Source organism: Garra rufa, chromosome 11, assembly GCF_049309525.1.
Source record: "Garra rufa chromosome 11, GarRuf1.0, whole genome shotgun sequence".
NCBI classification, from domain to species: domain Eukaryota; kingdom Metazoa; phylum Chordata; class Actinopteri; order Cypriniformes; family Cyprinidae; genus Garra; species Garra rufa.
In genome coordinates, this window is record NC_133371.1 from 30961655 (window position 1) to 31033743 (window position 72089).

General features: G+C 37.0%; 2 protein-coding genes across 2 annotated transcripts in view; one reads left to right on the plus strand and one right to left on the minus strand.

Annotated features, from left to right (window-relative positions):
- Positions 1–2380: 2380 nt before the first annotated feature.
- LOC141345311 (multiple epidermal growth factor-like domains protein 11) lies at positions 2381–56512 on the plus strand. The gene is made up of 7 exons (XM_073850178.1): positions 2381–2595; positions 31769–31901; positions 38286–38409; positions 44797–44898; positions 45392–45492; positions 56253–56345; positions 56493–56512. The coding sequence occupies exons 3-7, from the start codon at positions 38294–38296 to the stop codon at positions 56510–56512; spliced, it is 432 nt and encodes a 143-aa protein (XP_073706279.1). The 5' UTR covers positions 2381–2595; positions 31769–31901; positions 38286–38293.
- Positions 56513–65474: 8962 nt separating this feature from the next.
- The window catches only part of LOC141345312 (nuclear pore complex protein Nup93-like), a 39996-nt gene continuing 33381 nt past the window's right edge, over positions 65475–72089 (minus strand). Inside the window, exon 4 of the mRNA XM_073850179.1 lies at positions 65475–65675. Within this exon, the coding sequence (XP_073706280.1) occupies positions 65475–65675 (201 nt within the window). The remainder of the gene's footprint in view (positions 65676–72089) is intronic.

A 72089-nucleotide genomic window follows, 5' to 3' on the forward strand; every position in this document is an offset into this window, starting at 1 on the left:
CTTACTAAGTCATTCTCTATATGATTTAACAGCTCCCACACATTTTTTGCACGGTTTAGACAGCATAAATTAGAAGAACAACGTAGTACATTAACTGTTTAATCCATGCTGCTTTTTACATATGAGTATCGCCACAATGGCTGCACATGCAGGTAAATTGTGACATATGTGCAAACTCTATTGTAGGGAAGTACTTTTTGCCTACTGTTTTATTATATTTTACTATATAATAAGGAGTAACATTCCAAACGTTTCCTATGTTTTTTTGGTTAATTAAACAGGCCTAGTTATATTATATTTTAAGTACATTTTTTAAACATTTTCAGTGTGAATACACCACTCACACTACAAAAATACTACAAAAAGGCATAGACTAATGCCGCGTTCCAGGCAGGTTTTTGAACTTGTAAATCACGACTTCAAATCACGACTTACGACTTTGTGGCGTTCCAGGCAAGTCACCCCAAACTGCATGAGCACATTTATTATTATTACATTATTATTAATTTGTTTGCAACGTTATATTGTCCTAAAGTCTATTTTTTCACTGTGTACCACTGGCATAAACACCGCACCCGTTGGTGCTGACATAGTGATTTCGCGGGCTATGTCACGTCAGAACTCGGAACTGGGAGTACATCGATCTAGTAGTAGTTCACGAGTGGGAAGTCACGGGTTTGACTGTCGTTCGGGTGCACTTTCTCGGGTAGAAGGTTGGAAAAACACGAGTAAACGGGTTGCCTGGAACGCGGCATAATGTTAGTCAATAAGTCTGCAAATTAGAACTCACCTTGGTGATAGAAGTGATGGTAAATGGGAGGAGTTAAAAAAAACAAACCTATTTTGTGACATCAGTCATTCGGAGGCAGTGAAAGTTACTCAGAATTAAATATTGATAAAATATTCTGACCACATAATTATTTTTATTAGAATAATGAGAAAATAGAGCAAAAATAGAGTGTTTTCATGACGCATCATCAGTCGGCCATCTTGGCAACAAGGAGCATACACAATACCACTAAACTAAACGAAATTTGCATATTTTGCTGATTATTGCTGGTGAAAATTGTAAATTATTGTCATGCTTTAGGGCTTTATTAGTCGTTCGGACTGAGAAAAACATTTGGAGTACTATAGACTGACAAAAGTTAGAACAAATCAACGAAGAGAGTGCAAAAAATTGTCAAAAAATGGCCAAACTGAACCAGAATTTCCAGGGCTATTTCTAAATCATTTAGTAGCTTTCACATGTTTTTTCCAAGGTTCAGACAGCATAGGCTTGGCGGAAAAACAAAGAAACTAAAGTTCTACTGTTGGGATAAGAAATAGAAGGAAGAATTTTCGAATGGATATTACACCTATTACAGGGCTCAAAAGCTTTTGTGATTCGCCAAACTACACCAGGATTTCCAGGGCAAGAATCTTGACAACATTTGTGTTTGTTCTTATCATTTTCAGTCAGGTAGGTGAAATATTAGGCTAATATCTTAATTTATACTGCTCGTATGTATCTTTACCACCTATTAACTTTAGTTTGTCAAAATATTGCGCCCTTTCCTATTGACAAAGTCCTTCTGTATATGACTTAGCAGCTTCTGCACGTATTTTACGTGGTTTAGACAGCATAAATTAGCAGAACAACATATTCAGTAGTACATTAACTGTTTAATCAATGCTGTTGTGTACATCTGAGTATCGCCAATATGCCCGCGCTTCCGAGTAAATGACCAAATCGTGATATAAGTGCAAACCCTCTATTGTAATAGATTGTAATGTATTGTAAGGAAGTCATTTTTGCTTACTGATATATGAATACAGTGCATTCAGATATACACCTATTTTACATACTGTTTTTCGCCTACTATATAATAGGGAAGTATTCCTAATATTCTACACTTTTTCCACGTATTTCGGTTGATTAAGCAGGCTATATATTTGAAGTACTTTTTTTAGTGTGAATGAATACACCACTTACGCTATTTTTTACAAAATTGTATAGACTATTAGTCAATACGTAGACAAATTGGGACTCACCTAATATGAAAAAATAATATTATAAGAAATTAGTCGTTCGGAGGCGGAAATATCCTGACCATACATTTTTTATTAGAATAACTGAATATGTAAACAGAGTTTTGATTTAATGTAAACAATTTTTTTTTTTTCAAATTTTCACTGTATTTACTAAAATTGTGATTTTGCTTTAAGTATGACACTGAGGTAAAAGTTCACTGAGAACGGTATTTTCTCCAACAAAACGTATATGTGTTGTTTACCAAGCGCTTGCAGCTTCAGCACCATGATCTCTGACGTCACGTGAGTTTAAAATGAGGCCGCGCGAGAGGCAGAAACATTCGGCAACAGAGTCGGTTACAGAGGATGAACCGCAGCGCAGCGCTCTGACAACACTAGCCCGAAAAGGCGAACAGTACAGCGAATTTGATCAAATACACTCCTGGACTCTTCTCTCTTCTTAATGTAGTCTGCCAGAAATTACCAACGAGAAAGTGGAGAGTTTAATTCCAGAGACGAAGACTATGGACGAACAGCAAGCAGCGATTTCAGATCAGGGAAAGTAAAACAGACTAAGAAAAGGTATGTATTCTGTATTTCGCTTTTTTAGCCTATAGTACCTGCATTTAAATTGTCTTTAAAATATTGACACACGCACTGTTTTGCTAAATCATATACAAACTGTTAAGTTAACGGGGTGGATATATTGTTGATGTGTTATAGAAACAGTCGTATTTACAAAATGCTTCAGACGACTTTAGAAATATAGTCTTTTGGTAGTATAATTTAAACTGGTCAGTACATAGGACATATAGGCTAGGTTTCATTAATGATATCGTATTTATAATAACCTATACATATATTTTACATTTGTTTTCATTCTGTAAGCTCGCTGCTGAAAGTAAATAAAATGTTTTATAGTGGAAAATTAAGTTATTTGTTTTTCTAACTGATCACTATTCTTCATCACATATGATTTTGGCTCAGTTTGGGCGACAAGATCGATTATGTGAGCTGTCAATTTGGCCAGCCTACATCGCTGCAGTCTATATTTATTTATAAGCGTGGTAGATTTTCCCCTATAGCCAAAGTTGACGTGTCGTATCCAGTCCAGTTCTTCAGTCAGTGTCTTCATTCAGTCGAGCCTTTTCAGGCTTAAATTATTTTAGCTAGGAAATGCTGTAATAAATAAAACTAGCCTAAATGCACGGTCGTATATGTCAATAAAATATGCTAACAGAATATTTTATTAACGTAATATTATTTAATAAACAGTATAACGTAATAATATTACGTTATCAAACCTCTTGTAATGTTTTGATGTCTGTGAAACCTTGTCTTACCACAGTAATTTACAAGGGTTGTAACTGTAACGCTCTCATTGTAAAACATTAACTGGTGTTCATAAAACGAGTTTATGTATGCTAATGAAGAGTGACAAATTCGTCAAGCGTTCATTTAATAGCCGAGTTGCTGTGTTATTTTTCTTTATCATTTGAGACGAGACGACGCACCGGTCGCCCGGGATCGTCTTCCTTCCATTCATTACTTTTGATTTAAAGTTTTGAGGCCACTAGATGGCTCTATCGAGCAATATGACAGCCTTATTGAGATGTTCAGAGCCCTAGTGCATAACCAAACAGATGCAGTCCTGTAAATATAGAAATATAGCCGGTTCAGATGATATAGTGGAGTCATTTTTTATTTCCAGCAGCAATATCAGGGACAATATTCCTTCATACAGACAAGAACAGCTCTATATAAAATATAATTGGTTGGGCCTTCAGTGTTTATTATCATACCTCACTGTGCGCTATTTTGTGGGACATTGTTTGTTTTGCATTTGACAGTGTTTATTTTGTAACTTTATTTCTGAAATGTTTGTCTGAGCTTCCCACATTGTAAGGCAGTTAAATGTTTTGTAGCATCAATACTATTGACTTTCTCAATGCAAACTTACATTATATAGATGACTAGATAAGATGCATATATCTGTTATTGACATGAAAATCCGAAGCTTTTTTTCTAAGTGGGGTCTTGTTGCATGTGCAGCAAATGTGTGCACAGTTTTGTCTGACTCACATTTTTTTCTCCGTCTGTCTGGCATATCTAGGGCTGCATGTTGGTTAGTCGACTTGCCTAGACTGCATTACAGCCATCTGTCAAAAAGTCATAAATGTGCTTTGCCAATACAGTAATGCAGCCTTTGTTTCCAGTCTTGAGCTTTTAGTCTAATTAAACAGCAGTCTTGTTGAGAAGATATTCATTATTTGGCTGCTATTTATTCTGCCCAATTATTCTTTCACGACAAGCTAAAAAAAGCCATTGTTGTGTTTAGTTTTTTCCCCTCGTGCATGAATATATATTTATATATCTTGAGTCATTTCCGGCACTGCGTTTGCTAATAGGTTTAAAAGGTGAAAAGGTGCAAAACTTTGTTTCACCCATTACAATATTTAGTTATTATGTAAATGCAAACACTACTATTTGACCAGAGGCTCATTGATAATACAATACTACCTCAGCAATATCTAAATAAATGATGCACGATTTGCGATTTAGCGCAAATATGAAAATAATGAGAATGTCTGATGATGCTGACTGCTTGTACCTATTACCTCTGGTTCAATATGACCTTGATGTGTTATGTTTTGAGTCCCGGGACGTTGTTGTCAGGCCTAACCTTCTGTGTGACTGAGCATGCATGTGTGAGAGAGGGACAGGAGGCTCAACAACGAGAGACTGAGCGCTGCTTTGTGCAGCACCACTGGCCTGTGAGCTCTGATTCGTCCTGACAGCACTTAATGACAGGGAAGCGGGGCATTTTTGGTTTAATTTTCTGAGCTGGTTTGCAAAGTGAAGCTTGAACCAAGGGCAAGCAAATCTTTGGATCTTTCCCCTGCTATGTCATTGCCTGTAGAGTTACCAGTTTACAGTCTAGTAAACCCTTTCAGCTGGAAATCCTGATGTTTGCTTCAATCAATAGTCTTAATTAGTGCTGATTAATGAAGGAACGCTGGCTGTGCATTGCTAATAGCTGTTTGAATTCCCAAGGACGATGTGTTTCAACTTTTTGCTTTGCCTGGCATTTTTAATTTTGAATCAAATTTAAATTTTATGACGTGCTTTTGTACGTTTCTGAACTATTTAGACCTGATGATTTTCAAATTGCAGATGAGATTTGTTTTAATTGGTTAGGTGCTGGTGAATTGAGGCATAGGAGTAGGTTCAAATTAGCATTCTGTGGTTATACACTGACTCGGATCAATGCAGAAAATGAGCTGCATCCTTTTGTTTTCGTATTCAGATTTGAAAGGCTTGTTTATTTTTATTCAGTCTGGTTAAATGTAATCACAACGACATAAATTTAACATTAGCATCACAAGCTGTTTCAGCTTTATGTCAGTTTCAGCCATTGCATGGAACTTGTTATAGGGGATTTAGATGCTAATATAATCTAGTAGATTTAAGATTCATGGCAAATCCATTAAAGACGGATGTTTTATGTGTGTAAAGGTAATCATCAGTGGTTGGCAAATTGCTATAGAAACTGAATGAAATGTCCTTGTTTTGTTGAGAACCTCTTTAGAGTCTATGCTTAGTTTCCATTTCCTTTGGTACCAGTTTGCATTTTCATGTCAATTTTGTACCTTAATTGTTATGACTGAGACTGACACAAACAGGGATATGGAGTCTTGAATAGATGAAGTGGTGGTTGGATTGTAGAAATATGCATTACAGAAATGTACCGATTGTGGAAGGCTTGAGATGGATTGTTTGTGGCCCTGTGTTTGATTGTACGTGATGTCATAAATTATATAAAATCTTTTTTAGTGTTTTGCTGCTCTTCAGATTTATCTCTTTCTGTCCTAGGGGCTCACTTTACAAGAGCGATTGATGAAGTTACATAGCGCTTTTCCCCAAGAAAATGTTTTGTCTTTGCTAAAACAGAATTTACAACTTTAGTAACATCAGGTTGTTTCATTAACTGTTACTTATTCTGGACTATATTTTTTGTATTAATTTTTAATGATATAAAACAGTCAGTTTGCTGTTAACATTAATTTCTAGAAAATCACATATATTAGTGTTTTAAACTATTTATATTCTTTGGTAATAGGCTTTTAAAGTACCAAGGCTCATGTAAAATTAACAGAAAATAAAACGGCTCATATAATATTTACTTTAAACATTGGATGTTGAACATAATCTGAAGGTTAAGCACATCCTTTCACTTACATTAACATAAAATACAACTTTTGGGCCCCATTTTACCCTATTTGTGAAAAATGCCAAACAAAAAAAAAAGCTCTTTTTAAAATTGAGACTGTAAGAATATGCAGTGTTGGGGGTAATGGATTACAAGTAACGTGAGTTAAGGGGTCGACTAGTAGTCGTTCATTTTATGCATTAGTCAACTATTAGTCACACATTTATTAATAAACCAATAATGGGCCTGTAATTGCCTACATAGCCTAATAAGCGCTCAAGCGCATCGCATGGAAAAAAAGCTTGCCACAAGGCACCGGCAGATATAATAATTATGAATGTGTCAGGGAAAAACAGCAGGGAGATTGCATTAACATTTTAATATTTTATTGATAAACTACTGCTTTCTTTGTTTCTGCTTAATAGATAAAGCCAGTGACACTGACTCGTCATCTTCGCAGTAGATGTGCCTGTATGCATGTTTTAGACAGATTATATAATCTGAGAATATATATCTTTAGATATATTTTTTTAATGTCTGTAATGCAAGTATTCTCAGAGTTCTGTGCTCAAATTCACAGAGACAAAGATGGAAAAATGCGCATTATGTTTGGTTTCATTATTTTACAAAAGCGCAACATTTCTTTGTAATTGTGAGTGCACACAAATAAACCCGTTTTTACAGATTCAATATGTATTACCCTTATCTGTATCTCTTATCCATCACAGACTGCGTGACTTCGCCACTTCCTGTGGAATTAAAAAAAAAAAAAAAAACTAAGCAACTAATTAAAAAAAAACTAAGTGACTAATAGAATTTTGATCAACCAAGCCTCTTCTGGTTGACAAATGGTTAGTCGACTATTAGGGGCAGCCCTAGTAATCAGGTTACTTATTCCAAGCAACTAGTAAAGTAACGCATTACTTTTAAATGAACAAAGAGTTATTTTTTCTAATAAATAAAGCCAATTACTTTGTTTTCCCATTTATTGTCCGAGAACTTTCCTGTTCCCATGCCGAGAGAAATCCAGAGTCAAAAGCGTTGTGTGTGCTGTATAAACATGATGCTAGTGTAGTACTACACTAAATGTGAACATGCATTTACTCATCTCACTTGCACAAAAACAGATTCAGTATTCCTCAAAATTAATAAAAACAGTGAAATGCAAACTCAGAATAGGACATATATCCTTTATGTATTTAACCAATTACTTAATGTAATTAACCAATGTCTTTGCCGCCAACCTTTGATGATCTAATTAAACCATACTAATAAGCAAAAATGCTATAACACAAAACTTCTTTTTTTTCTGCGGAAGTGTTTGCATTTCTGTTTCCTATTTTCTATGCAATCCAGAATGCCTGAGGCTTATTCATTTCACTTTTGGTAAAATGCCAAAAATAGAACTTTTTTACATTATATTATACTTTTTTTTTAGAAGCAAGCAAGCTCAGCTCAGATGAGAAAAAGTAATGGAGAAGTAATGTAATGCATTACTTTCCATAAAGTAACTAAGGGTTTGTTCACACTTGTAGTTCGGTTAGTTTAGTTCATTTTGTTTGGACCAAAAAGGAAAATGATACATTTGGTCCTGGTCCGCTTAGTTTTCACACTGACATTTTTGACAGCGAACCTAAAGATACCTAAAGGCATAGTGATACGTTTACAACCTGATTGGTTGGGTTGAATAACGTACAGTCAAGCCCCAAATTATTAATACCCCTGGCAAATTATGACTTAAAGTTACTTTTATTCAACCAGCAAGTTTTTTTTTATTAGAAATGACACAGACGTCTCCCAGAAGATAATAAGACGATGTACAAGAGAAAAGTATTACTCATCTTTTATTTACATTTGAACAAAAAGTGGCATGTCCAAAATTATTCATACCCTTCTCAATATTCAATAGAAAAGCCTTTATTGGCTATTGCAGCAATCAAACGCTTCCTATAATTGCTGACCAGATTTTTGCATGTCTCCACTGGTATTTTTGCCCTTTCATCTTTAGCGATGAGCTCCAACTCTTTCAGGTTGGAGGGTCTCTTTGCCACCACCCTGATCTTTAGCTCCCTCCACAGATTCTCAATTGGATTTAAGTCAGGACTCTGGCTGGGCCACTGCAAAACGTTAATGTTTTTCTCTGTTAACCATTTATTCACCACTTTTGCTGTGTGTTTTGGGTCGTTGTCGTGCTGAAATATCCACTGGTGCCAAAGGCCAAGTTTCTCTGCAGACTGTCTGATGTTGTTGGTGAAAATTTGGATGTATTGCTCCTTTTTCATGGTGCTGTTTACTACAGTATGAATAGGTTCCCTGGTCCACTGGCTGAAAAACACCCCCAAAACATTAGGTTCCCACCACCATGTTTGACAGTGGGGATGGTGTTCTTAGGGTTTAAGGCTTCTCCTTTTTTATGCCAAACGAAGGCTACATGACTATTTGGAATGGTAACTTTGGATTTTCCCATAGACTGTGACAGTTTGCAAAGGGTATGAATAATTTTTTAAATGCCACTTTTTGTTCAAATGTGTTCAAATAAAAGCTAAGAAATATTTTTTTCCACAATGATGCCTCTTGTACATCGTCTTATTATCTTTTGGGAGATGCCTGTGTCATTTCCGGCCAAAAAAAAACTTGCTGGTTGAATAAAAGTAACTTTAAGTCAGAATTTGCCAGGGGTATGAATAATTTTGGGCTTGACTGTATATTTTGTGACGGAACTCACCGAACATTTTAAATAAAAGGAAAAGGGGTGTTTGATCTAAAGCGACACTACGGGTATATGACAAATGTATCATTTTCCTTTTTGGATGGACCAATTAAACCAAACATGACCAGTGTGAACACACCCTAAGTAACACAAGTAGTTACTTCTATAGGGAGTAATGCAATATTGTAATGTATTCATTTTAAAAGTAACTTTCCCCAACACTGAAAATATATATGTAGGTTTATTATTAAACAGACTGCCTTTGTAAACCATAAAACGATGGCTGAAACAGCAGTCAATTAAAATGAAAATGAATCATTTTCTAAATTTGAATTGGCATATAAAATTACATTCGAGTTGTTCCTCTGTTGGAGTTTCTTATGAAAACAATCATCTCTTTTGTTCTACTTTAACATGGAATGAAATATTTTTTGTTGTAGTATTCAGTATCTAATTTGATTTAAAAAAAAACCCATCTATTTCTAGGTCAAACCTTGTAATAGAGGACTGACAGTTCTTTTACAGTGCATAATATAGTAACACTAGATGCTATGCAGTGGCACTGAAGACAGTGCTCAGTAGCGGAAACCTTCAATGGCATAGTAGGACCTGACCTTTATTGTGCAAATCAAGCTGATTTCTTAATGAGCTGCCCGATAGATGTTATTTTATCCAAAACATACTGAACATTATACACTGAACAAATACCCTGAGGTCATAGTGGGAGCATTAAGAAATGTTAATGAAAAATATAAAGCCATTAGCTGAACCTTCTTGGGTCAGCTTTTGCGCTGTAATTGAAAACCTTGATGTATGATTCTCGTTTCCTCTGATGGCATATACAGATCAAGGACAGCCACAGTTTTCTTGATAGTCTGTATCTTTCCTCATCTTTGTCTCCTGACCTTATTCTGTGTATTTTTTCACTGTGGACTACAATGTTGTTGTCATCGCCTGTCTCTGTATGGCAAATTATATTCTTTCAATTAAGATCTTTGTGTCAGTACTTGGTCTCAGTCTCACAGATGTTTTCTCCACGTTAACTTAGAGGTTAGTGTTTACGTTTCCACTGGGAGGAAAATTCCCAAATCTAATTTGAACGAGGCATGCCAAACATGTCTTTAATTACAGAAAAGTATAGCGATAGAGTGCTTGGTAGGCTTTTATAAGGTGCTATCTGAATGTACAAAAAAGTCCACAGATGAAAAACAAAGTCTTTTTATTAATGACTGGAACATATTTTTTAAATGAAGTGAGGTGGTGGTTGTAATTGTACTTTATGTTACAACATAAAGGCTTCTGTAGGGAACAAAACAGCTCGTATTTGCCTTGTTGACTACTCATTAATAACCAAACAATTCTTTTGTGCTGCATTTGTCCAACAGAACACTTGAAAGAGGAAGATTGTTTAGACAACTCTCTGGGGACTTTTTCTTTGCAAAGACATTAGTGTCAAATAAAGTCAGCTATTCGCAGGGAGACTATGTGTTACATAGAAGTGAGGGATACAAGGGCAAACTAGCTTCTAAATTATCAAGTACTTTATAATTTATAAATAAATGTAACCAGGCAAGACATGAAAAAGATTTTGTTTTGAGGATGTGAAAATGTTCCAGTCCTATGAGTCTAGAGTCTGGTGAATGGAAAATTTGAATAGGGTTTTACAAAAAGTGCATACAAAATGCCAATCACATTTGTGGGCAAGTAAAACTTTTTTTTTTAATAATAAATGAATACTTTTATTCAACCAAGGATGTATTAAAGCAACAGCAAAGACAACTATAATGTGACAAAATATTTAATCAAATAAATGCTGTTCTTTTGAAGTTTGGATCACAGGATTATTGAACAGAGTTATTTTTGCTGCTTTATAGGCCTTGACAATTAAATACACACACTTGTATGTGTCAAAAAATGCATGAGATCCATCTATTCACACTGAGGATAACTAAGGCACTCATATGCAACTAATACAGAAAGTTCAAATGCTCACTGATGCACCAAAAGGAAAAACCATGCATTAAGAGCTGGGGATGAAAACTTTGCCTAAATATATATTTTTTTCATTTAGTACTACCCTTCAGAGGCTACATGAAGATAGTTACATGTTTCCCAGATGACAAAATAAGTTACATTGACCCTGATCTTCAAATTCAAAAAGCTTTCTCCCCCCAGCTCTTAATGCACCGTGTTTCCTTCTGGAGCATCAGTGAGTGTTTGAACCTTCTGTAATAGTTGCATACAAGTCCCTCAGTAGTCCTCCGTGTGAAAAGGTGGATCGCAAAACCATAGTCATTGCTGGAAAGGGTACAAATACATAAAAATGATGGAAAATCAAAGTATTTGTTGGACCTGAAGGATTATTTTGAAGAACAGCAAGCAGTTTAACTGTTTAGGACAAACAAGGGACTCATGAATAACTATCACTAAACAAAAAACACATATGTGGATCATTTAGATACGAACATAGTATTAAGAATAAAGGGAATGTAAACTTTTGAACAGGGTCTTTTTTTTATAAATTCAACAATTATTTTCTCTTGTGGATAATATGTAAACATTTTATGTGAAATATCTTATTCAGGTCAGTACTAAATAAAAATAGCATGCATTTTGTGTGATCCCACTTATTTTGGTAAAATAATTAACATTTTTAATGATTCTGAATAGGGGGTGTAAACTTTTGACCTCAACTGAATGTAGCATTTCTTATTTGTTTGTTCTGCTGTAGTTTTTTGGTCCTATTGCTTGTAATTAGTTTCTTATTCTTATTTAATCACTTACTGTTTAGTTGTCCTCAGTGAGTATGAGTTTTATTTATTTATTTTTGTAATTTAGGCTATTATTAGTTTATTAATTATTAGATATTGACACTGGTGACAAGAATTATGACATTTCAATGGTAGCAAAAATAACTATGTTGTGATATTTATCATTACAGTGGAATAAAATTACTCATATTGTGATATAAGATTTTAGTCATATGTATTCATCAAAGTGTATGAAAAATATATCATGGTCATGGCAAAACTTTTTCATCAAGTTTTTTGAGCACCAAATCAGCATATTAAAATGATTTCTGAATGTAAAATGATTACACTAAAGAGTGGAGTAATGGCTACTGAAAATTGAGCTTTGCCATGACAGGAATAAATTAAATTTTAAACAGTGTTTCACAATATTACTTATTTTCAATATTATATGTTTTTACTATATTTTTGATCAAATGAAGCCTTGGAAAGAGACTTTTTTTTCCCAATAATATTACCAACCCAATCTTTTGAACTGTAGCGTAGTTTTCGTTCAACTAGCAGCCCTAAAAAGTTCCAGTGCTTCCTATGTCTAGCCAATCCCAGGACTAGAGGAAATGACAATACTTAATATGATGAATGCTGAAGATTTCACCAGATTGTAAGGAGACAATTCAGAGTGAAACAATCTTTCATGTCTTACTGCGGTTTTCACTACAGATGGCGAATGATAAGTCACACAATTGTAAGTTCTGGAGGCAACAAGAATAGAATCAAATAAAGATCAGCTGTGAGCATCTTTAAGCAAAGCTAATTAACAAGCACTGATGTGAGCTTATAGCAAGGCTCAATAGAGCTCGTCTCTCTGATGCCAACTCCACACCTCTTAGCTGCGGCTCTGGCGGGTCCTGAATAATGCACTCATCAGGTCTTTTCCCGGCGGTTGTAATGACAAGCAGCTCTCCCTCGAGAATCCACTGACTTTTTACAAATACTGCTGATGGTCCTGCTTACATCTGCCACTTATCTCAATCAGAGCGGTATTACCATAAAGACCAGCGCTCAGAGCCGCACAGCCTCTCTGACTCGCTGTCGTCACCCTGCGGGACGTCATCACAAAGCACGGAAACTAAACCGGCTCTGTTTTGTAATTGAAGTGGATAAGGGTCAACGTTTTTAATGCTGCATATAAATCTTTCCTTATATTGAAAGGTTACATTAATGCAGAATTGAGTAGCTCACAGAAACCAGGCCATCTGCTTGTTGGCTCCACTGAAGCTTTGGAGTTATAGCATCATTTTGGATCTGGATTGAGTTGGTTATTCATTAACATTACAGGCTTTCAGTTACGGCACCCATTATGAGCACTATAGCCCTAGGACTTCATTCAGCCTTTACTGTAAACCAAGAGTGCCCCTGAATTGTATATTATGGGAGTCATAATTTACCATTGCAATCCCAGAGAGTGTGTCCCCCATTAACTTTATGCTTTTTTGCTTCAAGCTATTCCTGCCCCAGCACTCACAATGGAGAGACCTAAACAAGCTCAGTGTACCATGGATCCGTCTTGTATTGTGAGACATCTTAATGGATGTACCGAGGGTGATGCTGGGTCTGTTCCTCGCTGTACTTTGTGTTCTAGTTGGTTTGCTCTTGGTCCTCCATTGACTGTAGCTCTCAGTTACTTTTGAGAGGTTTGTGTACAGCCGTTCTCGTACCACACTGATGGGTAAGCCTGTGTCTGAACTTATCATAATGTTTCTTTCTTTTTTTTACTCAGTGTGCTCTCTACTCAAGTATGGACAGCATGATTGGTAAATTACTATTCTCCGCACAGGCTCCGGGAGTCGTTAGAGTTGAACCTGCAGACGTCTCCATCACTCAGGAGAGAGGACATTAGCCATTCTGCGTGAGCCGCTTCGCTCCACACCCCGCAGGAAGCCTCTTTCTTTATTCTGTTAATATTTTCTCTGTGAAGTGGTAAAAGACTGCACATTGGCTGTTCATTTGACTGGAGTTCTCAAGCAGCGGGACCAGCGTTGAGTTTAATTTCCTCGTCTAAACCCTGCTGGGGCCCCGGGGCGGGATCACCTGGGTGGAAATTGCTTTTGGTGTTTCCTTCTGTCCTGTCCTAGGCCAGACAACTGTGCTCAGGGACATCTCAATTGAACTTGTAACGTAGAACAGCTCACTGTGTTTGATGACATCCAAAGGTCTGAGCAAAAAGGAAAACACTTCTCCATTATTTCTAGAACTGGTGGTGCAACTCTCTTTCTTGAACTTTTAATGAAACAAGAGCTTGTTACAAAGGGCTGCTGCTAGCTGCTTAATATTTCACGTACATTATAATGAGCGTGCCATACACACAACGAATGTGCATTTGCAGCCAATTACATCATCTTTAATGAAAATCTAACATTTGTTCTTACACAGCCAGGGGAGTGCTTTACATTCTTTTCACATGTGAGTCTCCATGTAAAAGCCTGCACAGGACATTTTTGCCTTTATATTTTGATATGCCAGAGGCAGTTGATTCTGAGAAATGACCTACTGTGACCTTTAATGGTATGTAGTGCCATGGGCATTTTCACAGCTTTGTTTTTCTTTCCTGCATTGCAATATGTGTATGTATGGGTGTGAGTTGACATATCCATTCCCTTACCAATCTCCAGAACATATGACAGGGGCATACAAGACAACCTTAAAGGGATAGTCTATCCAAAAACAAACATTCTGTCATCATTTACTCACCTTTGTGTCGTTCCAGACCTGTATAGTCCAACACTGGACCCCACAGACTTTAATTGTATGGAAAACAGAAGAAAAAAGCTAGGTTTGATGAATGATGATAGAACAATTAAATTTTTGAGTGAACTTTTTTTTAAAAGAGATAGTTCACCCAAAAATGAAAATTCGGTCATTAAAGGAGAATTTAGAGATAATTTACTCACCCCCTTGTCATCCAAGATGTTCATGTCCTTCTTTCTTCAGTTGTAAGGAAATTGTGTTTTTTGATGAAAACATTTCAGGATTTCTCTCTATATAGTGGACTTCTATGGTGCCTGCAAGTTTGAACTTCCAAAATGCAGTTTAAATGCAGTTTCAAAGAGCTCTAAACAATCAGGGTCTTGTCTAGTGAATTATATATACTTTTTGCCCTCAAATGCACCTCTGGTCTAGCTCTGTGTGAACTCTGTGTATTCCAGTTCAAGACAGTTAAAGTAGTTAAAAAAAACTCATCTTATTTTCTCCTCCAACCTAAAAATCTTTCTACGTCACTGCAGAGGTACCAACCTAACTGTCTTGAACTGGAATGCACAGAGTTCACACAGAGCTAGACAAGAGGAGCATTTGAGGTCAAAAAGTATATAAATTGTAATTTTTTTTTAGAAAATAACCAATCATTTCTCTAGATAAGACCCTTATTTCTTGGCTGGGATTGTTAAGAGTCCTTTGAGGCTGCATTGAAACTGCAGAGAAATCTTCAAATGTTTTCCCCAAAAAACACAATTTATTTACGACTGAAGAAAGAAACACATGAACATCTTGGATGACAAGTGGGTGAGTAAATTATCTATTAATTTTTGTTTTAGAAGTGATCTTCTCCTTCAAGATATTTTAATGAAATCCAAGAGCTTTCTGACCCTGGATAGATAGCAACGCAACTGAAACATTCAAAGCCCAGAAAGGTAAGGACATCATTAAAATAGTCAATGTGACATCAGTGGTTCACGCACATGTGAAGACTAAGATATTGCTGAATAAATCATTATGTTTGTTTTCTTTGCACACAAAAGGTATTCTCATAGCTTCATAAAATTAGGGTTGAACCACGGATGTCACATGGATTATTTTAAATATGTGCTTTCTGTCTTCTTGGGCCTTGAACGTGTCAGTTGCATTGGGGTCAGAAGGCTGTTGGATTTCATCAAAAATATCTTAATTTGTGTTCTGAAGATGAAGGTTTGGAATGACATGAGGGTGAGAAATTAAGAACAGAATTTTCATTTCTAGATGAACTATCCCTTTTAACCAGTAAAGCATTAGTGTGATCCAATTTTTGAAAGAAATGTCATTCTCTTAAGTTTTGGGAAACATGTACTTCAGAGTCACATTATTATGTATGACTCCACAGAGTCCAGATGCTTTTTTATTGCAGCTTTGTATTGTACTCAAATCCGTGTCTCCCGAGTCAGCGGTCATCAGAAGCACGGTGGGATATTAGATTAGCTTCAATCATGCTGAACAGTCCTGTTTGAATGTCATTTATTCTTTGCACTGTCTTTTACTTTAAACCCAGAGGTACAATTGGATGCCCGTCCCTCCTCCCTGTACCAGTGGGTGTCATGAGCTGTGATGGATCTGTAGTGTTATTGGTGCGATGCACCATGTGCCACTATGTAAAGCTCCTTTGCTTATTCAGCAGCAGGGTCTTTAGCCTGCAATCAATGGCGGCTATAGGCAGGGCTGTGAACATAGAGCTGTTAAAACCACACCTGGGACTTGGAAATGCAGAAGAGCTGCCCTATCAACAACACCTGCCAGTCATATGAATAATTCAGTGATCTCTGACCAGGCCACTTTTACTCCTATCAGTCTCGCTTATGCGAATAGAGGTGGTGATGAGAGCTACTACTATTGGTACCCGTGGATTGTCCCTTCAGCTGTCTTTTTGGAGTTCGCCAAGGAGAACGGATTGAGTGAAAGAGTTACCGGTAAGTTATCTTAAGAGAAAACTTTTTTGGGACTAAATGTAGTTTTTTAACGGGCCACCTCATGGGGTCAAGTGTTCAGATATTAGGGTAGGATTTAATCATTAGCTTTTAAATATCTAACACTTCTGCTTTTGCCGCCACCGCAAATTACTCCTAGACAAGACACATTTACTGTGATTTAATAATTGCACTTTACCTTGAAACATTCTTTGTGAGTTTTTGGCTTTAAACCTATGAGAAAACGTGATTTAATTCACACGAACGCGCACAGTGGCTTACCTTGGGCAGAGCACATTTTAATTATTAATTTTGAACAATATTGTAAATTAATTTTCGAGAGGAATGTCAGAAAGTTCTATCACGTTCATGTAATTAGTGGTGTTGGAATTCACACAGTTGGGCTTTAATTGGCAGTGATTGTGAGGAGCAAGGGCTGCACGGGTTGTTTAATTGGAGCCTGAGTGATGGCGGTAATGGCTCATTTGTTTGCCTGTGTGTGGTGAGGGATCCCTCGTAATGACCTGTGCGGAGGAAGCCGCAGCGTTGGAAGAGGTGCGAGATTAATCGCACTACCTCGCTTTGCGCAAGACTGCAATAATGCTCATCAGATGATTCTTCTCAGATGTTCCTTTCTATGGACTACATTTGCTCCTAATGAATTCTCACATTCTGTGTCACTCAGCCAAGTTCTGAGAAGCAGTTGTGTTAATGCATTCTTGAGTTTGTGCGTGCGTGCATGTGTGTGTGTGTGTGTGTGTGTGTGGTGCACTCTCCTCCAACTACTTTAGGTGTTTTTGTATGACAGTCTATTATTGGCAGAGGTGTCTTCGTGTTTAGTGCTCAAGGACAGTGTTGGGGAACATCACATTTAAAAATGAACAAAATATTGTGTTATTCATAACTAACGTTGTTTTAATAATGCACTGAGGTACTTTCGTGGTATTTTTTTCCCTCATCATCAAGTGCGTGAGACTCTTCAATACACTGAAGAATAAGAAAACATTAATGAATGTGACTTTTGAGTGCATTTTACAGGAAAATACTATTTTAGTTATTCTACCTCAAAATAAATATGCAAATGTTTTCTTTGTAATTCTCTCTGAAATGTACTTGCCGTTTCTGAGTGAAAAATCTTTCAACATAATTGTTTTTAGTGTAAAGTACAGTCGCTATGCTTGACTTGCAAGTATTTTTTTATATTGGTAATAAAAAGTAAATTCATTATTATGGACATATATGTGACCCTGGACCACAAAACTCAATACAAAATAAAATACATTGTAAGGGTAAATGTAATTTATTGATATTCTTTTGTGGCAGAAATCATTAGGATAATAAGTAAAGATCATGTTCCATGAAGACATTTAGTAAATTTCCTACTGTAAATATATCAAAACTTAATTTTTGATTAGTAATATGCATTGCCAAGAACTTCATTTGAACAACTTAAATGGTGATTTTCTCAGTATTTGGATTTTTTTGCACCTTCAGAAATTTGCAAATTGACCCATATGACGTCACATATAACTTTTGACTAGCAGTCAAACGTTTTTGAACAGTAAGATTTAAAATTTTTTCTAAAGTCTTTTCTTCTGCTCACCAAGCCTGCATTTATTTGATCCAAAGTACAGCAAAAACAGTACAATTTTGAAATATTTTTACTATTTAAAATAACTGTTTTCTATTAGAATACATTTTAAAATGTAATTTATTCCTGTGATCAAAGCTAAATTTTCAGCATCATTACTTCAGTCTTTAGTGTCACATGATCCTTCAGAAATCATTCTAATATGCTGATTAGCTGTTCAAGAAACATTTTTTGTTATTAATATCAGTGTTTAAAACAGTCATTTTTTTGTAACACTATACACTATACCATTCAAGCTTGGAGTCAGTATTTTTTTAAAGAAATTAAAACTTTTATTTAGCAAGGATGCTTTAAATTGATCAAAAGTGATGATAAAGACATTTACAATGTTACAAACGATTTCTATTTCAGATAATTGCTGTTCTTCTTAACTTTCTATTCATCAAACAGACCTGAAAACTTCAACTCGTTCAAGCCGTTTTCAGCATAATAATAACAAATGTGACCCTGGACCACAAAACCAGTCATAAGTGTAAATTTGTCGAAATTGAGATTCTTACGTCATCTGAAAGCTGAGTAAATAAGCTTTCCTTTGATATATTGTTTGTTAAAACAGGACAATCTTTGTCTGAGATACAACTATTTGAAAACCTGGAATCTCAGGGTGGAAAAAAATCTAAATATTGAGAAAATCGCCTTAAAAGTTGTCCAAATGTAGTTCTTAGCAATGCATAATACTAATCAAAAATCAAGTTTTTATATATTTATGGTAGAAAATGTACAAAATATCTTCATGGAACATGATCTTTACTTAATATGCTAATGATTTTTGGCATAAAAGAAAAATCGATAATTTTGACCCATACAATGTATTTTTGGCTATTGCTACAAATATACCCGTGCTACTTAAGACTGGTTTTGTGATCCAGGGTCACAAATGTTTCTGAGCAGCCAATCAGCCAATGTGACTGGAGTAATAATGCTAAAAATTCAGCTTTGAAATTAGAGAAATAAATTATATTTTCAAATATAATCAAATCGAAAACAGCTATTTTAAATAGTAAAAATGTCATACTTTGGATCAAATAAATGCAGGCTTGGTGAGCAGAAGAGACTTTTTAAAAAACATTACAAATCTTACTGTTCAACTTTTCACAGCTGTGGCTTAAGTGTATTTTGTACATCACATACACAAATATTACGTTTTTAATAATAGTTACTTTTTTATAATTCTTGTGCACAACCAACAGAAAAAAATCTTGTTACAATTATGTTGCTCTTACCTTTTTTACATTTAATTTAAGTATTAATTTTGAAAATTTAAAAACTAATTTATGTATTTACGACACTTTCTAAAACTACAATTACTTGTAAAATGTAACCCCCCATTGCTGCTCAAGGACTTAAAGGAGGACTTTGCAATGAATTGAGCATGTATATTTAATAGTGTGGGTACAGTAGATGGAGCGAATATGTCACCTCTCCAAAGCCAGGGCACATCAACCTTATTCTTAGTCTTTTAAGTACCCCAATCATACAGCCATATTTCACACACTCATGTCACGATCATAGGTTTTTACTTCCCTGTCGATAGTGCAGCAGCAACAGCGCAGGTTAATAAACCATTAGCTCACAGCTTTGACCTTGACAAAGTCAAAGTTTAGAAGGGAAGCAGTGTAGCAAGCTATTTTTACTCAGTGGATTGTTTCGCATGAATTCATGACGTGCCCAAAAAGTCCAATTTTAAAGATCGGCCTCCAGCTGAGGGACACTATAGATCGCCGCCCTCGTTGGTTATTTTCACTAGACATTTAGATTTAGACTGAATGCGTTTATCTGTCCTGCAAGGACTAAGCCAAAGATGGACAGCTTCGCTTAAATCAAGTTTGAAGCAAATGTGCCGAGGCTGATCTGGGCGTGTATTTTGTGTTCGAAGCTCATTAATAATGATTCACCGAATGTAGGAGAGAGTCACCCGTAGCACGGTTTCGGGAAGCCGAATATTGCCTTTTTTTCTTGCTCTCCACTCTCTTGTCGGCTTCACACACCACTTATCCGAAGACATTTGGGACGGGCTCCTGATCCACGCCGAGCCTCGCGCGTCCTCGGACGCTGACACCAAATAAATGAAGACGCAGAATGGACTTGGATGTTCAGAGTTGGAAGGGCGACGGCTGAGGTGTGAAACCACTGAGCTGTAAAATTGCCCTGGCAGCCATGCTGTTGTTTCAGCATTTCATGGCGAGCCGCTCAGCCTGCTTCCCTACCTCTCCGTATCTTTCCTTTTCACCTTTTTCTCTCCACCCCTCTCCATACCTTGCCCTACTGCGCTCGTGCTGACTTAAGCTCTGGCCCGAGAGTCTGCCGGAACTATAAAGCAACAACCGATCAAGGCACTACAACCAGATCCTAAGAGCTTTAATATTCCACTGTCATTTTCTGTCTGAAGGCTGCACCTGAAAGTGTGAAGGTGTTTCGTATACAAACATAGCGCCGCCTCCTTCGCCGACACGCTGCTAATTTGTTCTAATTTGCTAGATGACATGTACCAGATGCATACGATCCTATTATTATGTGAGAAGTCGCAGGGGAAGTAATTGACTGGGCTGTGGCGAGCTTGTTTGGAGCCTGCTGGGGGTTGGTGAGGAGACAAGGGACCCCTGCCGTCGCCCTCTGACTGGGGCAGCGGGATGCCGTGTCAAGGCTTGTGTGGGTGTAAAGCTTGTGACAATATGAAGACTGGTCAATAACTCATGTGTTATTCATTTTCACCGAATTATCAAACAAGCAAATGCATTTGATTGCAGAAAGGCTGTAATACGACCTTATTGACTTTTTATTCTGCTTAATTAAGCTTTTTTCTGTAGACATTATGAATCATAACTCTGGAACAGCACTGAGTTCAGGAAGAAGGGTCTCAGTCACTTGCTTAAAATAAATCCAATTAAGACTGTAACACTTGGTGTGTTTGACACAAGGTAGGGTGTGCCATACTGAAATAGCAAATGAGCACAAGGTGCATTAACAGGCTGAGAGCTGTTAAATATATCCCTCATTATTGTTGATCTTGTCTGTTTTTTTGCCTTCAAACTTCTTGTTTTCTTCATTAATACTTCAATAATGATTGTAATCATTGCTTTCTTTGTTGTTATGCTCAAGTGAAGTTGTTGATCTGTCTTTACAGTTTATTATTAGCAGTCTTTCATTATAATGCTGTCGCACTGCTGTTTATTAAAAATGGTCAAGTTATTTTTACCACTGGACATTTAAGCTTATGTAGACATTAGCTGCGTTTCCATTACCCCTTAAATTAAGCAAAATGAAATTGCGAATTGAAAACTTCCATATATCGTCAATTGCACAAAAACTCCCATATATCGCAAAAATGTTTTTATGCTGACATGAGGTGGTTTTTCAGGCGATTCAAAAAAGGAATATTTCACAAAAGAGCAATGGAAACATTTTTTTTTTCGCATTTACAGGTCACATTCGATTAAATATAGCCAAAATCCCACAAAAATCCGTTGCCATGACTTATCGCAGAAGGGAAAAATTACGTTTTAGTCGCATAACATTGGTTAATGGAAATGTCGTCATTTTGCAATACTTTTTAATCTACATTTATAAAATACCCAAGTTTTGCGCAAATCTGAAATGGAAACGCCCCTATAGATGCGTTTGACTGTTGCACTCACGTCTCCTGCAGCATCTTATGCATTCTAAAAAATACGGCGCTCAAGTTATAAGAAGTTCATATGCATCTTCTTGCATGTTTTTCCTATTCCAATGCCCATGTCACATCTTTGTCAACACAAGAGCGCATTCTGTGTGACTGGCGCCTAGCGATATGAGCGTGTCACATACAGGGTTGCCAGGTTTTCATAACAAAACCCACCCAATTGAGAAAGGGGTCCTCCGGTAAAAAAAAAAAAAAATTCGTTCCAGGGGGTAAAATACATGTTTTGTGGTGGGGTTCCTCTGATAAAATGAGCATTCCAGGGGCTTAATATTACATTTTTGGGGCCGCTTTAACCCGCGTAAACTATGAAAGTAGCCCAATTCCGCGGGAAAACCACGGACTTGGCAACACTATTCACACATGAGCGGTTAATCACGTACGCCGACATGCGGTTGGATTGTTCTTTTTTCTTTACTTTCTTTCGTTATTATTGGCACGTTGTCAAAGTGTCTAATTGCAACGTTTGGTAATATTTCTATTCGTGATTTCTTGATTTCTAAAAAATAAAATCGTGGCAAAACATTAAATTCGGCTGAATCAATAAAATCAGAAAAACCGCCCATCCCTACTCATCAATATGCATTGAGGTGCCTTCTCATAACTGATGTATATATGAAATCAGAGACCCTCCAATCCCAAGTGGTCACCGAAGATGCTTTTTAGATGCACAATAGTCTCAGTTGACCGCTTGTGATCGGATAGATGTTAATGCCAGAGATAAACATGGCCTAAATTATATTTAGTCTCCTGTAAGCCTGTGGCATCCAATGTGCTACAACCAGGTGTCCTGAGTCAGATGCCTGGAGGCCTGTGATAGCCTATGCAGGAGTAGAGCACACAGCATGACAGGAGAGATCAAGTTTGCATTGTTCTTTGCATAAACAGGTAAAATAAGATCAGCGTGAAAGGCCTGTCCCCTCAAACTCAGTTCTGTCTTGGGGTGCAGACTGCGGATAAGGTAAGGTTATAGTGATGAAGGATGGCGTTGAGATTAGCAGGATGTAACCGGGCGCAGTGGTGGTGCGAGAAGCCACATTGTTTGATTTATGAGGGTCATGATGATCAGTGGTTGCCACATGAATAATCCATGTCCCCAGAATTAAGTGACCTAGAGCATTCGCTAAATTTCCCTGCTGTGTTTTTCAGTTCCACGCTTGCTTATCCACACTTACTTCATTCAGGACGGAGTGCTGCTGATCAAAAGATTGGCTTATCTGTTGACTCTGTTTGTTTGCCCTTTGTAAAATATATATATATTTTTTTAACGCATTTGGCAGTTTTTGTAACAAGTGTTTCAGAAGATTGATAGCGCTTGAAAGTTTTAGGACAATAAATCAGGACAGATTAGTACCTGTTGAACTAATATGTGCTTAGAAGTAAAGGAAGCATGAGCATTTAGGTTCCAAACACACACACTGATCAGTCAGATAGAGGAAGGAATTACTTGGCTGCTCCAATTTAACAGACCATGGAACTCTTAATGGTCCATGCTTCTAAATGAGACAAGACAAGGCTATCTTAACAGTTAGATCCTTCAGGGTCAATCACATGGTTCATGTGAGAAAGTCTGTGACCTTTTGGTTGAAAACAGCTTTAGTGATAATCAGAGTACCTTATTATTTTTTTGCTTGAGTTACCACTAGTTACAGTCTTCTGATTATTTGCTCATCTTATTATAAATCCACACTGCTCTTCAGTAGATATGTTTATGTGCAGGGCAAAGTTGTAATGAAAAGAACCTCAGATATTATGTTTTCCATTTGCTTTTTAAATAATCCTGTACATATATTATTAATTAGCATGTGAAACTTTGAATCTGACTATTTTATACAAATGGATTAAAACATGATTTCTCAAGTAATTGTGGTTTAGTTTAAGCAAGATAGAATTTTAGGAAGATGCTTCTAAAACCCACATCTGTTAAGTAAAGTTAAAAAAAATGAGGAGAAAGCTTTCTTGGCATAATTTAAGGCAAACCAGCCAATTATGCACTGGGCTGCCATGCTGAGTTGCCAAAATTCTTTAATCAGCTGACGCTGTTGCTTTCTCGTGACAGGAACACTGACAGGTCTCACAAGCTTCACAGTGCTATGGTAACACTGACACTAAATATTACTCTTCATATGCGCAGAAAATGTAATATGTATGACGCAAATGTATGTAAACATTTCCAGTAGGTCTGCAGGTATATAAACAGTACATTCAGAATCTGCAAACACATTGAATTCAAACTGGATTTACAAAATGTAAACAAAGTCAGTGATATGAAAACAAAGTCTTATTGTTCAAAACACTGAAGTTCAGTAAGATTTAGTTTTTTTTTTTAATAAATGAATACTAATCAGTAAGGATAAATAAAAAAAAATGTTGATTTGCACAAAAATATTACAGTAAGCTGCACAGCTGTTTTCTACACGGATAATAATAAGACCTGTCTCTTGAGCTTCAGATCATTAAAAATGATTTCTGATTATGTGACACTGAATTTTAGTTTAAAGGCAGTTATTTTAAATCGTGATAATTAGGGCAAAAAATACATTTTTTTGTAGTAGGCTAATATAAAAATAGACCTAAGTGAACAATAGCCTTTTAAATGACTTAAAATACATATATAATAGCATTGAGGCAATAATTAGTTCTAATAAAGTGTCAAAATCAGGTAATCATATGGTTTTATTGAACAAACTGTTCAAATACATAATGTATTATAAACAATAGAACGCAATATAATAAATGACTGCAGAGGGCGCCAAAAGCCTGACGATTGTTTTTACATTTTACTGCACGATCTAATCCTTCTTTAATATTGACTCAACAACATTTAATTCGAATGTCCACTCAATCTTTACTATTTGGCCATTTCTTTATGATAGAAAAGCTACAGCCACTGTAATTTCTTAAATATATGTGGACATCAAAACGTGTAAATTCAGATTGAGAGTTTAAACTTTTATTTTGAAATCGCAATGACAGTTAGCATAATTAAGAAATATCATGATGTGTTCTCCTGTGTTTGCGTAGGTTTTTAAATTATTTACCTTACATATCTGATGAAATAGTGCATGTCGTGTTTCCAGACAAACGTTATAATAAACTTAGAGTCCCCCTGTAGTCAAAAATTTTATCCTTTAAAACTTATCTTTGATCATCAAAATTGCATATTTAAATGTTTTTCTTGTGAAAATAATTTTCTCATGCCTTAAAACAGCTTGAATGTAATGTCTGCCCCCCTTGCCTTATTTACTATATGCGGATCTATGAATATGCAAATGAGCCCCGCCTCCACTCACTCGCACCAGCCAGAGCCTCCTGATCCATCCACTAACTGAACTTAACTGTAGTAAACACGATATAATGCCGATACATGGATAATGACTGATAAAACTATGTTTTGACTGGCGGACAACTATAGTGGATACTGTAACATTCCTTAAAGTTACTTACTTGATGATGTTGTGTCCTCAAAATGCCTTAAAGGCTCGAATGAAGCCTGAAGTGCAGACACCAATATGGGGTGCTTCTGACTTTTACACTGTTGCCATGGGTTATTATTCAAGTTAACGGTTAGTGGTTTTGCTCTATTTAAGTTTTGGTTTCGTGCTGGTAATCCTATTGGTATATTTTGCATGCTAATGATATGAATCTATCCATTGACGTGATTGGTTATTGAATTTTGTGACGTAGCATAAAAAGAACCGTTTCAAAGCGCATTTCTGGGAAAGCCTTTAAGAAACCACAGTTTTAAGGAGAAAACACTAAGCAGTGGTGTTGATTAATGGATTGGCACATGGTTTGTCTAAAACATAGACAAATAAACAACATAAAAAACTTGATTTTCACTACAGGGGGACTTTAAACTCACAACCACATGCAGAGATGGAGTTTGAGACGCTCCACACGTTAATGATAACAGTTTGTGTAGCAGCATTTACTGTGAACAGAGCCGCTCTTAGATGCACGTACATAACCTACACACATGTAAATTAATAAAGCGCATATATTTCTTTAATTGAATCGTAGCGTTTGTGAATTCTTAATAGCATTATGCTTTATTATGATTTTTAAATGGTTTTAACGTGGAATTTGCCACTTCCGGTATTTTGCGGATTACTGGACACAGCCAAAATGCAATCGCAGATTGTTTAAATCGAACACTTGAATAGAAACAAGTAATCGTTACAGCCCTAGTAATAATATTTCACAATATTACTGTTTTTACTGTATTTTTGATCAAATGAACGCAGACAAGCACAAGAGACTTCTTCAAAGACTTCAAAGCACCCCCATGTCATCCAAGATGTTCGTGTTTCTTCTTTTTGAGAAAAACATTCCACGATTTTTCTCCATATAGTGGACCTCAAAGGGAAACAACAGGTTGAAGGTCCAAATTGCAGTTTCAAAGGGATTTACACAATCCCAGGCAAGGAATAAGGGTCTTATCTAGCAAAACGATCAGTCATCTTCCAAAAAATATCCAAAAAATTGTGGTTAAAAAATATATAAATTTCTAATTTTCTTGAGAAAATGATCAATTGTTTCACTAGATAAGACCCTTACTCCTTGGCTGGGATTGTGTAGAGCCCTTTGGAGCTGCATTGAAACTGCAATTTGGTCCTTCAACCCAGTAGGCACCACTGAAGTCCACTATATAAAGAAAAATTCTGGAATGTTTTCCTCAAAAACCTTAATTTCCTTTCAACTGACAAAAGAAAGAAAGACATGATCTTGGATAACATGGGGGTGAGTAAATGATCAGGATATTTTAATTCTGGAAGTGAACTAATCCTTTAACAGCACGAACCACATCAGATCAATTCATTTCTGATTTGGGCCACTTCCTAATTCATTCAGGTCTAATGCGACCTTAGTCTGAACAGTCAATTCATGAGATAAACCTGAGGAAAAACTATGTGAGAAAAACTTAGCTCTCTTTCTCCACATCCTCCTCTTTGTCCTACTTATCATCTGAGCTCAGCTTCACTGGCTGCCGTAGGACATTACTTTATAAATGAACACGTAAGCACTGACTTCAGTGCAACACAGTTGTAAATGCAGCATTTGGTGTTAACAAAAGTTGTTTTGTATATGAAGACAGAAACCATGTGACGGATGGAAACGTACAGTAGAAGATTATTCTGTATATAAAATCAATCATTACTGAAATTCTGACGATAAGTATCATGTCGGCTGTTGTAATCTGCGTCTTTACTCCAACGTCAGCAACCCCTTACGTTTCTAAATGATTATATGTAAATGGTCAGTAGCTTCTTCTAAATGAGGACAGAAATAAATAACCATAGCATGGTGACATGCTGACATAAACTTAAGATGCGGTCATGACTCCTGTCTGAGTAGATGGGTTGATTTTACTTTATCGTTGAGAGAGCTGCCAGCAGACCCATACCATCACTCACAGAGGGGCTCAGATGCAGGGGGATCAGGGAATTGGTCGGTTAATTGCATTGAGCTCTAATACGTGCATGTCCTGAATCATGTCAATGTCTCCTTTGGTTGACAAGGTGGGAATACAGAGTTGGTTTGAGTCTTTTAAAGGACCCTTTTTCTCCCGAGAGTCTGGACACAGAGCATCACCTGGTACTTCATGTACCACAAAGTCTATGAACACTGCTGCACTGTTGTATCCCAAAGCCCAAAAATAAGTGCAGCAGAATAAAAGAATCCAAAAGGGAGTTTTAGTTTTATGAAGATGATCTTTAGTGTGTGAAAAGGAGACAATGAAACATGTTGTTCCTATTGTGAATGCCAGACAGGCAGAGGAGACAACAAATACTCATTGTGGCCCACCATATTGATCTGAGTTTTAGGTTATTGTTCTATGTGCACAGACTCATTAATGAGAAGTAAAATGGCATGGCTTCATATTTCAGTATCACAGTCTCAGGTGAAATACTTTTAGTTACCCATTTGTCTCATGGTTGTCATGTAATACTACAACCGTTGAAATACATGGCAGCCGAACAGAGCCTAATGCATTTTGTCATTTCAATAACACTAAGGTGTTTGTCTGAGAGGTTTTATTCAAAGATTAATCTTGAAGTATGGTGGAGGTGTAATGTTTTAAACAAATGCTACCTGACTATAGTAGAGATGCATGATATTAAAATTTCAGTACCTTTTAGTCGATTAATTATTGTCATGCTAGGGCTGATTATGATAAATGTCTGATATTAAAATTTGTCTAGCTAAATAAACGTAGAATACTAAAAAAGGAATAAAAAACACTAAAAATTAAAATTTTGCAAGGATGCATTAAATTAATCAAAAGTGACAGCGATTAATTAGGGTTTAAGCACTTAAAGATATTTCAGCACATATTTAAAAAAGATATTACATATATTTCACCATCCTGTAACCACCTAAATCAAAGATTTAAAAAAGCATTTTTAGCAAAACCAGGTAATTTGCCATAGAAATTTTATGTTTTTAACATTTATGACTGTTATAGCACCAGCTGTGGTCCGATCTCCCTAAAACATTGCATGTTTATTTAGTTCACTTGTCGCATGTGCTCACTAGGTAAAGTTTTGAGTTTTTGTGTAGGCTTTATAGGCTTTTGGGTATATTTGAACAGGCCCCTTTTCTAAACAACCCCATTATAGCTTCCCAAAGGGTAAATTTCAACAATTTTTTGGATAATTGTTGACCTAAAGATTCCAGAGAATTGTACTGCAGTGTGTTTTCTACACTGAGCGAAAAACCTATAACTAATTTGGAAATATAGATTTGTTTTACATTTTCTCAATCATTTAACAAACTATTTGATTGACAGCAGCGGTTCTAGAGGCAAAGTTGTTCGGAATAAGGAGGTCTATCATATGATACGAATATTGTATGTATGTGAGAAAAAACAAGCAATATACAATTGTTTACACCCTTGAAAAATGTGATATTGCCCTCCCAGTGACTGATTTCTTTCAAATTTCTCACAGACCTTTAGGGCCATAAGTCAAACAGGCCCACAGATTTGTTCTGATCGAACTCCATTAACCTTGTCTAATAGGTGCTCAAAATAGGTGTAGTTATAGCTAGAGATGCTCCGATCAGCATTTTTGGGGCCGATCACCGATTACCGATCACCAAGATCATGATCTGCCGATCGCCGATCACTGCCGATCACAGAATGGCAGGGGAATGGAAATCTTTGATCTATAATCTAGCAGAGTTTGCACCATTTGTAGAAATGAAACTAACTCTAAATTAACTATATTTTAAAAAAAACAACTGTAGAAATAGGCTACAGTCAAGATCTTGAAGAACAACCAAGTTAGGGTTGTAGACGATAGTATCGTGTATCAACCATAGTTAGAGATAACACATAGTTAGTGTTTTTTAAAGTGCACCTCGCACTAGACTAGGCAACACTAGTTAGTGATGAAGTTGTTTGATAATGTAAATGTTCTTTGCTTGTTATTTGTAGCTGCTTTTTAAGATGATGTAAGGATTATATTATACAGCATTGCACAGTCATTAGGATAAAGGTAGTAAAATGTGGTTTAGACTGTATTAAATATGATATATCAGAATCCGTCTGTATATAGGAAACATAAACATTCACCTCAGTAACATCTATATGCGTTAATTAGAATTGCAATGCGATAAAATGGCGCTAAATATACGCACGTGAATTACACGGGCACCGTTTCTCCTCATTCTATATGAACTGAACTACAACATGAACTGATGACAACAATCAGACATACAGCGGTAACATTATTGCAATATGACGGGTATAGAAAGATACATTCATTTACAATCAAGCACGCACATTTACCATTCACTGAAGATAGCAGAGAATGAAACCGAAAGTAAACTTGAACGGCTCCGGCAGAACTACAGTCAGCGCTCTGTACACGCTCTGACTTAGTCACATGCCCAATAACAAGACTACCCTTACAAAACAAATAAGGAATTTAGTACTCATGTTGCATGTTGCCACTGGTAAGCTCCGCTCTGCTGTTGTTTACCTGTGCGCCGTGCATGCACGTGTGAAAAAGTTGCACGAGTAATTTACATCAAGTGATCGGCTTTTTTGATAGACGCTTTTGGGGTTTGCCGATCAAGCTATTTTAAGCCAATATCGGCCGATCATGATCAGTGGCCGATCAATCGGAGCATCACTAGTTATAGCCATTTTTATGTTTTTTTCCCTTTTATAGTGCCACCAAGTGGCCAAGTTCCACGATGTCTTTCACGTAACCTTGGATTCAAGTCTTACATACAGGTTCTGAGTTTGGCAAAGATATCTCATTCCGTTCAAAAGTTATAGCTGTTTTAGTAAAAGCGGCCATGTTTGTTTGAATGTTTTATCGTCCCTTTGTGATGGTGAGTTGAAAGTTCGACTTTTTTTGGATAATTATTGATATTCACTTTCCAGAGAATCTTTCTGCAATGGTTTGGTTCTGATCAGGTGAAAAACCTAGGACTAGTTTGCAAAAGTAGCTTTTGAGCCACAGATTCCAACGACATAAGACACCCTAAAAACATTTCAAATAAATGTTCTTTTTAACTTTTAAGGAATTCTGGACAGTCACAGAAATGTGTCATGGTTTTCGAAAATATTGAGAAGCAAAACTGATTTTAACATTACCAAATCAGTATATTAGAAGGATTTCTGAAGGAACACTTAAGACTGAAGTAATGTCTGCTGAAAATTCAGCTTTGCATCACATGAATACATTACATACGAAAATAGAAAACTAATTGTGATAATACCTAACAAAATTACTGTTTTTAAAATTACTGTTTTTGTGACAATACCTAACAAAATTACTGTTCTCAGCCCTTACCCTATAATTCAACACTGTGATGCTAAAAATGTAAATCTACGTGAATGGCCTTGTGATAGCAAGATACAGTCCTTCTGCACTGTTCAGTTGTATTATTTACAGAGTTAGCTTCTTTCAAATGGAAATTCCACTTTCGGTTCAATCTACCTCTCACCTTTCATTCAGTTAGCTTTCAATTACACACTTCATTATGTTCTGTAATGAGTCCAGTGATGTGCCTATACATTCCACCCTGAGGGCCTCATTGGGGTAATATATGCAATCCCATTTTGCACCCTTAGGCTTGTTGCCACTAATAAACAGAAAAATTCAGAGCATCATTTGTTCGTAGAATTTCCCCTCGGGATTCTAAGGAATAAGTCTAATGTAAATCCAATAGAACATGAGCAGTGGTGGATTATTGCACCTCCGTCACATCATAGTATCTTCAAACCGTTTCTGCCTCAGTGATGCTCCACAGACTACTTAGACAGACAAACAAGACCCAGTAGCTTTAGAGGCCGACTGCTGAACTTTTCAGCATGTAGACAGAACAGCGGCGGAAGAGGTCACTTCCAGACAGCCTGTCCCCTCCAGTGTGCTTCCAGCTTGTCTTCCTGCTCTTGTTCCACTCCGTGTCCTCGCCTGCGGCTTTCTGCCCGGCCTCTTCTGAATCTGAAGGAGAAGGAGAATAAATAATGAATCTCGATGACAGCGAGGAAACGGAATCTTTTGTTTGCACCCGCAGTGTTATTTTTCTCATCTTTTCCCGAACCCCACGTAGATGACCCAAGGCCCAACGCGGGCATAATGAAGATCCGCGTAATGAGGCTGAGGAATACGAGGCCCCTAGTTAGACCCAAGCTGTCGGCACGACGGTACTTGTCATTGTGTCGTTAATGGCCGTGAATAGCTTGTTCTCCTTTGCTATTGTTGAGAATGCTCTTGTGGCGCTTGCGAGGCGATGAGAGGCTTTGACACTTCATGCTCTTAAGGTAATGTAAGCTCTCACCCTTGTGTGTTCGCAGGAGGCGAATGAGGCCGATGTTTCATCCCCTCCAAACTGGAGGTGCGCTTTAGATTTAATATCGGGGATTTAGCAGCTGTTGCATTGGGGAGCTCCTAATGCTCGAGTCCCTTTCCTGAGTGTCCCTTTTTATTCTCTTTTGTCGTTTAGACCTTTTCCCTGCTCTCTTGTGCTCTCTTGTTCTGAAGTTGAACACTAACTGTTTCTTCTCTCTCTTTCTCAATACCCAGGTGCCCTCTCTTTGCTTTGAGCCTGATTATCGGTCTGTCTGGTCTCCAGCTCTTCTGTGTCTGGTTGTCTGGTTCGGGCAAGCAGTGATCTTCCACAGCAGACATCTCCAGGGATTGCAGCCCGTGGTCTGAGGTGAGTCCTACCGGGATCCATCATCTTTGCTCCTGTCTCTCCTTGTTCGCAATCACCATTATGCTAGTCGAATCCACGAAGCTTTAATTCTTAGAAATCAGTGTTCATTAGAGTCACCTGCACTTCAAGAGGAAGCACAGAATAATTTGATGTCAGATGCCTCATTATGGTACTCCTACTTAAAGCCATGACAAAAGTACAAGCTTTTTCATGCTCAAGAACCACCGCAAGTCTATGGGGATAACAGAGAGCTACAGATGCATTTTGATTAAAGGCTAAGTGATCTTACAGCGCAAATCAGTGATTCATAATACATGGAATTCATTATGGAAGAAGCGGTCTGATCATTCCTTACAACGTATTACTTTTGCCATCCATATATGTTTATAGCAGACATTTTACATTCACTCCTATAATTTGAATGTCACTTAGTGTTGTCAATAACTGTCAGGCTTTAAAATTGGCCTTGGTTAAAGGGTTAGCAGGACAAATCAACAGCCACTCTCTGTAAAATATGAGAACCTGCAATTGGTTTTTGATTCTGCTTTAAAGAGCTCTTTCTACCTAATCTAACCTTTAAATTTAGTTTCAGCCGTAAAAATGTCATGTGGTGCAACCATGATTTAATATAAAAATGTATTCCTTTCCCTAACATGCTTAACATTTTTTTTAGATGTTCTCAGTAATTAAAGTGTTTAGAAACAAAGTATTTGCATTTCTTTTGAGTTTTTGTAAATAATGATTTCATATTATAGCAGTCATTTTACACACTCATATAATTTGAATGTCACTTAGTGTTGTCAATAACTGTCATAAAATTGGCCTGTGTTAAAATCTTTTGAGTTTTTGTAAATTATGATCTCATATTTTTGTTTTACAATTTCAGAGTTGCCTTTTTAAATGTATTTAGACTTATTTTTCCTGTAAATTGTATAAAACTGATATATATTTTTTTAAAATACCATTTACTTAAGCATGCTGCAGCAGTGATCCTTATTTCAACCACAGAAATTAGATATTTTATTTTTTAATTTAATACAGTTATTGCTATTATTGGTCACACCGCATGATGATTGGTCACTCCAAATGACACAAAGACCTTATATCATTAAAAATATATTTAAAGAGACATGTGAAAAGTGCAGCACATGGCATTAACTGCAGGTATTTCTTAAGCCCCAGTTATTTCTCAACTTTGCCCAATCTTGGCTGCTCAACTAACCCTTTGCCAGGAGTTTGATTAACAGGCAATCTGACCAATCATAATGCAGAATCCGAACAAATCAGACAGAAGAGTAGATTAACGTAGTGGACTTGAACTTTAAAGAAGAAGAGATGATCGGTTTATGTGCTGCTTGAACTAAGGCGCTACAGCAATCTGTCAGAGCCACATTAAAGAGTTACAAAACAGTATTTGTTGTATTTCCCACCACATAATATTTGGTCGCACCACATGATATTTCAAATTCAGTCAAAATTTACAAGCACAGAATTGGCCACCTGCACAAAACAAGCAAGCTTCCCACAAAAGGTCACTATGAAATTTATAATAAAAATAAATACTTGTAGAAATAACTAATTCATTGCTTTTCAGTTTTTTGAGGCCATACCACGATATCCACTAGCCATACTAGCCGATAAAAATGTTATTTTTGCAAATTTAAAGGAGAGTTACAAATCTGCTTGATGCGTCCATGGGTCCTTGGCTAATTGATACATGATGCAATGCCCTAGCTTTGAATGGATTTCAACATAAAAGTCCCAAATGGTAGTTTCTTGATGGTTGCACCACATGATATTTCATCAAATGGACATCATCGGACAAAATTTGTTTGTATATTATGATGGAAATATAAATACAAATGCTTTGCAATTTTGTACAGGATTACAAACCACATTAGAAAGCATGCCAAATAGTGCAGATTGAATAAATATTGAATAAATTTGGGGAAATTTCAAAGATGCTACCAAAACAGAAGTTATGGTTGGACGGTTGCACCACATGATATTTTGACACTTTGAATAACAGAAAAATTACAAATATCTAATGTTTTTTGAAAAGTTTAAGTGAGTACATACATGGGAGAGGTACTTCATATATATGGCATCTTTTTTAACATATTTAAACCAATTTTTAACTGAAAAAACGCAATCGGACAGAAAATTTAGGCGTCATGTCATTGATCCTTATATAATTTTCTTATGCTTGCAGAGGCTGCTTTTTTCAAAATTACAGTAAGAGCAACTGTAATACTGTGAAATATTATTACAGTTTAAAATAAGTGCTTTCTGTTTTAATATATTTTAATTAATTCTTGTAATGTCAACGCTAAATTTTAATCTATTTTATCAGTGTCAAATTATTCTTTAAAAAACATTCTAAAATGCTGATTTGGTGCTCAAAAACATTTCTTATTATTATCACAGTTTAAAACTACTTAATATTTTTGGTAAAATAGTAATACTGTATTAAAAACAAATGTTTAAATGGCAATTATTATTAGTTTGAGTTTAAATGTTTAACCCAGCCTTCTGGGTAGTTTTATTTAACCCAATTACTGTTTAAAAATGACTACATGACAGGCTTAAAATGAACCCAAAATAGGTTTTAAATTAAAAATCAGGCACAAAATTACTAGAGACATCAGCAATAATCAAAAGGTGAGCATTTATTAATAAGCAATTAAAAAAAATATTATTTATTAAACATATTAATAAAAAATAATTGAAAAGCAAGAAATATGGTCATTATTAGGCAATAGTTGAGGTAAATAAAACTACCCAGAAGGCTGGGTTTGTCCATATTTATACAGTGCAAGATTCATAGATGAACACAGTTCAAAAGATAAGAATTTTTTTTAACATTATAAATGCCTGTGACCTTTGGTTTATTTAATTCATACATATACAAACCTTTTTAATCTTTTGAGGTTCATTCTGTTCTGTGTGATTTCTAAAGACTTTCCAGAACCATTGTGACAGCACAGAAACACACACAAACGGGTCAGTAAATGACTGTAACATTGACAGTGTTACTTATTCAATTTGAAATGTATTTCTGAATAAATTGCTAATAAAGAGGACTCAGACAAGGTTCCTAAAGTTTCCTGCTAGGTTATTGTACAATTCAAAGTCTGTAGAAGCATGCAAAAATATACACGTCCACCTATCTAGGAATACAAATGAAGCCAGTGTGCACCATTTTAACTTCCAAGCTGTCATTTGAGTGATTCACTATAGGGAACAGCTGTTTGTACAGCTGAGCAGAACATCATAACAGCTTTCCCCTAATAGAGATGTCTTACAGCTGCAGTCCTAGTGTGAAATGATACAAAACCTTCAAAGGGTGACTGTGTAAATTAACCTTTTTACAGAAATGAACATGACTTCAGTCTCTGCCTTTGAATGAACTGTTATATAGTGGAAGTGAAATCAATATTGATTTTCTCTCACACGAAAATGACCTGTGAAGACCTTTCAATGCTCTCGGATTGGCAAGTGAGTGAAGCCAATTTTATTAGACATGTCATGCAAATCGTTAACAGCGTTAACAGATCAGGTATACAGTCTAAACAAAGAGCGTAAATCATAAAAATGTCACAAACACACCTCACCAGGACATTAGTGGTTGTAATAGTGCTTATTTCTGATTGGATATAGGGCCAAATGATTTCCACAATGCATAATCCTGGATGTTCTTCGTGTGCGCGGTTTTGTTACTACACACATACTGAAGCACATGTGACGCTCGCAGTGTTTTCCGCCTCTGCCACCTCAATATATGAGTACATGAACATAAGCTCTAGAACTGCTCTGAGAGTCACTTCAATTTTGAGAAAAACTATCCTCATATCATATATAAACAGAAACTTAAAGGAGTAGTGTACTTCCCCTTGTCATCCAAGATGTTTTTTGAGGAAAACATTTCAGGATTTCTCTTTATATAATGGATATCTATGGTGGAGTTTGAACTTCCAAAATGCAGTTTAACTGCAGCTTTACAGGGCTCTAAACGATCCCAGCCAAGGAAGAAGGGCCTTGTCTATCGAAACGATTGGTTCCTTTTTTAAAAACATTTATAATTTATATACTTTTTAATCTCTACACAGAGTAAGGGTCTTATCTAGCGAATCAAATGGTTATTTTCAAAAAAATTGACAATATATATATTTTTTAAGCGCAAACGGTCGTCCTACATCGTTGCAGAAGTACCAACCCTGTTTACAAAGTGAACATGCAAAGAAGTTCAAACACCTTTTACAAAAAAGGTAAAACAGCGATTTTAAAATTAGAGGAGAAAATGAGATGGAAGTTTTTTGACATACTCAAACTGTCATTAAAGGAGTAGTTCACTTTCAGAACAAAAATTTACAGATAATGTACTCACCTCTTTGTCATCCAAGATGTTCATGTCTTTCTTTCTTCAGTCGTAAAGAAATGATGTTTTTTGAGGAAAACATTTCAGGATTTCTCTCCATATAATGGACTTCTATGGTGCCCCCGAGTTTGAACTTCCAAAATGCAGTTTAAATGCAGCTTCAAAGGGCTCTAAAAGGGTCTTATCTAGCAAAGTGATTGGTTATTTTTTTAAAACATTTACAATTTATATACTTTTTAATCTCTACACAGAGTACACACAGAGCTAGACAAGATGAGCATTTAAGGTTAAAAAGTATATAAATTGTATTTTTTTTTTAGAAAATAACCGATCGTTTTGCAAGATAAGACCCTTCTTTCCTCGGCTGTGATCGTTCAGAGTCATTTGAAGCTGCATTTTGGAAGTTCAAACTCGGGGGCACCATAGAAATCCATTATATGGAGAGAAACGCTGAATTTTTTTTTCTCAAAATACATATTTTCCTTATGACTGAAGAAAAAAAGACATGAACATTTTGAATGACAAGGGGGTGAGTACATTATCTGTAAGTTTTTGTTCTGTAAGTGAACTACTCCTTTAACAGGAATAAACACAGTTCATGCAGAGCTAGACCAAGATTAGCATTTGTGGTTAAAAAGTATATAAATTGTCAATTCTTTTTAGAAAATCATTTCGCTAGATAAGACCCTTCTTCCTCGGCTTTGATCATTTAGAGCCCTTTGAAGCTGCATTTAAACTGCATTTTGGAAGTTCAAACTCGGGGGCACCGTAGAAGTCCATTATATGGAGATAAATCCTGAAATGTTTTCCTCAAAGAACATAATTTCTTTACGACTGAACGGTGAGTACATTATCTGTACATTTTTGTTCTGGAAGTGAACTATTCCTTTAAAAGTCTTAACAACAACCCGTCAAAATAAAAGTTTGGTTTAACTTGAAGAAACTATAACAGATATATATTACTTAATGTAATGATACTACAACTACTTCTACTACTAAAATGTATATTAATACAAAATTTTAAATGAATAAATAAATAAATATTTTAAAAATTAATTCATTAGCGATGTTAATCAGAAAATTCATGGAAAACAGAATTTGGTAAAAATAAAACTGAATTTGAGAAAAAAATAAAACATTTCATATGGCCATAAAACATTTTTTTTGTTAAACTTAATAAGTTGCTATTAAATTTTGTGAGTTTCATGATTCCAATGAATTAGATTTTTTTTATTTAACCATTAAAACAGATTCTAGAAAAATTAAAACAGAAAAACAGAATTTGGAAAAAAAATTAACAGAATTTGGGAAAAAATACAGATACATAGAGTTGCCTAGAATTGAACAAACTGTTGTTCTTGTGTCCTTCTGCGATACCCCCTGCCGTTTAACATAATCAGTGCTTTCACGCTTCGCTGGCCCGTGCTTGAGCAGTGTGTCATTCACGTGCCCTTCTACATCTGTCTCCGTCATGTCAATTCATCACACACATGCTCATCTCCCATCATGTGTCTAATGAAATATCTTGACAGTTTAAACAAACGGTTCACCCTTTGTGGTCTTAAAGAGTCCTTCATCACTGTCATGAGACTAATATCCTGTGCTAAGTGTTACCGAACATATACAGTCACAAATATTCATGAATATAAGACTGGTGTATCGACCAGATGAACGATTCCCACAATATTTGGTCATTTTGAGATTATTAAGTAAATATTGTGAAAAAAAATGTTTGTGTACATCTCATAATTAAATTGTATTAGTCTGTATCACACATATTTCACACCATTATATCGGCCATCTGTCACCACATTTTGGTTGTTCACCCATTTTGCGTATTGAATTCCTGTGATATTTCTTGATATAATTCTTAAAAAGTCATCTCTTTGCACTGCACTTCCAAGAATGTTCCAAGGGCTCCAATTTAGAAGAATGATAAAGGACAAAAAGTGTCCTTGTCTCTTTCTCTCTCACTCTCTCTCTTTTTCTCACTCTCATTCTCTCAGGAGGAGTCATGGGGCCGGTACGGGCCTACCCATTAGCCCTGCCTGTGCTGGCTGTTCTGGGCCTCATTATCAGCGCATGGAGCCTCAACCCAGATGACCCCAATGTCTGCAGTCACTGGGAGAGGTGAGAGAGGGGCAGTCTCCTGTGTTAAACTCCGTTTTACCTTCCGTTTATCAATTGCAGGATTCACACAGCGTAGTTATTCCTCTCCCACATGCCGGAAGGATGTTTTGGTCAAATGGTTAAGTGGTTTATGGCTGTGTGATTGTTATAATGGGTTGTGGCAGTGTTCAATGTAAAAATAAAAAGTAGGTTAATTTGTTTCTAATTAATAAGTTATCATACTTATATTTTAGGGATAATTATGAGAATGTACTTAATGATAAATAATCCTAGTAACAATAATAATATGCATCACAAAGGATTAGTTCTTCCACAATAAAAAGCTCTTCATAATTTACTCACCCCTATGTCATCCAAGATGTTCATGTCTTTCTTTCTACAGTCAAAGAGATCTAAACGTTTTTGAGGAAAAGATTCCAGGATTTTTCTCCATATAATGGATTTCAATGGTGCCCAATGGGTTGAAGGTCCAAATTGCAGTTTCAGTGCAGCTTCAGAGGTCTCTACGTGATCCCAGCCAAGGAATAAGAGACTTATCAAGCGAAATTATTGGTTATTTTCTAAAAATATGTGACTTTACGCATTACTTAATTATGTTGGAAAGGTCACGCTTGGTTAATTCTTCCTCTGTGTACTTTGGTTCAGAAATGTAGAGTAGGGCGAAAAACTTTATTGCATTTTCTCCTCCAACTTCAAAATCATTCAACATCATTGTTTTACCTTTTTTTGTAAAGGTTGTTTGACTTTCTTTGCACGTTTGCACATTTCACTGAGTTGGTACTTCTGCCTACATGTGCGTTTATGGTTAAAAAGCATAAAAATGTAACTTTTTTTAGAAATTGACTGATCTTTTTGCTAAATAAGACCCTGATTCCTTGGCTGGGTTTGTTTAGAGCCCTTTGAAACTGAAGTTTGGCTCTTCAACCCATTGGGCACCATCGAAGTACCTTTTTTTTCACTGGATTGGTACTTCTGCCTACATGTGTGTTTATGGTTAAAAAGCATATAAATACCTTTTTTTTTAGAAAATGACCAATTATTTTGCTAGATAAGACCCTGATTACTTGGCTGGGATTTTCTAGAGGCCTTTGAAACTGCAGTGAAACCTTCGACCCGTTGGGCACCATTGAAGTCCACTATATGGAGAAAAATCCTGCATTATATTCTTCAAAAAAATTCTTTTTAACTGAAGAAAGAAAGACATGAACATCTTGGATGACATTGGGGTGAGTAAATTTTTATTTCAGAAGTGTACTAATCCTTAAATAGTGACATGAATGACAGACAGCAGGAGTATTAGACTGCGATCACTTTAAGAGCTGTCCGGATCAAATATACTGTTACAAATGTGTTTTCTTTCTTAGTTGTTTGCTTTTACTTAAAACCTAAATTACTATGTTTATGAGGATACTTGCAAAGATGGGCATTTTGACACATACAAGTGTGTGTATTCAACCGTTCAAGGCCTATTCAGCGGCAAAATTAACTTCAATAACTTCAATAATGTAAAACACATGTAGCAAAATTAGTTGTTCTCCACTGCTAACTGAGTTTCAGTGGCTTAAAATCACTTGTTTTTAAACCGCAATGCTTAAAAACAAGTGCAAACGATACATTTGTGTGACCACATAGCACAGCAACGTCACATGAGCGTGTAACCATGATAGAGACGTTAGACGTTCCAAAATCTCTACAGGTCAAATTTCTACCAGTTAATTGTTAATTGTATTGTACCAGTAAACTGTAGTCAAGTTAGTAGCGTAGTCAAGTTGACTACACTTTTTTTTGGAACGTAGTTCTTCAAAATAGTGTTGATTTTGTGTCAAGTTAATGCTCAGTGTTGAGTTAGGTGAATTCCCAACACTGATTGTGTTGTCTGAGATAAAAAATTGCTTTATAACAGATGGATGCTTGTCAGAATGGAACAAAATTTTTGAATGGACACCCAATGAAAATTTACAACAGCGGATAAACTTTTCTGAATAAGGTTGGATGTAAGTGGTTGCGTGCTGTGTGGATTGGTTTGAAAACACACACAATGTGTATTTCAGAATGAGCTTTATTGCCAGGTATGTTTACACATACTAGGAATTCGTTTTAGTGACAGAAGCTCCACAGTGCTACAGAATGACAGTGACAAAACGACACAGATTATAAAAAGAACAATATACAAGTATACAAGACAGACAATTTGCAAAAATAGCAGACCCAATATACAAAAATATTCAATTTACTATGTACAGGTATATAAGGTGCAATATTTGAATGTAAGTAAGTATGTGCATTAAATAAAAAACGGAGTAATGAGTAAGGAGTGTATAATAGTGTTGTGTGTTCCATGATCAAGTGTTCATGAGATGGATTGCCTGAGGAAAGAAACTGTATCTGTGTCTGGTCGTTTTGGTGCTCAGTGCTCTGTAGCGCCGACCAGATGGTAAAAGTTCAAAAATCGAGTGTGCTGGATGTGAGGGGTCCAAAATGATTTTGCCAGCCCTTTTTCGTACACTGGATAAGTACAGATCCTGAAGGGTAGGGAGGGTTGTACCAATGATTCGTTCAGCAGTCCGGACTATTCGACGTAGTCTTCTGAGATCAGAGTTGGTAGCTGAGCTGAACCAGATGGTAATTGAAGTGCAGAGGATGGACTCAATGATGGCAGAGTAAAACTGTTTCACCAGTTCCTGTGACAGGTTGAGCTTCCTCAGCTGGCGGAGGAAGTACAGCCTCTGCTGGGCCTTTTTAGCAATGGAGTCTATGTGAATGTCCCACTTCAGGTCATGAGAGATGGTGTTGCCAAGGAACCTGAATGACTCCACTGTGTTTACAGTGCTGTTCATGATGATGAGTGGGGGAAGAGCAGGGGGGTTCCTCCTAAAGTCCATGATCATCTCCACAGTTTTGAGCGTGTTGAGCTCCAGATTGTTATGACTGCACCAGACAGCCAGCTCTTTGACCTCCTGTCTGTAAGCAGACTCGTCACCGTCCTGAATGAGGCCGATAAGTGTGGTGTCGTCTGCAAACTTTAGGAGCTTGACAGTGGGTTCTTTAGTGGTACAGTCATTAGTGTACAGGGAGAAGAGCAGTGGGGAGAGGACACAGCCCTGAGGGGCGCCAGTGCTGATAGTTCAGTTCTATTCTGTTATCTCAGAGATTTAGGGGATTTACATTTGTTTGTTCCTGTATTGACTGTATTCACTTTTAATGGCACAGCTGAAGCGATATAAAGGATTGTGTTTGTGAGTGTTGATCTGGTTACACTTGCCTACAGGTATTAGGTTCAGTCACTAAACACACAAAACAATATTGATGTTCTTATTATTAACCTTGTAGTGTGTGTGTGTGTGTGTGTGTGTGTGTGTGTGTGGGAGGGAGGGAGGGAGGGAGGGAGGGAGAGTAAGGATAAGTTGCTAAAATAAAGCAGGCAGAACAGCATCCAGTTGACCAGAACAATCTGTTTTGACTGAACCTATTGCCTGAAAAATTATTGTTTGTAAAGGCTGTTATCAGTTATGACAAATAAGCAGGAGCAATTGCCTCTGCAGAGAGGAGGACAGAGGGCTGCAGAGATGAATGAGTTTTAGCATTGCTTCTCTAAAAGAGAATATTTTCGAGTTAAGACAAGCCATTTTGTTTTTCTAGATTTACTGTAGCTTTGGAAGGAAATATTATGCTAGTCTCCTTATTTGAGAGAAGTTGTTTTGAACTTTAAGTAAAATAGATGGATACTTATCTGAATATTACGTATGAGTATTTTATGGTTTTGTTTTTTTAGGATACAGTTAATTATAGACTTGAGACCAGCAAATTCTTTGTTTCTCTGCAGTATAATCATGTTTGGGCAATTTCAGGTAGGGGTCCCCACGGGAAATTGTCACTTTTAACTTCAGAGACTATTTCTTGGGGTAGGTGTATTGCTGTATATGCAAATGCATGAATGTCCTGACTACAAAAAAGCTCAAACTTTGCACTGTGTTAATGCCCAGGACCAAATCTACAATTCCTAATTCTTGTCCCCTAAATTAGTAGTTCTTGAAGGTTCAGTTCACCCAAAAATGAAAACTGACTGACACAGAAAATAAAAAAATTGTTGAATAAAGTCGATATCTTGGTTTTCTTTGTGCACAAAAAGTATTCTTATGGCTTCGTAGCATTAAGGTTGAATAACTGATGTCACATGGACTATTTTAACGATGTCCTTACTACCTTTCTGGGCCTTGGAACGTTTCAGTTGCATTGCTGTCTATGCAGGATCAGAAAGTTCTTGTATTTCATCAAGAATATCTTAATTTGTGTTCCGAAGATGAATGAAAGTCTTACAGGTTTGGAACGACATGAGGGTGAATAATTAATGACAGATTTTTTTTTTGGGTGAACTATCCCTGTAACCAGGGAGTTGGGGCTTCTGAGGGACCCAAGCAAACTTCCAAGGGGGTCACAGGGTGACTTCATTATGTAATAATATTTTTAAAATATAGTTGCAAGCAGCGATTACCTGGGTTCAAGCGCTTTAAGGCATCTAAGCACATATGAAAAAGACATTATTTAGGAAGCCTGTAACCACCTAAATCAATGATTTAAAAAGCATTTTTGCCAAATCCAAGTAATTTACCATAGAAATATTATGTTTTTAATGTTTAAAACTGTTATAGTGCCAGCCATGGCATTATATCCAATCTCCTTAAAACTTGTTCAGCATGTGCTCACCAGGTTTTGTAAAGTTTTCAGTTTTGGATCAATTTGGACAGGCCTCTTTTCTAAATGACCACGTTATAGCTTCCAAAAGTGTAAATTAAAAAAATATATATATCATTATTGATTTAGAAAGTCCAAGGAATTGTACTGCCATATTTTTTTTCCAAATTAAGCGAAAAACCTAGTACTTCTCAATCATTTAACAAACAGTTTGTCCAGAATGAGGAGCTCTGTCATGATACGAGTATAACGTTTATGTGCGAAAAACCGCGCAATGTATCACCCCGCCCCAGTGACCAATTTCTTTCAAATTTCCCACAGACCTTTGGGGTCGTGAGTCAAACAAGCCCACCAAGTTTCGTTTCGATCGGCCTCTGTTAACCTTGTCTAATAGGTGCTTAAATGTCATTGCCAATGGCAGCCTTTTTTTTTTTGAGATATGCAAATGTCCTTAAAGACACTAGTGGTACTTTGGACCACGACAGTGCACAGCGATTCACTCTCCAGAGAATCTTTCTGTACTGGTTTGGTTTTGATCGAGCAAAAAATCTAGGACTAGTTCACAAAAGTAGGTTTTGATAAAAATCCAAAATACCTGAAATTTTGCCAGGCTCACAATCCAATCTGAGGCATGCGTTTTGTCCGACGTGAGCCAAGGATTCCAACGACCTGCAACTGGCGGTTTAGGAGTTATGAGAGGTTTTGTATTTTTGATCACTGTAGTGAGCCTTGGTGATGTTGTAGACCGTGTGAGTACTATATAGAACAGTATAAAATTGATCGCTGTTGCGCCCCCATCAGGCTGATTGGGACGAGCCTTGGTGATGTTGTAGGCCATGTGAGAACTACATAAAACCATCGAAATATTATGTTTTTTAACATTTAAAACTGTTAAAGTGCCATCTGTGGTCCGATCTCCCTAAAACTTTGTATGCTTGTTTAGAAGCACCTTTTGCATATGCTCACCAGGTTTCGTGACGTTTTTAATTTTCATTTGGGCTTTATAGGATTTGGGGTAAATTTAGACATGCCCCTTTTCTATTCTGTTCAAGCGAAAAACCTAGGACTAGTTCGCAAAAGTAGGTTTTGAAAATAATCCAAAATACCTGAAATTTTCACCAGGCTCATGATTCAATCTGAGGCATGCGTTTTGTCCGGCGTGAGCCAAGGATTCCAACAACCTGCGACTGACAGTTAAATTTCTACAGAACGATTACATACTTTTGATCACTGTAGTGCCCCCGTCAGGCTGATTGGGATGAGCCTTGGTGAAGTTGTAGGCAGTGTGAGTACTACCGTCCCTCCAAGTTTCAAGTCTCTACGACTTTCCGTTTGGTCTGCACGATCAGTTTTACATGGAGATTGCTGACCTTTTCTAACAATTACAATAGGGTTTCAGCGCTATTAAAAAAACGCTGAAATCAGCTGAATCCATATTTCATTTTTCCCCTCAATAACTGTTATTAATTGTTCAATTAATGTATTATATACACTCCCAGCAGAAGTTCCGTGAAGTATCAGTATTTTCTCAATATGGGGGGCCTTATTATTATTATTAATATTGTATTGGACAATGGGGGCCTTTGAGTAAAAAGCTTCAGAACCACTGCCCTAAATGTATTTCAACAAAGCCAAAAAAGATTATTACATAAGTATGAGAGATTTAAATTTCTCCCTGGTCTTTCTGTCTTTCAGCTACGCGGTGACTGTTCAGGAGTCCTACGCTCATCCTTTTGACCAGATCTACTACACCAGGTGCACCGACATCCTCAATTGGTTTAAATGCACCAGACACAGGTGAGCATGACCCTGACTTTTGAACTACAGTTGTCACGATTCCGCTCCATGGCAACAAGCAGCACTCTCCCACTAGACACATAAAAATCAAGGTGCCGGTGTGCCAGTGTCTTTATTACCGAGTGTTAATGTTACCAGCCGTGATTGTGGTGGTCAGAGTCAGGATGGAAATGGTCGTTTGACTGTCATCCGACATTACATTGGTTTTAATTGCTGCATTAAAGACTTTATCGTCAGTGTCCCGGCTAAAAGCTATGGGTTCAGTGAGTCACTGTACCGCAATGTTGCATTCAGAGGCGAGATGCCCTTCACCGAACACAAAAACTTTTCCTTAACTTACTTTAATTATGTTTATTTTTATATTTAGACACAAATAGAAAAGCAAACGGTGGCCAGGTGCACTGTATACCATAATGCCCTTGTGAAGTTAACCTGCCAGGTTATTGATGTTCATGCTCTCTCTTGTGTGCATGTCTACGTGTTTCCATCTCAGGACCAGCTACAAGACGGCATATCGGCGTGGGGTGAGGACCATGTACCGTCGGCGTTCTCAATGCTGTCCTGGCTATTTCGAGAGCGGAGACTTGTGTGTCCGTGAGTGTCTTTCACATTTCGCTCGCTTATTTCCTCTTAAATCAGCACAGTTCAATTTCTCTTTCTTGCAAGTGGTTATGAGCACAATAAAAGCATTCATCTGCTTGAGCGATGTCCTCTTAAGCCTTGAACCCCGCTCCTTCCTCTGGAGGCATTCATCAAAATCTCAGCCATCTTTGAGGCATTTTTGCAACTGCATATTTCAGGCATAATTTGTGCCTTTCATTACTGGTCCTACTCATATTGGGTTTGCTCATATATTCAGTTTAAACATTGCCAGTACGCCATTATAACGGCGTTAATAGCATTCAGTTATCGCTCATTTTTAGAAAAAAAGAATTTTGAGTGATTCACTGCAAATACATTGTCCTAATTCCTCCCGTTCTGGAGATAATACGCTAATTAAGGAAATAACAACTTTCCCTTGCTGTGGTCTGAATGATAGATTTTAGCGATTATTTTATAAGCAGTGAATGTCAGAAATGTCAGCTTTTATAATAGTTTATTGTCTTTTCGTGCTGCCAAGATTGTAAATGCGTGTTTTGTTTCTCAGGATTGGTTATTGTGAAGACCAGCCTCATTATCTTTAATGCGTTTTAATCACGAGTGAGCGAATCCTGTCAGTCAGCTCAGACCTTTGGCTCACACGGTTCAGCGGTTGTTTGACAATATGCAAAAATCTCTGCGTGAAAGGACCTCGCACAGGACCGTGTCAAGGTGATGAGGTAAATGACAGTCTTACCTAGCTCCAGGGAGAGGATAAAAATCAGCACACGTAGCTTAAGAGCAAATGGGATTTGATGCCCTCACAGCTACTCGGCATTATTAACAAGAGGGAGGGACGGGCTTTCTGATGGATGTCTGTTTCTGGATGGGACTGTGTGTGGACAGAAATGTCTGCACGAAACTACCTGTGGTCTTTGAGTATGTAAGGCTGTGATAAATGTATTCGGTCTCATCTCAGTGTCTACTCCATTTTGAATGCATAATGTCATGTAATTCTTCAGCCTGTGAGTTTTAAATGGACTCTCATGAGAATGAAAGAAATTAACAGCCTACATTAAGTCATGATATGGTCCGCTGTGATATTCAGCTCTGCAGGAATCATAAAACTTTACTTCAGTTCAATGTTATGAAAAGAAGACGATGAGCCGCAGACAGATGAGTGTGGACGGTTGAAATGCTGATTATTAACCTGCGATGCTGTTATGTGGAGTCACACTTATTCATAATTAATTTTAATTTTAATTTCACCATATCAAAGAGAATTTTACACTTTACCATGGAGCGAGCCATGAGACCCAGCAGCTGTTTTGCTGTGGTCTTGTCACAGGGACCTAAGCAGCATTGTCAGTCTTTGTAGTTTGATTTTAAAAGCCTAGTCATTTACATATGCCACAGAAAGCACGTTTTATGATCCAAGGACATTTTTAATTTTACGGCTTCACGCCTTGCTCTCATGACAGCAGGTTTTGAGCAATTTGATATTTCAAGCAGTTATTTAATTGATATATTTGCTCACACTGTTTCTCTTTTTTAGCTTTGAAAGGATTAATTCATCCAAAAATGAAAACTGTCATTTACTCATCATCACTTGTTTCTTTCTTTGCTGGAACATAATGTAGGTATTTACTACAGAATGTCCAATTACAGATTTTTCTTTTATGCCCAAAATCATTAGGATATTAAGTAAAGATCATGTTCCATGAAGATATTTTGTAAATTTCCTACCGTAAATATATAAAAACGTAACTTTTGATTAGTAATATCCATTTCTAGGAACTTCATTTGGACAACTTTAAAGCCGATTTTCTCAATATTTCGATTTTTTTTGCAAAACATTTACCCTTATGACAGGTTTTGTGGTCCAGGGTCATGTGACGTTATGTGACATATTATATTATATTATATTAGGCTGGGTAAAAAAAATTAAACTTTCTGATTTTAATCGATTCTCCTTTTTACGAAACAATATTGCTTCTTAAATCCCAAGAATCAATTAGTCTAGCTTGTTTTCAGCTAACGAATGGAACATTTTAGTGCACATCCCATCCAATAAATCGCTAAGAGCTTTGTGCTTTGTTAATTTTGACATGAAAAAAGTCTCAGCTTTCAAATTCTGTTCATAACTCATAAATAAGTTATAACAGCTTGTCAGAAATATGTCACATAACGTCATATTTACCTCAGAAAAAAAACATATTCGGTAGCTATAAACTCATTAGTCAGCTAGAAAAATGAACTTGAGAGGATCATTTTGCTAAATATATGCACCATATAACATATTCATTATAATTTTTTTAAGTTCTTTAATGTTTAATTTCTATTTGAATAAATCCGTTTTAAAGTTTTTATGACAGCCTCCATTTAAATATTTGTATTTCAAAAAACGAATTGGGGTAGAATTTTGTAACTATAACTTTTTTAATATAAAAACTTAATCAAGCGCAATTGAAGAGTTTGTATACAAATCAGTTAATTTTAACTTTTAATATTTTAGTAATGTGGAACCAACCGACTCTTGTAGATTTTACAGCATTAGTTGAGTTTTTTTTTTCCATTGAGAAAATTTGTCATTAATCTCAAATGTGTGAATCAGAATCAAATTGGATCATAAAATGTGTGTCAAAACCCTGCCCTAATATAATATAATATAATACAATATAATATCATTGTAAATTACAGAGTAATAAGAAAATAAATAAAGGTGTTCAACCACTTGAGCGTGAGTAAATGATGATGCAGTTTTTATTTTGGTATTCACTAGTCTTGTTATAATTTAAAAAACTGACCAAATGACCAAATCCTTTTGAATTTCTTTTTGGCTCCCATTGAATGAAATTCGGAATATTAAACAATAACAGCCAAAAGAGAGAAATTCATGGATTGTAACCCTCTTGTAAATCAACAGCTTGTTCACCAGATGCTGTTCTTTCGTTACTAAAGGTCATTGTAGAAAGGAAGAGGTTTCAACAATGACCTTTAGTAACAGGATTTTTTTATAGCTGAATGCAAGTGACCATGGTCTGTTGAAGATAAAGTTGATCTCATGTTTCTGTCCTTATTGAGTGGGATTGTGTCCAGCTCTGTCTGTAGCCCGAAGGCACTGCTAACAACCATGGGATTAGGTGCAGCTGGGATAGGGATCAGTTTTGACATTGTCTGGTGGTCTGTGTGGAAGAAGGCAATGACAATAATCAATAATGTTCTCATTACCACACAATAGCAGCAACAATTTCATGTTAACAGTTGTTGCTGTAATGGAACCACACCATCTGTGGAGAAGATGGTAGGCATAATTTTTCCCCCTCAGCGACCTCATAGCATGTTTATTGCCTCTGTGCTGTTTAAAACATGGCTGCATATTTGACCAAAATATGCTTTATAAATCGATTAGTTCCAACTTTGATTGATGAAATAAGTACAGTTGAGGTCAAAAGTTTACACCCCCCTTTCAAAATCTGCAAAATGTTAATTCTGTCAGGACCACTTTCAACAAAGATGACTGACAATTTTTTTCTGACAAGGTTTTCCAGTATTTTTGTGAATTTGAATCCTTTCCAACAATGACTGTATGATTTTTAGAGGACAACTAAGGGACTCATATGCAACTATTACAGAAGGTTCAAATGCTCACTAATGCGTCAGGAGGCAAAACAATGCATTAAGAGTTGGGGGTGAAAACATTTGAACAGAATGGAGATGTGTACATTTTTCTTATTTTGTCTAAATATCATATTTTCTCATTTAATACTGCCCTTCAGAGGCTACAGAAGATACTTACATGTTTCCTAGAAGACAAAATCAGTTAAATTTAGCATCAGTGAGCGTTTGAAACTTCTGTAATAGTCCCTCAGCTGTCCTCATCGTTGAAAAGATCTAAAAATCATGCAGTCATTGTTGGAAAGGGTTCAAACACAAAAATGCTGGAAACCCAAAGAATTTGTGGGACCTACCCTGCTGAAAAAAACAGCTGGTCAACTAGGCTGGTTTTAGCTGGTCATAGCTGGTCAGCAGGCTGGTTTTAGAGGGGTTTTGCTGTTTTTTTTTTTTTCCAGCAGAGTAGGCTGGTTAGTAGTCTCAGCCTCAGACGTCATGCCCACGGAACGTTGGCTAAACGTCTGATGCATATGGTACGCTTAACTGGAAATACTTCAGAAATGTCGAAGTCGTCATCTGATTAGTTGAATTTGACCGGATTTCCGGTAGACGCGAGTGTCACAAAGGGAAACAAAGCGCTGACTGATTTACTCTTGTGTTTTGCTAAGAGGTGCTTATGCAGACGCCATTGTTGTTATACACTTTTGCAACGTTCGCGAACAAATTACTGACTTACTGCTTGTTCTCCCTCTTCTTATTTAACTTTCAATGCTGGTCATTTCAGTGACTGACTTGTTGCACGCCAGTCTGTTGTTGTGGGGGCATGTCCACGCCCCGAAACGTGACGCTGAACGAAACGAACTGTGATTGGTTGTTTGACATGTCGGTCAAACGGCCTTATGGGCGGGCCTTGGCCAATTAAAGCTGCCATGAATTCCAGACCTTCAGCCGTCAGTCTGAAGGTCTGGCTACGTGAGACTAGCTGGTTAGTAGCTGGTTTTAGCTGGTCTCCCAGCCTGACCAGCTAAGGTAAAGTGGTCAAAACCCCTCTAAAACCAGCCTGCTGACCAGCTAAAACCAGCCTGGTTGACCAGCTAAAACCATCCAACCAGCCTACGCTGGTTTTAGCTGGTTTTTTTCAGCAGGGGCAGTATTAAGAACCAAGGGGTTGGAAACTTTTGAACGGGGTTATTATTATAAATATTTTTATGTTAATATCTTATTCAGGTCTGTACTAAATAAACAATAACATGGATTTTGTATGATCCCTCTTATTTTGATAAAATAATGAACATTAAGCAGATTCTAAAAGGGGGTGTAAACTTTTGACATCAACTGTAAAATCAGTTGTATGTGCACCAAGATGCTACCTGAATTAATTGGCAGAATAATTATTTATTGTGAATATTACAGCTATATTACTTCACTAAACCACAGTTTGTGGTTTTTAATAGATTTTTTCGGACTTTTGCCTATTTGTTGGACATTTATTAAATAGTGCATAGGCCAGACTTGTTGGCAGACCTTTGCCTCCATCAAGACTTCATTTGATTTCCTGGTTTATTTTGACTATTGTATATGAGGTGCCAGCAGGAAGTCTAATATGGAGGTTTTTTTTTTTTTTGCAATGGTGTGGTCACCTTAGAGAGGTTTGGGGGTTTTCAGGTTGTTTTTTTGCTGTATCTGCTCTGTGAATAATCCTGCTGCTCTCACCGGCAGGATTAAGAGCTTTGTAGAACTAGCTATGTTCTCTTCGCCGGGACAAGAGAAGGTATTAAAGCCATTTTCATTACATATATGTGGATCTTTGCTTTTCTTTTCACTCTGAACACCTCAGGGTTTATCCTCTCATATGTGCCTTTTATGAGCTGCTTTCCTAGTAGAACCAATCCCTCGTGCATTAGCTGCATTTTAAGGCATAATTCATTAATGGCCTAAACCAACACAGCCTATTCGCTTTGAAGGCCGCGTGTTTGCAGCTTGCCTTCTGTGTCTATAGGGAGCTCAATTGAACAAGAGTTTTTCTTATTTTATGTGCGCGAATCATGTGAGTCATTTAACCTTCATGCACTACTCCTATCAATCACAAACTGTCAGACTGTTAGGCTTAGTCTGTAGTGACTGTTGTTCGCCAATGGATTTTTGCAAGTAAGGTTTGTGCTTTTAATGTTGAGAAGTCGATCTTGCTCATACTGAGCAAAAATGACTTTTCTTTGCAGAAGGAAGCCGTACGTGGAGCCAAAGCGGTTTACACCATCTGGTCAGAAGAGTCTCAAATAGTTAGTGATGCAGTATTAATGATGCTATGTGCATGCTGCAGCTTCTTGCTGGAGAATTAGATGCTCTAGTCTAATAAAGTCCCATGCACCAAAGTAGATTTCACATCTCAGTTTTAATGATGGATTAGATGAGATCTCTTTTGCATATGTTTGATTCCTGTTTTAGGTTTGTTATTAAAAAGTTCATACACAGTACTAGGATATGCAGCAGATGCTTTATGATAGATGCATACAGTAATAACATTGGATTATTTAATGTGTTGATTGATTGACTGATTGTCAAACTGTATGTTTAAATCTTTGGCCTGATGAGTGTTCTGTGTAATAATGCATGACAATTACAATTAGCTCTATTGTTAAACGGTATGATAACGGCAGTGTGTAATGAGATTAGCCTTTTATCGAAATGAAAGACGTAATTTTTCACCACAGCCTGCAGACATAGACTTTTTCTGTGTAGAAGGAAGAAGATTCATTGAATTTTAATTAAAACGCAGGACCTATTTTCTGAAGTATTATAGACACGTACATCAATTCAGCTCTCAGGGGAAGGCACGCTTTATCCTTTCACCTACGTTACATAAATTAATTTTAATTTGCTGAAAAGATGTGACAAATTAGCATTTTGTCTCTGTTGTCTGATCAGAAATTGCTGATTGTAACAAAAATCAATCATTTCATCGCCAGAGTTTTTGAAACCGCGCTTTTGAGCACGTTGCGTGGCTTCATTGATTTCAGGAAGTCAAATTGATGTCTTTGTCAGCACAAAATGCTAAGGGTTTTTCTATTTCTTAAGCTGGAGGAGAACCGGCATGCTTGAATATCAGGTTCTCAGTGCTGTGTAAATCCATACTGCATTATTTGCCAGTGGCAGGTTTAGCATTTTCTGTGTGTGGAGCATTTCTGCTCTAAGCAGCATCCTCTGGGTATTTGGGATTCTCCCTCTCTCCCATCCCCTTCCTGTGCTTATGTCCAATATTGAGGGCCCAGGTGAAGGCTGAAAGAGCGATAATCTATAGCTGCTCTGGCCAGGAATGAGGGCAAGTCCTGCCTCATCCTTTACCTAATACAGCCAGCTTTTGTGTGTGCCAGCATCAAAACATGCACACACATTAATTCACTCTTATGAGCGTGATTTATTTGCATGCACAGAAATGTTTATATTCATTCTGAGAGGCTCATCTCAACTTTTTCAACCAAGAAGGCAATTTGCAATGTCTGCATACAAACAACTTCTGGCACTTTTATGGAGTTGACTTTTCTTTCTTTTTGATATGTGAAGGTCACATTCACTCTGAGGTGTAGATTTTTGTTTATTTTCTTTTTTTTACCCAGACTCTCAATTTTATTCCGGTTTTAACTATGAAAATCCATTATAATATTTAGATTTTTACCATCATTGTCCGACAGCTGTGCTGTCATTTCCATCTCAAACCAACAAATTTGCCCCATAAAAATGAAACGTGATGTGCTAAGAAAGCACAAAGTAAACTATGAATATTGTTGGATCTGTGCAGAATTGCTTATGTTTTTCTCTTATTAGAAACTATTCTAAAGGTTGTTGTTTTAATGTTAATTGACTCATTATTGTTAATTTACTCAACCCCATGTCATCAAGATGTTTATGTCTTTCTTCCTTCAGTCAAAAAGAAATAATGTTTTTGAGGAAGACATTCCAAGGTTTTTCTCCATATAATACACGTGTAGACAACATGTTGTAGGTTCAAATTGACCCTTTGCAAAAACTTGCCCTCAGTTACTGTTACAATGTCCAGCAAACAATGCAACTCTCACACTACACATCATGTTGTCACGCAATGAAAAATTCATTGTGGAACAAAGAGGAAACAGCCAAGACAGAGCAGGTTACTTCTAGTATAAAACAAGGTCTTAGCTTTAATATGTTGTCATTTTTTTAAAGAAATTCAAACAAAAAATAACGTTTTGTGGCTCTTTAATAGATCATTGTATTGCCTTATTAGATCAATCGTCATGTGAACCGATCGTCTTTCGTTATTTAATTAAAGCACTAAATAAACATGAATGAACATCAGAAGATATTTTATTTCAATCATGGTATACTGAGGGTGTAACGACACAGTGGTGTCACGGTTTTGTTGTAGTCAATTCAGTCAATTGACGCCAAATTGACGCTAATTCAAGTGAAAGTAAAGCTCTTTCAGTGGCCGAATAAGCGAAAAGGCTGAATAAATTATACCGAACAATGACGTGACGCGATCAAATAGAGGTGCGCACTAATGCAGCAAACATGTCAGTAGTGTGGAAGCATTTAAAACTGTCAGAGAAAGATGCAAAATGTTGTCTAATACACACACAAATTGTTTTTATTCTGACAGCGCTGTGCAAGCTTGTTAGCCAGGTTTGAAAGTCCAAAGTGCAAGGAAAATCTGCTCTGAAACAGTGTAATGAGAATCATTCATAAATCTGCGCTGAAACAGCGTAATGAGAATCATTGATAAAACGGTCTTCTTGCGGGTTTCCGCCAAAATAAAAGTCAACATTCATAAATGTTAGTATTGTAATTTTACTGTTGTTCTGTAAAATAAAATAAAAAAGTAACACAAAAACAATGATAACAATCGTTACAACAGCTATATTAACACATTTATTATAACATTCTCCTTTGCTCAGCAAGGCTGCATTAATTTGTACATTAAAAACACATGCCTGATTCAAAAAGGGGGTCTTAAAAATGGCCAAAGAATATTATTTTACTAACTTATTAATTTTAAGTTAAATTTTGCTTTGTTGGTGGGCTATAATGTCTATTAGAATGTTGAAGTGTTCAGTGGTTTTGTAATTGATTTTTTCTTTGAAAAGCAAGACAAACTGTAAAAAGCAAATATTGCCTATTTAATTTATGTATCAATGGTGAAAAATACATGGGAGAAAAACACGAAATAACGTGTTTGTAATCGACCTTCGGCCTAGTGTGTAATTTTGTTTGGCTTCGGCCAAGAATTTCCATTTTGTGCATCCCTAGAGTAGAGCCCATTGAAGCTGCATTGAAACTGCAATTTGGACCTTCAACCTGTTGGCTCCCATTGAAGTCCACTATATGGAGAAAAATTCTGGAATGTTTTCCTCAAAAACCTTAATTACTTTCCGACAGAAGAAAGAAAGACAATAACATCTTGAATGACGTGGGGGTAACGTGGGGGCAGTGAACTAATCCTTTAAACTAGTGGGAGTGTAAAACAAGTACCCATAGCTGGTTCATATAGAACCCCTCATTCGTCTACAGTGCATTTTAAATGTGCTACATATTTTCGTTTCTTAAGAAGATAAGAAATCTGCAGCCCTTCCCCTACGTATAAAATGTATCCTAATATTTCAAAACAATTTACTGGTAAAATGCAGATTATCATAAGCACCACGAAATGTGTGGGCAGCTTTTGGCAAAAAAATTCACTGTTCCCCAAGTGTTGACATTTAAGATTTGTGTCATACTTCGGGGCTCCTGTGAACGTGACAGAACTTGAAATATAGCTCCTTACCGAGCGGCTCTTGTGCGGTTTGGAGGAACACATTGGAGTAGAAGGGGGAAAAGTAGCCCCAGTGCCAATCCCTTAGTTCACTCTGAATTGATTTATTCAGATTAACACACACTCCACTGTATTGCTGTATAACACTTTATGAGAACCTGAATTCATTACCTTTTGAGTTTGCGTTTAGGTTAGAAAAAGGTTAGGAACGAGTTCTCTCACCACTTCCCAAGAGAATCATAATATGTGTATTAACCAGACAAGATAAATGCTGGTCACCGCATTGTTTATCAGGTTTCCTTCAATGAAATGCATGACCGGCCACATTAACTTTCTGTTTTTTATAGAAGCAACCTTCACATATTTCATGGTCAAAGATAAGGACATACCACAGCTTCTGACAGTTTTTTTGCTACCTTCTTCACGCTTAAATCTCTAGAAGTAGATGCTCTCTTCCGCCGATACTTAGAGAGTCACTGCTGATTCCAATCAAAGTGGATTGTTCCAGAAGCTTTGGGGGTCGACTGTTTCCTGACTCCGATAAGAGCCTGTCGGTTTGAGTCCTGCTGGCCAGGCGACCTTCACTCCCTTAAGCATTATTCACGCATATATTTTCCCTCTAATTCATCTTTTTCATCATCCTGAAAAAGAAAAAAAATAGAAGACTGGCAGAAACTCCATGTAGGTCATTTTATTACTTGTCCGAATCCAAATATCTGACTGAATGCGAGGGCCCGGGCAGGAATACTAATGCTATAGACAATCAATTCGATGCTGTGTTGTTCAATAGGAATGATCAAGAAAACTGCACACTTCGTAAACAGCACGAAGGCTGGCTGGCGCTGCGTTAGAGTATTGTGGCAAAGTGCAGGCTGATCAAATTTGGAGGGATTTACAGCTTGTTTCCTTGCGGCTCTGGCTGCTTACGTCGGCTCGTTTTGCACAGAACAACCGGTTCATGTGATAAACTGAGATGTTGACCAAGGACTCAATCTCTTAGGAAATCGTTTAGCTTGTGGTCAGAGTGAGCATTTAGAACGTGCGACCAGGGCTTCGCTCTGTGTTCAACAGCTCTAGCGAGGAGGCATCAGTGACAGCCATCTTTGGAAAATGGCCAGTGTAGTCATTATCCTCCATATCAGCACATCAGCAGACATTTGCGGGCGGCTAAATTATGTCTTGCGGGAGGCTCAGACCTACAGCGTCTGGATAGCATCCTGTGCTAATTCACATTCCTGTTTTATGCAGGATGCATCCAAACAACCTATTTGTGTTTGGATCTCAAGCTCAATTAATTCTCTGCAACCAGAATATTTTGCTATTTCTGCTGTGTTTAATGTGTTTCTTTGTCTTCCCCTTCTTTTCTCTCTGATAGCACGATGTACCGAGGAGTGTGCCCATGGTAGGTGTGTGTCTCCTGATACATGTCAGTGTGAGCCGGGCTGGGGAGGACTGGACTGCTCTAGTGGTGAGTTCACTCTCTCATTAACTCTGAGAGCACAGTTCACTTCATTAAGGCCCTCTCACTCTCACATAGTTAATGGCTGCACCAGTCCCCAGACGCCACTGCAAAGCTACCATGTTTCTCACTTACTCGCTCCCCTCTCTTCTTTAGCCAGCTGCATTAAAAAGTAAAGCTGGAAATCATGGAGGACGAATGAGATGTGTAATCATGCCGTTGCATTAACAAGTTACTTTTTCTGCTGAAGCTCTGGGAGCAAAAACACACTATTTTGATTAGTTATTTCTCTGACTGTGGATTTTTTTAGTAACTCCATGTTTTGCCAGTTTGCTAATTGTACCCAAAACAGTGTGCACAAAAAATGTATAATGCAAAAACATATAATGCAGATGTGTTTATCAATAAATTAAAATGTGACATTTTAAATTATATATATATAGTATATACAGCTGAAGTCAAAAGTAGAATCTGTGAAATGTTAATATTCTACCAAAACAAGAAGGATCATGCAAAATGCATGGTATTTTTTATTTTGTTCTGAATGAATAAGATATTTCACATAAAATACATTTACATATAGTCTACATGAGAAAATAATCTTGAATTTATAAAACATGACCCTGTTCAAAAGTTTACATACACTTGATTTTTAATACTATGTTGTTACCTGAATGATCCACAGCTGTGTTTTTTTGTTTTTTTGTTTGTTTGTTTGGTGATAGTTGTTCATGAATCCCTAGTTTGTCCTAAACTGCCTGCTGTTCTTCAAAAAAATCCTTTAGGTCCCACAGATTCTGTTTTTTCAGCATTTTTGTGTATTTGAACCCTTCCAACAATGACTGTATGATTATAAGATCCATCTTTTCACACAGAGGACAATTGAGGGACTCATATGCAACTATTACACAAGGTTCAAATGCTCACAGATGCTCCAGAAGGAAACACAATGCATTGAGAGCTGGGGGTGAAAACTTTTTGAATTTGAAGATCAGGAAATTTAATTTATCTAGGTTTTTTTGGGAACATGTAAGTGTCTTCTGTAGCATCTGTAGGGCAGTAAATAAAATAAAAAATACATGATATTTAGGCAAAATTCCATTAGAAGTGCACACATCTGGCTCTTAATGCAATGTGTTTCCCTTCTGAAGCATCAGTGAGCGTTTGAACCTTCTGTAATAGTTGTATGAGTCTCTCAGTCGTCCTCAGTGTGAAAAGATAGATCTCAAAATTATACAGTCATTGTTTGAAAGGGTTCAAATACAAAAAAAGGCTGAAAAGCCAAAGAATCTGTTGGACCTAAGAGATTTTTCTGAAGAACAGCGGGCAGTTTAACCGTTCAGGACAAACAAGGGACTTACAAACAACTATCACTAAACAAAGAAAAAAAAAAACAGCTGTGGATCATTGAGGTAACAACACAGTATTAAGATACAAGTGTATGTACACTTTTGAACAGGCTTGTTGTTAAAAATGTTAATATTATTTTCTCTCTTGGACTATATGTAAATATGTGAAATATCTTCAGGTCAGGACTAAATAAAAAATAACATGCATTTTGTATGATCCCTTTTATTTTGGTAAAATGATTAACATTTAACAAATTCTGCAAGGTGTATGTAAACTTTTGACTTCAACTGTATATAGATAATATAATTTAGGGATTTACAGGGATAATATACTTCCAGACAGTTGTTATCGCAGAAGGATCTTGCATCACCCTGCAATAACAAGCAGCTGGTTCATAAGTGAATTAAATAAAAATAAGTAAATTAGACCAAAAATATTGATTTGAGTTGACATATTTTATTAGCTTTTTAAGCCTTTTTTGGCTTTGAGTCTAGATAAAGTTTAGACTAGATGGACGTTTAAGGCATAACACTAATTACAGTCACATCACTAATTACACAGCCTTTTACCACATAAATAAAGATGAGGACTTAAATTGTTATTTGAGAGGGAGCGTTTTAAAATGTATTATCTTAAATCTGTTACAGTGTACAAAACAAACATTCTGGCAGCAAGATGAACACTGACAATATTACCACAAGCCTACTATTAATAATGAATCCTCCACTTTCATTTTACAGTAAATATACAAGATAATGGTAATTGTGTTTGAATGAGTATTACAGAGAGTTGTGTAATAAATATGCATAAATTTGCATTTTTTTATTATTTCATTATTATTTATTCATTAAAATAATTACTGTTTTATTTCTAAAAGCTGTTTTCTGGCTTATATATAGGGACTCATAAACAACTATCTCTAAACAAAAATAAAACACAGCTGTGGATCATTCAGGTAACAACACAGTATTAAAAATCAAGTGTATGTAAACTTTTGAACGGGGTCATTTTTATAAATTCAGCTATTATTTATATATTTTGTGGACTATATGTAAATGTATTTTATGTGAAATATCTTACTCAGGTCAGTACTAAATAAAAAATAACATGCATTCGTATAATCCTTCTTATTTTGGCAAAATAATTAACATTTTGCAGATTCTGCAAGGTGTATGTAAACTTTTGACTTTAACTGTATATACTATATATATAATTTAAAATCTCATAAGATTTCTGTTTCAAGTAAAAGTGAAAAATATATATTTATTAATTTATTTATAGTTTATTTAGATAATTAATGGCTATTTTATGTTTTTATGTGTTTGTGTTTTTATCTGTATCATTCGTTTTACACATTTTGTCCACTCAGTGTTTTTCATACATTATACAAACCACAATTACAATATAAAATGACTTGCTTCACACACAGGATTTAAATTCTATATGGTTTATTTACAACCTTAATGTGAAATCCAATTATGAATTGTTTTGTCCTAAATAATAGTTTTTTTCTCTGATTGATAAGCTCATCATCTCGAGACATTAAACTTGAATGACAGCAACAATTCCTTGCTTGACGTTGGAAACTGTTCTAAAAAATCGATTGAACGGTAAAATGTGTGTTGTAGCTTGCTGTATGGTCTGACATTTTTGCATATTTTGGTTTAGAAAACTTTCTCATCTAAATAATTAATTGTTGTCTTTGATTATTGTTAATCAATTTTATTTATTAGTCCTTCCAACCTTATTCAATACAAAGCTAGTCAGGGTGATAGATGACAGATGGACAAACGAATGGAAGACTGGATGGATGGCTTGATTGCTGGATTGATAGGTTGATGGAGGTGGGATGGATGGATGGATGGATGGGATGGGTGGAGAGGTGAACGGATAGATGGATTAGACGAAGCTGGCCTGTTTTCTTGCCCCAGTACTTGGTGAAATGGTCTTCATCATAATTAAAATGATAAGTAGTGCACAGGGTGGAATCAATCTGCATGTGGAAAAACAAACAGACTGTCATTGAATCCTCAAGATGAATTGGTTAACAGGCCTTTACCTCAATGGCTGAAACATTACGGGACAAAATAGAAAGCCATCGACATTCACTCTCTAATCAACTAAATGATGAAAAAGCAGGTTCTAGGAGAGACTAGAGGTTGAGAGAGAAAGAGATATTGACTTGTTTAATATTTATGTCTTGAGAGGAACTTCAAGGAGGGACAACAAACTAAAGCAGCAGCTCTGCAAACTTCTTGACCTTGGTGATCTGTTCTAAAGCAGGCGTGTTAATGTCCTCAGTCCTTTTTTCATCCAGCATCGATAACTGATGCACAAGCCCTTGTCAATGAATGCCAACTAACAACGCGTTTTGACACGATTCGCTAATTTTTCCGGCTTGTCGGCTAACTTGCTGCCCATATTTACCAGTGAATGATGGTTGCAGAAGGCTGCGTATGGATCTATGGGCATTTTCATTAACAAAGGAGCCATTTCATGATTACCAACAGTCTGTAAATCACCAGCTTTCTTTGGGAGGCACCGGCCACAGCGAAGGAAGCACAGACACAACCAGAACTAATGACCTAGACCGATTTTCTATATTGCAATTGACTCATGGGTTTTAGCAGGGTTCCTCAGTGGGCGAACCCACCTCTGAAGCTCAGGATCCTCCCTTGGGTGTCTCTGTCTGAGGGACACGCATTCTTCTGAGCAGGTGCTGTTCTGTACTAATCCACCTTATTAAAACAGACCTGATGATTGAGACAGAAGCATTATTCATAACTTTTATATTTCCATACCGGGCGTTAGGCCAGGCTTTTTCATTTATGAGCTTTCCTCTGTAGAAATGAGGAATGGGAGCCAATTTTTAAATTAAATCTGACCTCTTTTTTCACTCGTACATAAATGGTGCATCATTTTTTTTCTTTTTGCCATTCAAGGTAAATTTCTCGTCTCCCCCTCTATCTCTCTCTCTCTCATGCACGGATGAGTGCTGGGAATCTCGGTTGTCCCGGGGTGGATTCTGTCATCACATTTGAGGATCCTGCTAGCGAACAGAGGCAAATAATCATAGATCGTTAATCACAATCAGGGCTTTGGGTCACCGGCAGAAATGCCTGGTGGTGGAGTCAATGAGAAGGTATGAGAGCGAGATAAAGCCGAGTATTATGTGCATGCTGAATGAATGGAGTATATAGGATAATGCTAAGCAATAGGGATGATATGGTTATGAAAAACAGAGCTGCTTTTGGGCAACTGAAGAGCTTGAGAGTTGAAGTGACGAGCTTTGCGCTGACGCTCTGGAGCAGCATCAAAGAGGCTGGCCAGCGTTACTGGAGCAGCACCCACTAGGAGCCTGCTATTTGGGTCAGAAATGAAAACTGAAAGGTGGAGCTTATCACCAGGATGAAGGGATAAAAATGAAATGAAATGAAAGAATGAGAAAGGGAGGGAGGGAGGTGAATAAAAGGGACCTGTCATTTCACTCCTGCTGAGGTCAATCTGCCATTGCCTAAAGACAATGTAGCCATCACGTTTGTCAGACTGCAAATGTGAGATATAACCTTGGATCGTCCCGAAAGCTTCAGGTGTTAAAAGTCGCTGCAAGGCCAGCGGCGACATAAAGGCTTTTACATGAATCTGAATTATGTTCTTACAGTCTTACACAATCTATTTAAGATTCTGGTCTCAAATTTGTTTCCGCTGCTTTGGCAACAGGGTTTCATTCTATTTGATAATTTGTTCAAAGCGTGAGAATTAATGGTGGAAGGGGGGACCAAAGAGAATGCTGAGTTTGGGGAGTTTTTTCAGAATGCATCTACAGATTTCTCCATTTCATATTGATTAGCCTGGGGTGAGGATGGATGTTGCGTAATAGATTTTGATACAGTATCTCAGCAGCTGCAGGCTTTATGATGGCTACATCTTCATCAGTCTCTAGCTTGGCATTATGGCCTGATGCACACATGCCAGCTTTTATTAAATATGATTAAACATGGAAATGAGTGCTATGCCCACATCAGCATACACAGCATACATATATATTTTATTGCTTCAGTGTTTGTTGATTCTGTTTTAGCGCAGTCAGTCAAGTCTGTCTGTTCAGGGCATGGGACAGCACTGCCAGTCAAATGTTTAGGATCAGTAAGACTATGATTTTTTTTTTTAAAGAAGTATCTTACACTCATCAAGACTGCATTTATTGGATCAAAAAGACAATAATGCTGCGAAATTTTATTACAATACAAAATAATGGTTTCTAATTTAATATATATTAAAATATTTTTTTTCCTGTATTTTCATCAGCCACCATTACTTTGGTCTTCAGTGTCACATGATCCTTCAGAAATCATTCTAATATGCTGATTTATTATTAGAATTGTCTATGTTGTTCTGTCAGATATTTTTTGGAAACTGTATTACTTTTTCAGGATTCTTTGATTAATAAAAAGTCTAAAAGAACAGCATTTATTCAAAATAGAAGTCTTTGCTATCACTTTTTATCAGTTTAACACATCCTTGCTGAATAAAAGTAATATTGTCTTTCAAAAAAGGAAAAATTTACTGAACCCAAACTTTTAAACTGTAGTGTATATTGTTAAAAAAGATTTCTATTTTGAGTAAATGCTGTTCTTTTTAACTTTTTATTCATCAAAGAATCCTGAAAAAAAGTATCACAGGTTCCAAAAAGATATTTTATAACTGTTTCCAGCACTGATAATAAATCAGCATATTAGAATAATTTCTGAAGGATTATGTGATACTGAATACTGGAAAAATGATGCTGAAAAATTCAGCCTTGATCACAGAAATAAATTTGATTTTTTATGTATTTTAAAATAGAAGAACGTTATTTTACATCGTAATAATATTTCACAATATGATTTTTTTTCTGCATTTTTTATCAAATAAACGCAGCCTTGATGAGCATTCGAAATTTATTTAAAATACATTAAAAATCATACTGATCCCAAACTTTTGACCGGCAGTGTAGGTGTATGTTCTAGTTATGTTTGATGTTTGCACAGTTTCCAGGCTTAAAAGTATTTACTTCACACACAGGACTATTAACAAGCAACCAATACTATAATATTTTGTAGCCAAAGCTGCGTTTATTTGATAAATCTGTGTTATTTTTCCCAAATGTTCTGTTTTAATTTTTCTGCACCATTTGTTTTTCCGTTTAAATTTTTCTAGACTTTGAATTAATGGTTAAATTAAAAAACATTAATCAAAAAGCACGTCTAATTAATTGAAATCATGAAATGTACACAATTTAACAGCAGTTTATTAAAAATGTAAGAAAAATTGCATTTTAAAGGCCCTATGAAGTTTAATGGTTTTATTAAATTTTAATAATCAAAAGCTTCTCAAATTAATTGATTTCATTAATAATAATTTTGTAACATAAAAATAATAATAATTTATTATTAACATATTATATTATTTAATATTATTTAAACATTTTAATTTCAGGAATACTGTTTATATTTTTCTGGTAAATAAATGTTGGTAAATATTTTTTTCTGTTAAATATTCCTTAAAAATTATGCTTCAGTAATAATTGTATTAGTAGTAGTAGTAGTGGTTATTATTATATTAAAAAATATATATTTTAATCTATTTTAACATATTTTAAAATATAATTTATTCAAGTGATGTCACAAATGAATTCAGCAGTCATTACTCCGTTTTTTTTTTTTTTTAGAAATTATTCTAATATGCCAATATTTTTCACATTTGTAGATCCTTGGCATCAGAAAGTTCGAAAACCCATGTTGCAGGCTGTTTAACTTTTCACTTCACTTTATGTTCACTTCAAAAAAAAAAAAATGCCAGCTTTACTTTGATCTCATATTTTGCTTGCTTTATTTTTTAAATAAATTGTTTTCCAAATCATTTTTTTCTTTCCAGTGAAATTAATTCTAGCAAATTCTGTATAATGTCTGTACTAAAATTATTAAAAACAAATAAATAAATTGGCAAATTACTAATTACTAGCCTTTAAACGCTTGTAAATATTATTCTTTTAATTTCTTAGCAAACTGTAAGTGAACTGTGTCCAGTGCTAATGAGATTTTCTGTGAAGTTACACAATATATCATGGCATGATTTTTTTTCCCACATTGCCCAGTCAGGGTGAGTGGGACACAGTTACATTTGCATTGCAGAATATTATTGTCAGGTTCCGTGGCAGCTTGACTGCCATGGCAACAAACAGCAGGACCTATTGGCAACTGAGCAAAACATTATTTAATTTTAGGTGAAAATAAGCGGTTTAAAAATGTCAGATCACATCTTATCGCCGTTCATGTAGGAATCATAGCAACCGGTGCTTATTTTAAACACTTTACCTATCTTTTAATCTTCTATACTGGTATACAAATGATTCATTTCAGATGGGAATGAATGTACAGTGATGCGGCCCCTTTTATTGACTGTTTGGTTGAGGCAGATTGTGATGGTGGTTATGCAGCACACTCTCAACTAATGACTTCTAATGGAAGTTGTCTTGGGAAGTGTTTAGGAGCCAATTTTTCCGCATTAGTGCAGGTTGTGACGATGTGAAAGAAACGTGTGCGGGTTTGAAGGAAGGAGAAATGCAAGGGAAGGGGTCGCGGGGGGCCTCGGGGCTCACCTGCTCACGACACCTCATTTATCAACAGAGGCCCTCAAACAGATGGTGCCATTCCAGATCCGCACAAGTATGTTGACATGATACGCCGTCAAAGGGAGAGAGCGAATTGAGCGTACCTGAACTGAACTTTTGAATTGAACTGAATTGAATTAAATGCGACAGATGGATGGTGTGATTAAAGCCGGGGAAAAAAGGCAGAGATGAAAATTTACATAGAAGGAGCAAACACCACAATGAAATGGAAGACCTATTCAGTGTTCAAGAGAGGGCAAGAAGGGAAAGTTGGCAGGAAAGAAGGACACACTCTCGCCGAGTCTCCTCTGTCATCTACAAAGCAGTTAAATAAATCATTCTCTCATTCCCTATTCTCTCATCCCTCTCTCCTCTCTTTGCCTCCTTTAATCTCTCAGCACTGCTGCTGCTGTGCTCTCAAAAGCTCCAAATACAGACACTCCGCACCAGGAAGTGCTCTCAGCTCACACTCATAAGAGCTTTATTGGCTTTGTTTTATGTATATATGTGTGAGGCTGTCTATGTATGTAAGACAGTGAGAGACATGAAGCGATTTAGTTTTTTATGCAATTTTACACAACATGGAGGCCAAAAAGTATGTGTAAACCTGCTTCTGATTAAACGGACTGTTCACCCCAAAAATAAAATTCTGTCATTCATTAATGACCCTCATGACGTTTCAAACCCGTAAGACCTTCATTCATCTTTGGAACACAAATTAAGATATTTGTGATGAAATCCGACAGCTTTCTGACCCTGCGTATACAGCAATGCAACTGACACATTCAAGGCCCAGAAAGGTAGTAAGGACATCAATAAAATAGTCCATTTGACATCAGTTGTTCTCCGTAATTTTACGATGCTACAAGAATACTATTTGTGCGCATCTCTTGGACATATTTTAAAGATTATATGCTGCGAACTTTACATTTTTCACATATGTTTTAAAATCCAGTGTTTATAGTTCATCACAGTTGTAAACATGACGGCTTTCTTCTTTTGTGAGGGAGTTTGGTGACACAATGTTTTTGTTTCCAGGCGGAACTGTTATGTGGAGAAACGAGACTGTGGGAAGGCGAGCGGATCCATATGCGAGCTTTATTAGAAAACTTAGACAAGATCAAACACAGGCAGGGTCAACCATTGGCAAACAGGTATAGTACGGGCAAGACATGAGAGGAATCCAGGGACGGGTGAGGGTCGATCAGCGGCAAACGTAATCCAAATGGGCAAGGCAAAAGGGGAATAGACAGTCCAGAGATCGATCGAGGGGCGAACAGAGTCCAAAACGGCAAGACGAAGAGTAATCCAGGGCAGGCTGCAGGCTGCAGACTAGACTAGACAAGAAAACCAAGCAAGGAATCCAAAACACAAAAGACTAGACTAAGAAACAAGACTAGGAACAAGATTAACTAAACAAGGGAGTGGCTCCGTAAAGTAGCTGTCGCTTGGAGAGTGATAAACGCTATGACAATACTCGGCCCAGAATGATTGTGATGACCTCGTATTTATACGGTTGGTGATTGGTTACAGGTGAAAGTGCAATTGAAAATGGGAAGTGTAGTCCAGGGTGAAGTGTGAAAGTCAATGTAATGAGCGGGCAACCTCTGGCGGTGAGCGAACGGAAGAACTCGGGCAGAGTTCGTAACAGGAACATTACAGAACTCCTGGAAATCCTGTATAATCTAACCAAACCGATGACGACTTTGAAACTCCTAAAATGTTTCCAGCTAAGTGTGCCGTATGCTTCAGACGTTCAGTCAATGGTCCGTGGACGTGACGTTTGAGGCTGAGACTAATTCTGACGTAGAACGTAGAACATGAGAGTTAGTAATTGAGTCATTCCACGAACCCGGTACGATTTGGACACATTTTTAGATTTTTTACCAAAATGTATTGCTTCTCTGAACATTAATGACATATTTAACTTCCAGAAAAACTTATTTTCCCACCTCAGGCATCAAATCCCTACTATTATTGGTCATTATTTTAAGATATGAATGAATGAATGAATGATGCATTTATATAGCGCTTTCATTGTGTATTGCCGTACACCCAAAGCGCTTTACAATCATATGGGGGATCTCTCCTCAACCATCACCAGTGTGCAGCATCCACTTGGATGATGCGTCGGCAGCCACAGTACAACGGCGCCGGTGCGCTCACCACACACCAGCTACAGGTGGAGAGAGGAGAGAGTTATGGAGCCAATTCAATGAATGAATGGGGATTATTAGGAGGCCATGATTGACTAGGGCCAGTGGAGGGAATTTGGCCAGGACACCGGGGTTACACCCCTACTCTTTACGAGAAGTGCCATGGGATTTTTAATGACCACAGAGAGTCAGGACCTCGGTTTAACGTCTCATCCGAAGGACGGTGCCTTTTTACAGTATAGTGTCCCCGTCACTATACTGGGGCATTAGGACCCACACAGACCACAAGGTGAGCACCCCCTGCTGGCCTCACTAACACCTCTTCCAGCAGCAACCTAGTTTTCCCAGGAGGTCTCCCATCCAGGTACTGACCAGGCTCAGCCCTGCTTAGCTTCAGTGAGCAACCAGTCTTGGGCTGCAGGGTGATATGGCTGTGGCCAATATATGGCCATATATTGATGTTTATCTGCTTACCCCCAGGGCATCCAAGATGTAGGTGACTTTGTTTCCTCAGAAAAACACAAACAAAGATTTTTAACGAAAACCGGTACAGTCTGCCAGCCAAATAATGGACATGGATGGGCACCAAACCTTTAAAAGTAAACAAAAACATGCACAGACAAATCCAAATTACACCCTGCGACTCGTGACGATACATTGATGTCCTAAGACACGAAACGATCGTTTTTTGCGAGAAACTGAACAGTATTTATATAATTTTTTACCTTTGATACACAGCCACGTCCATCTATCATGAGAACGAGCTTTCCATCCGGCTCGTTACACGTGTACACGCTCTGGCTTAGAATACGCAAACGCCGTAAGGGGAAATCAGTGAAAAGTCCCGGATGAGTTTGCGCAAACGTAATATTTTAGCTTCGGTTTGAACAATCAGGATAAGCGCAAATAATTACCATTTTGAATAGCCGCTATACCCACAATCTCTGTGCTCTATGTAAACAATGAGTGTTGTATTCATGCGACAGATCCCTTCCAGCGTTTGCGTATTCTACGCCAGAGCGCGTACACGTGTAACGAGCCGGATGATGAGCTCGTGCTCATGACAGATGGACGTGGCTGTGTATCAAAGGTAATTGAACAAATACTGTTCAGTTTCTCACAAAAACCGATCGTTTCGTGTCTTAGGACATCAATGTATCGTCACGAGTCGCAGGGTGTAATTTGGATTTGTCTGTGAATGTTTTTGTTTACTTTTAAAGGTTTGGTGCCCATCCACTCAGATTATTTAGCTGGCAGACTGCACCGGTTTTCTTTAAAAAACTCCGTTTGTGTTCTGCTGAGGAAACAAAGTCACCTACATCTTGGATGCCCTGGGGGTAAGCAGATACACATCAAATTTTCATTTTTGGGTGAACTATCCCTTTAATACTGAGATGTGAAAATCTAGGCAGAATACACGTGCGCACACACAGCTTTAACATGGACATTACTACATTCAACATATGCATGTGATATAAGACTCTTGATCAAATATAATAATGTATTTAAATTACTGTATAACTTTATCTCACAACCCTGTTATGATCAAATAAGTAACAGGGTTGAGTGTGACGGTGTGATTTTTTTGCTCTAAATGGCCACTGCTCTAAATCTAGAGAATAACAGGAGAGCACATGGCATTCATGATATTAGGAAATCATGTATATTGTTAAAATATCAAGATCATTTTCACAAGTATTTAACAAGGTTGAGTCGTTAAGCTTGACAACCACAATATCACAACATTAATAAGTTATAGTTATAAAAGAAGGTGGTAACTTGCCTGTGTCTGCTCACAATGTTGTTTAGAAGACTTCTATCATGTCACTTCCTGTTAATGATGTCACATACCTGTAAGTATCAGTTCATTATTTTTATAGGGGGAGAATGTTTTGTGTAATGGGGTTGAGGGGGTTACTGAGGTACTTTTTAACTTTTAAACCTTGTTAAATTTTTAACTTTTAAATCTTATTAAAGGAGACATTTCAATGAATACAAAAAGCTTTAAAAAATAGATTTTGGTGACCCGATAGAAAAAAAAAAAAATTAAAAAGGTCTCGAGGGACTCGAATCGTACTGGTTTCACGGAATGACTAAATTAATGACAGAATTTTCATTTTTGGGTGAACTATCCTTTTAACAGGTTTTTAGCCATTTGCTATTAGTAGAATATTTTCCTGTTCCAGCATGACCGCCAGTGCCCCTGTGCACAAAATAAGGTGCAAAAATAAATGGTTTACAGAGTGTGGTGTGAAAGAACTTGACTCGTCCGCACAAATCGTGACCTGAACCTCACTGTACACCTTTGGAATAATTGGAAAGGTAATTGCAGTGCAGGTGACACAGCTATTTATTGATTGATTAGTTTTGTTTTTTTTCCATTAAATTAATCATGGATGTTATGGTACATTTATTTGTTTAATGATAATTTATAGATCTGTTATGATTAATTATGAATTAAAGAATCAGTGACTCATTTTTATATCTTTTATGCATTTTTAACCTCATTTAAAGTTTTTTTTTACTTTTTGGTAAATATACATTTTTTACTTAGTACAGACTTTGTTGTGTGGAGTTTGTGCAGTGAAAAATCTCTAAACCTTCTGCACCTGGTGGGTGGTTCATTTTAAAGATTCAATTAAAATAAAATAAATATTAAATTAAAATTCATTTGAAAAAAAAAACCATCAATAACAGGTTGGTATTTTGAAAAGGCATGTTATTCATCTTTCTGTAAACAATTTATCTATAAAGTATGTTTCTTGACCTTGTAATTTTTCATGAACGCTTTAATAAAAAAATGTTATAACATATTCTGTACTTCCCCAATAATTTAGTCAACTTACAGGTATAGTTCACCCAAAATAAAATAAAAAAAATCTGCCATTAATTACTCACTTGTTTACAAGTAGAGAAATGCACACCAATGCATCATGCACTCTTAAAAATAAAGGTACTTCATGATGCCATAGAAGAACATTGTAAGTCTAAATGGTTCCATAAAGAACCTTTAACATCTGAAGAACCTTTTTTTCTTTGTGGTGAAAGAAGTTTCTTCAGATTATAAAAAGGTAAGAAAGAGATGGTTGATTAAAGGTGCCATAGAATGCATTTATACAATATTTTAAATTGTCCTCTGATATCTACATAGAAGGTATATGGCATAGGAAAGGGCAAAAATTCTCCAGAAACGGTTTTACAGGTCCATTTACAACCCTAGGATTTGTCCCTAGAATGAAATGCTCTGTTATTGCCTTATTTGGAAGCTTCATGAATATTAATGAGCTCTGCTCTGATTGGCTGTTTCACAGCTCATCTCTATAGCTGGCACATGGATAAAAATATATATTTAATTAGGAGCTCTAGCCGCTTTTAATATGTGGTTTGTTGAATCTGCAGTTTTGAATCGCCGACATTTTACTCTCTCATTACTGTGATCGCATGCTCTCTGTGTAAAGTTATAATGCAGAGGGAGTGCTTACTTAACACACAAGTTCAGCTGCTTGACAGTGATACTCGGGATCTGTACATCATTCGCCATCATCAGCACAGTCATCTCTCTGTTTATGTGGTAAGTGAAATCTTTTGTACTGCAATGTAACAGGCTAGCGCTAGCATTAAGCTAACCGTGTCCCTTCAGTGGCTTGCCTTATTTTACTGGTGTACTGACTTTACCAATGCAAATGTTGGGGGTGTAACTATTAACGATCCCGACTATTGCGTAATAGTCAGTGTTATGCTGGAATTGACCTATTTTTCGGTGGTCTTTTGCAAACACTAGATTTATATAAGGAGGAAACGATGGTGTTTGAGACTCATGGTATGTCATGTCCATGTACTGAACTGTTATTATTCAACTATGCCAAGGTAAACACAGTTTTCCATTCTATGGCACCTTTAAAGAACTTTTGACTGAATGGTTCTTTGTGAAACCAAAAATGGTTCTTCTATGGCATCGCCGTGAAGAACCTTTTAAAGCACCTTTATTTTTAAGAGTGTGGTACTCATTAAAAGGTATTTTCAAAGCTTCATAAAATTAAGGTTAAAACCTTTCTGGGCCTTGAACGTTTCAGTTGTGTTGCTGTCTATGGAGGGTCAGAAAGCTCTCGGATTTCATCAAAAATACCTTAAATTGTCACTCCTGAAGATAAACAAAGCTCTTACGGGTTTGAAACAACATGAGGGTGAGTAATTATGTCACGGATTGGTCAGGTTCTGCACCCACAATCACTCCCAGATCACCATCACCTGAGTATTGATCAATGAACACCTGCACGTAATCATCACCAGCACATAAAAGCCACTCTCCACACACCACTCATTGTCCGGGCTCGTTCCAGAGAAAGCGGACTTCCAGTGTCTCTTAGCGAGTATCACTATCGAGATTACTTACCACATTGTACTTACCTTATCTCTGTCTCGTTCCAGTCTTCCAAGCGCCAGTCCTCTGTGTCTTCTCAGTATCCAGTCATTAGCGGTGTGTGGCCGTAAGCTGACTTCCGCGTCAGCGGAGGGTGGCGGATCCACGAACTCTCTGTGCCCCTCTGGCTTTCGTTCTTGGAATCCTCCAGTCTCGCCACCTAAAACGGAAAGGACCTGTTACTCTCTTCACGTTACCATCCAGCTCTGAATTCATCACTTCAAGTCTTGCTCACCTTCACGAACTCACTATCCACCTCCGGCACTGCTGCTTGTATAAATAAAACACCATTCGTATACACTTACCTTGTTGTCCCGTCTGCTTCATAACAGGAAGCCCGGACCATAACAGTAAGCAGTATGAGTGCTCAGGATCCATTCCAGGAACTGGTGGATACTCTGCGGAAGGTTTTGTTGTCATCTCCATCTGTCACCCCTTCCGCACCGCCGGCACCCGTACCTCCATGCACTTCTTCGGAACCACCATCCAGTCCCATGGCCCGACCAGCGCCCTATGCTGGCGGGGCGGAGGAGTGCAATGGATTTCTACTGCAATGTTCTCTTGTCTTTACTATGCAACCAGCGCTCTATCCTACAGACCAGTCTAAAATAGCGTTTATCACCTCTCTTCTCACAGGACCAGCTTTGAAGTGGGCCGAATCGATGTGGCAGCAAAGCGGGCCGGCCACTCGTTCCATCCAGGCATTCATCAATCACTTCAAAGAAGTGTTCAACCGTACAGACGGGGAAGTATCAGCGGGTGAGCAGCTCTATCACTTATCACAAGGATCGATGTCCACTCATGAGTATGCCTTACGGTTTCGAACCCTAGCCGCTGCCAGTGGATGGAACGAGCGGTCGTTGCTGACCACCTATCGTCTCGGGCTCGAACCCCGTCTTCGCCTCCAACTAGCTGCGTTGGATGACGCTATGGGTCTGGAGCGTTTCATACAGCAATCCATCAGATGTTCTGACCGCATGCAATCATATCAGACTCTCTCCGATGTCTCTCCTAATGCACTCCTCCGCCCAGTGGAGACCGCCAGCCCTCCAGAACCAGAGCCAATGATACTTGAATCTGGTAGACTATCAGCCGCTGAGCGACAGAGAAGGCTGACCCGGGGTCTGTGTCTCTATTGTGGAGCCAGTGGGCATGTTCGGATGAAATGCCCCCTT

Excerpts from the sequence above, each read along its gene's own strand:
- LOC141345311 (XM_073850178.1), top strand. The coding sequence starts at position 38,294 with ATGGGGCCGGTACGGGCCTACCCATTAGCCCTGCCTGTGCTGGCTGTT. Across the intron at positions 44,899-45,391 it reads TTTAAATGCACCAGACACAG|GACCAGCTACAAGACGGCAT; the intron begins GTGAGCATGACC and ends TTTCCATCTCAG. Across the intron at positions 56,346-56,492 it reads AGGACTGGACTGCTCTAGTG|CCAGCTGCATTAAAAAGTAA; the intron begins GTGAGTTCACTC and ends TCTCTTCTTTAG.